The sequence below is a fragment of the Equus quagga genome, chromosome 13 (genome assembly GCF_021613505.1).
Source record: "Equus quagga isolate Etosha38 chromosome 13, UCLA_HA_Equagga_1.0, whole genome shotgun sequence".
Lineage (NCBI taxonomy): Eukaryota > Metazoa > Chordata > Mammalia > Perissodactyla > Equidae > Equus > Equus quagga.
In genome coordinates this window covers 29,693,708-29,765,796 of record NC_060279.1, presented here as the reverse complement: position 1 = coordinate 29,765,796, position 72,089 = coordinate 29,693,708, and the positions used below count along the sequence as shown (strand labels likewise).

The 72,089-nt window shown below is 39.6% G+C and overlaps 1 long non-coding RNA gene across 6 annotated transcripts; it reads right to left on the bottom strand.

Annotated features, from left to right (window-relative positions):
• Window positions 1-35,221: 35,221 nt before the first annotated feature.
• Window positions 35,222-66,023, bottom strand: LOC124249476 (uncharacterized). Of its 6 annotated transcripts, none has more exons than XR_006891405.1 (5): window positions 65,887-66,023; window positions 56,789-56,863; window positions 45,271-46,247; window positions 44,354-44,528; window positions 35,222-38,887 (listed from the first exon to the last, which is right to left on the bottom strand). It is a non-coding gene; the product is annotated as an uncharacterized LOC124249476 (long non-coding RNA). The 6 variants fall into 6 exon arrangements; XR_006891409.1 differs by having other exon boundaries at window positions 44,354-45,370; window positions 46,131-46,247; XR_006891404.1 differs by having other exon boundaries at window positions 44,354-46,247.
• Window positions 66,024-72,089: the final 6,066 nt, after the last annotated feature.

Genomic DNA, 72,089 nt, shown 5'->3' with positions numbered 1-72,089 from the left:
GCACCTTATGCTAGACTCAGGCTCAGGTTGCCTGACCACTGAAGACTCCAAAGGAAATGCTATCAGGAAGTTTGCTTGTCCTCTGTCAGGTCAAATTTGGACATCAGGCTTAGGAAAGGTGGGCTGATTGCTGAAACAAAATTTGGGAGGCTATCTGGAAAAGGGACAGTGCTGATTATATTAGTTATATGTGAGGCCCAACTTCTATTAGCAGTTTAGGATTCTCACTGTGTTCCCTCTAAACAAATTGGATGGGGAAGAAAAACTGAGTTAAATTAAATCATGAAAAAATAATTAGTTTTAATTTTCAAAGTAAACATTAGTACGCTTTTTCAACCTTCTTCCCTGACCACGAACCAGAGACAAAAAGATTTGTGTCCGGAGACAACATTCATTTGCAGTGTATGCTCTGGAAACCTGAACTGAGGACCATAGGTCTTCAGGCAGTTCTGGCAATTAATTTGAAGCACTAGGAACCAAAGATCCTCCCTCTCTTATTTTTTCTTGCCTGCAAGACATTGTGAGGAATATTTTTTAATCTTGGAATTTCTAGCATGTAGCATAGTGCCAAGAACAGAGTATTTGCTTGATAATTTTTGTGAATGAATGGGTGAAATACATACATGTGAGTCAGTTACCAACCTCAGGTCCCTACTTCATTTTACTTATACACATGTCATTAGGGGCATTTGTGTGTGTCTGTGGGTATTTGTATACAATACAATATATTATTATTACGTATGTATTCAAGATATTGACACATCTTAATGCTTGTCGGGAAAATGAAGTTTACATGGTGATACATACATTGTTCATCATGGCCAGCCTTTCACTGAAAATTACAAAGTGAGCCATTCTGTTTTTATTCCAATGGATTTGAAAACTAAGTTTTCCTTAGTACTAATTATTTTTCTTGTTTTTCACAGCAAAATGTATTGACCTACATTTGATATTATAATATAGTGTATCTGCTGATGTATACTCATTGCATATAAAATAGATACTCATAGTTTAAATAGACAAGCATTTCTATAAGATCTGATGAAAGACAACAGTATCTTCCCAGAACTGTCCTCATCCCACTTCAAGGCTCGTTTCCAAGAAGCACTGACTTTCAACTTTTTAGCAATTTCTTTTGGAACCGATTTCCATGCTGTGTAATAGCCCACTTATACTGATATTTCTTAATTTTGCATTTGTAGACATTGTATTTTGACTTCACCGGATGTAAAGTGAAGATTGAGTTCATTGTCTTATGCACACACATTCACACGCACTCCTCCCATTCTCCATCTTTCCCAATGTAATTATTTCACAATTTTTAGTGAAATCTGTAGGCAGTGTTGAGGTTATGGAGATTGTGTAATTATTGCTTAGCCACAGATGGCATTGGGACTACACTTCCACTTTGTACAATATTTTGTTCCTTAATAATCATTGCCTTGTTTTTCACCTATGACCTTATGACAAATTTGTAGTGAAACTTCTGACAGATTGCTAAAACTATCCCCCAAATGGTCAAACACAGCAGGTAAACTGTCAACTCTGATTTGTTTGATCTCGTCTGTTTGGAGGACATTCCTCTTGGACCATGTCTTCCTGGCACATGTAGAAGAACTGCTCTCCAGGCCTGTCACACCAGCATTGTCTTGAAGTTATTGCTCCTGCCCTTTACCTCGGTTCCCCTGTCTTCTTCCTTCTTATGTGGGAGTAAGCTATCTTCCAGTGGCTTCTGAAAAGCTGTGCATGGGAAATAAAAGGTTGAGACCTTGCTGTTCTTGAAGGTGTCTTCGTTCTACCCAACCATCCAGTTAGTTCAGCTGAGTAAGAATTCTAGGTGCAAATGGAAAGACATTTCTCTTTTGTCTTCTAACGTTCCCATTGACTTCTTTCAGCATTTCTATGATATTAAATACTACCGTGACTCCCAACTCTTTGTACAAGACCTATTTTTTTCTCTCCAAAAACTGTCTGGGTCATTTCTGGTGTTCTCAGCTTCACTGTGGTGGGCCTTAATGGAGATCTGTTTCCGTCCGCTGTGATGAGCTCTTAACAGGCCCTTTCAATGTCTAGATTTATCTCCTTGACTTTGGGGAAATATATTATGTTAGCACTTCAGTAATGCCCTCTCCTCTATTTTCTTGTTTTCTTTCTAACTTCCTATTATTTCAAGTGGTCGATTCTATGCACTGATCTTCAAATTTTATAATTTCTCCCTGATTCTTATTCCTTTGTCATTTTTCCTCTTCTTCTTCTTTTTTGTTAGTTTTTTAGGGACTTTTACTCTTGGAAGTTCTGTACATAGACTCTTGTCCTTATTTTAGTCATGCAATCAATGTCTATTTGGATACTAACTGTTGTATTTTTCTCTCCTCTCTCTTGTGATTTTTTTCTGTTTTCCCCCAAATTTGTTTTTCTGTCTTCTTTCTTTTTTCTTTCTCTCTCTCTTTCTCTCCTTTATTTATCTCCTTTTTTCCTGCTTATCCGTATTGGTCTCTAACTCAGCTATTAAGTGTTTTCCTCAAATGTCTGGTGATTCTGGCTTATCCATTTATATTTAAGAGCCAGACACTAAAAATCTGATTGTATGTGGGTACAGCTGATAGACTAGTAGCCTTCACAGGAAAGTTATTGATTGGGGCCCTTTTGGCACCTTCAAAATGGAGATCTATATGTCTCATTTCTTGCCTTCATTTCCTCAGAGAAGAATTCTGATTTCTCATTAACACAGTTCTTGAAAATAAAACAATATTGGCATCCGTAAATATTTTGTCGTTGTTGTTGTTGTGTAATTTTACTATCACATTTCATAGTAATAGGTCTTCACAAATTTAGTTTTGAAATCATGATGGGAAATATCCTGAATGCCAAACTGAAAGAGGAAATTTATAATTTGTCATAACCTTCATGCCCGAAACCTTTAACAAAAAATTGCTGTTCATAAGGCGGTAACAGCTGGGTTCCTACATGAGATAACTGGTTGGTTTTGTTCTACATGATTTTCTCCTTTGATTCATGGGGGCTAATGTAAAGCAATACTGATGAGATTATTAAGATAACCAAAAGGTGGGGGCCTCCATGGGGCCGGGCCAGGCTTTACTCAGGTACCTCTCACTTGTCATTGCACACACAGCTCTTTCCTACTGCCTTGGTTCTGGCTGTTGTTGGCAGGAGAATAGCAAGTGAACAAACAAAAGTCCAGCATCTTCTTCAGCACGTGGCACTCTTCAGAGCCTGGAAGTCAAGACCACGCAGAGTTCTAATTCTAGTAATTTATTAAATGGAACTGCCCTTGTGACCTCAAACAGGGAGTGCTCTGATAGAAAAAAATGAACAGTGCACTCACTTCTCACCTCTGACAGCTGGCCTGAGATTGATATCTGCCATTTCTGCCTTCACTAGGGTATCAGGTAATGAGAGCTGGTAAAGGATTTGGTGATGTCAGAATAAAAGCCTTTCATAATACTAAGAACTGTCAGAATGCTTAAAAATATGACCATGGGACGTCGTCACCAGCAAGAACTTTTTTGTGAGATGTGATGAGCAAGTGGATATCAACTCATATCAACACCATGAAACACTGCACTGTTGGTCACGAAAGAGGAGATACATCACACCAGAGACGGATGAAGCTATTTGTGCCGTTTACAATGCCAAGGAAACAGACAGGGTGCCTATGGCCATTATTTCAAAGCTATAAACCTTGTGTCTTTGCCCGCAGTGGAATATACTCTAAATTGGTCACAGTCAAAAAGGATTCAAAAAAACCATGAGAAAAATAGAAGAAAGAAAACCTTCCCAGATCATTGTTGGACACACATACATGTACACAACTGAGTGATAACAGAGAAGGAACTCAAGGTGAGTAGCACAAGAGTTAACAGGTAAACTAAAAACTGATTTCGAATATAATCCAAGATTATAGAGCTTTCCATGAGATAGTTCATATTTATAAGAAAACTGGACAAATGAAAAATAATTTAAAAATGATTCTCTGCTTTACAGAAGGATCTACCTCAGAGCTCCTTTCCTGAGTTGAGGTTTTTGATGGGTTTTAGATTATTAACTGATGCAATTGTCAGAGTTAGGGTTGAGGGGACAGGAGTACAGTCAGCTGCTGCCAGGTGAAATTAATTATAAAAAGAAAATAGAGTCTTTGAATTGATAATTTAGGGAGCTGGAAAACTGGAAACTCGTTCGCAACAATTTGATTTTTGCATGGATTTTCAAAAACATGAATTTCGGTAATTGGCAAACTACATCCACAAAAACCTGTAAAACCAATGTTTATTTCTTGAAGCCTCTACACTGTGAGCATCCGTGCTACTTTGTTGGAGGAAGGGGAACCCTTGTCTTCTTTCTGGGTTTACAGCAGCAGTTCTAAGATTTTTAAATTTCATAATCAATAAAATTAAGACAGCTAACAAGAAAAGATTTGTGTGCAGGTGGGTAGGGGGAACAGACACAGGGTCACCAGTTGTTTTTTTGTTTCACAATAAAGATGCAAACAAAGCAAAGTCTACTATCTTAGTATTTCTTTCATTTCATATAAAGACAATAAAATCCAAAAAAAAAAAATAAATAAGAGTACAGTCTCAAAATAAAAGGCAGTCCTTCATTAACTTAAAATAAATTTAAACAAAATTTTCACTCCATAGTCTTTAGATTTTTCATTTTATAGTGTAAAACCTGTGCGTGATGCAGCAATGGTTATTGGAAACAAGTTTGTGAGCTACTCATCTAGACATTGCCAGATCCTGAAAGTTTTCTATTTAGTCTTGAAATAACTATGTACTGGAGCTGGAAGGGGGCTTAGAAATTACTTTGTTAAATTATTTCTTTTACAATGAAAGAATGAAGGCTTTGTCTTGTCTAGGCTAGCCCAGCTAACTGGGGTGTGAATGGGGTTTTGGCCAGCTCTCCTTCCAACGCACTTTACAATGCTGCCTGTCACTCCTCCACTTGCCTGAGATGCTAACATTTTGGCACAGCTGAGCATGATATGGAGGCTCTGAAGGAAGGACTCCTGGAAGTTGAAAGGGTTTCACTTTCAAGAAGTATTTATTGGGTACCTACTCAGGGCAACTCCCAGTGGAGAGGAAGAGCCCTTTTTCCTCAAGTTGAATATAATCCTGTCTGGAAGACAAGTCAAGTACCTGAAAATAAACCTAACAATGTTCAATAACGCAGGATTGAACATTTCATGAGTAGGCAGACAACAGGGATCAACAGGGCCTGGGGAGACAGAGTCATCATGTGCTTCTGAGGAACATTTATGGGAAGCAGCAGTGTTGCCATGTGTAATTTGGTTTTGGGGCCCCAAATCTGCATCAGACTGTGTAAGCACTACGCAGCTGGAGCCTTACTACACCTCTCACAAGGGCCTTTGGTGCCTTCACCTTTCGTCCTTTCATTTCAGCTCTCACAAGACAAAGAACTCAGGAATGGAGAGTTTTGAAGAGGGCAGGAGGACGAGCAACGAAACATTTAACACCCCTTTTTCATTCTCATTAAATGCCACAACCTTCACTGTTAAATATGCTCTTGACCTTGTAGGACAAACTCTAGAAGCAAATTTCTCATTTGCCGGCCTCTCCCTGGGCCTTCTGCGACATACTGTCGCTCAGACAAGTACTGTTCTTAATGGGTTTATGGGAAAGGCTTGGCCTGCCTTTCCATCTGCACCTTCTGCTGGCTCCCTCCGAAAAGCGCGAGCTTGCCATACGACATTCCCTTGAATTATTTAGATTGGTAAATCTTTCTGCATCTCACATCTTTAGTCCATCTGTTAGCCGGAGCTTTGCCTTTATAGGAAGTGTCCTTTATGCATGCTGGCATCTGTCAGCAGTACACTTCCCTCTTTTATTCATGATCTTCTATGGGAGAGGGTACAAGCTGCAGAAATGCTGCATGCCTGGTATGCATTTCATTTTAATGGAAGATTACATGACTGGGGTGCTGGTTTATTACCTTGCTCCACATGCATCCATTCATCACCTGGCAGCCCCCTCACCCACCCTGTTAGGAGGTGCTGGCCCTTCTGCAGCCCCTTGGTCCCGGCTCTATGCAGGAAGTGGGCTTGATGGGGGAGAGAAAACTAATCCTTTAAGAAAAGATGAAAGATCGGGAGAAAAGAAAAATATATAACGGAGAATCATGGGTCGGGGAAACGGAAAGGTCTTGATCTCAGGCCGCTACCCAGATGCAGACATGGAATTATTTGTACAAAGCACTGGATGCATTAAGGAAAATGTCAGCGGGAACACACTGTGTCCCAGCTGAGTATATTCTCCCTGAAAATCATGCTCCTAAACGTATACTTTTTTCTTGTTTTCCACTCACAGAGTAATTAAATCTCAGCAAGGTCTTCTCATCCAATTTTCTTTTTAATGCTGGAATAGCCTTTATAATACTGTTTGCCAAATGTGGATTATCCATGAGAAATAATCTTCTATAAGAATTTTCAAATTATTTTATGTTGGCATTTTGATGTCAGTCTAAAAATAATCAATATAAAGATACCTAAATAGGGTGATCATATATACTAGTTGCCTGAAACTTTCACAGTTTATGCCTATTGTATGTAAATTAATGCCTGACAATTATTTTTATCACTCTCCTTTTACTCACAAAAGCGTGCTGGTTTGGATCCTAAATTATGATCACGCTAATAAAAAAATCCTAATAAAAAAATTACTTGAATGACCGCTCTGTGTTTGACTATTGCCAATATGATTTCAGGGTCCATGTTAGAAACTGTGTTGCTTTGCCATTGGTACCATGTCAGGCTTCTTTACTACAGAAATAATGGGTATGTGCTCATGAGGAACGGACCAACATCTATATTTGGAAGACGATTTCTCCTTCTAACTAGGGTATTTTTCAACTTAGCTTTCATTAATTTTTCTTAATGAATATTCTGTGAGTGCCTACTATGTGTCACATACTTTTCTAGATTGTGTTTTCAATGTAAACAGGACAAAAGTCTTTGCGCTGATGGGACTTACATTCATTGAAAATGACTGAGGTTATATTCTGATTGACAGCCACTTACAGTTTCTTATACATATTTACATTCATAAAGGATATATTGTATGTTCTAGCATTGAGTGAGCACAGATTTTCAGTAGTAGAGATAAGCAGAGTGAGGCAAATAACAGATCAGAAAGGCAATGAGGACCAGCACCAGTTCAGAGGAACCACTGATACACAAGCTCTTATCACCTGTGAGTCATATTCCTTATCCCTTCCACTGTATTAGATACATTGTAAAGGAAAATGAAAAGGATGAGGGCTGAGGTCCTGGTACTTGTTATGGGGACCTATGGAAAAATGGAAAGTGCCAAAGATATGTATGAGTTAATCCTGTGAGCACAAGTGAGAATTCTCTGATATTTTATTGAAAGAGAACATTGGAAAGAAAACCAATCTAGACTTCTCTGAGGCAGTCAATCAGAACCAGGCATGTAAAGATTTGGAAGTACAGTTTACTGAAAAGTCCCTCAATTTTCCAACTCTTCCATTAAATTTCTATTTCTACTATTATATTGTTAATTTTCAAGAGTTCTTTCTTTTTCCCTGACTCAATTTTTTTAAATCACCGTGTCAGAAATGTATTAATGCAACATAATCTCTTATCTCTCTGAGGATATCAATTACAATTTGGTTGTTAGAGATTTCTTCTCCCTACAAATGTCTTTGTTTTCTATGAAGTCCTTTCTTTTATACTTGATTTTGGTTCTGTCTTTAATCTTAGATGCTTTTTATAAACTATAGGCCAACCTTTGATGGTCCATTTATAAGAGTGAGGTTTAAAAAGCCAATTGGAAGCTCCACTTGCCTGAGAAGGGCTTGTTGGCTGGCAGGATTCACTGCATGGCAATTGGGCAGGTACCACGTGTTTTCACTAGAAGTTTTCCAAATGTCAGTTTCTGTAAGTCTTTTCTCTTTGACATTCAGCCTCCCAAGAGTGGTAGCTTCCAGTCTCCTTCCTGGAGGGCGTAAGCTGTCTGCATTCTAAAGAGTAAAAGGAGTGTGGAGATTGGAGAGTCCCACGGTTCAGAGTGAATACTTTTACTTAACCCCCTTTCCCTCTATGGCACCTGGTCTCTTACCTCTTGCCAGGATGGGGAGAAAGTAATCACCTGAAAGGATTGGAAAAGGGCATCAGGGGGACTAACTGGACTTCAAACATACTTTCAAGCAATCTTCCATTTCAGTCCCTTTGGATTTCACCTTCAGAGGTCGCAGGTGCTGTTCTAGGGTTCTGGAGCTGAATGCGGTATCTTCCTCTTGGTGCCTATTCTGAAGTCTTGGGCTTGGATATTTTTGCTCTGCTGAGTGAGTTACAAGCAGTCCATCTGCTTTCTCTTTTCCAAAATGTTATCTATATCTTCTATCTGCCACCATGTTCTTCTCTCCTCTTGTGAATTTATAGATTTATACCTTATTTAAAAATTACAGAATTCTAGTGGAGTTTCAGGAGGGAGCGGAGATAAAAATTTGCGATCCATTTCCAACTTTAACTGAAGATCCCTTTCTTTCTTTTCCAGGACAAAAATTTCTGATTACTCTTACAAGTCTTGAAAACATATTGAGCTCTCTTGAATGTCTTTTCATAACACAATCCATTGTTTTCTGGCTTATTTCAACTCCCAACTATCATAATAAATGTAAAATACAAAACTTACGGAAGTAAGGATTTTTTTTTACATTACCACATGCTAAAGTGACAATATAGAAATGATGTATTGTATGGCCCCTGTCTTTTAGATGGTGATAATCAGTTTGGGTTTTGGTCTCAACAAGTCAGGAGGCTTGCCAGAAATCATGGAGAATAAAGACTTCTGCTCCTTATTTCCCTACTAGGTGAAATCACAGCTCAGCAAATAGGTCCAGCCTTCTGGGCAGGTAAAGTGTAGACAGATGAGAACCCTAAATTTCTCCCATTCTACAGACACTCACTCCATTTGAGCTGGGCTGATACCATTCTCTAGGTGGTAGAGAAGCCTCAGTGCACTGGGAAATCTGGACTAAGGACATCCTCTCAGGCCTGAGCATCAGGGCTAGCTGCATGGGTTTCTAATCTGGAGAGTTTCTTGGTGTTCCACGAAGAGAAAGACCAAGGCTTTGTGTAATGCTCTGCTATCACCATCTTGAAATTCTTAATAATTTTTAAACAATGAGTCCTGTATGTTTATTTTGCCCTGGGTCCTACAAATTACATAGTTAGTCCTGCCTGACATACTGCATGAAACCCTTGAAGCTGAGAGAGTGGAGGCTGAGTTTAACCCGTCTGGCCTCCCATTGTGAGCAAATAGTTGGGAATGACCATAGACACTATCAAAGTTTAGAGATTATAAATAACAGGGCAACTGAAGATATAGTACAGGTTGGATCTACAGTTGCACAACACATGTATTCAGGTGCCAGACAAGCAACCTAAATGTCGGAAAGGGCTGTTATAATCAGGCAAGGTTAGCTCTGGGCAAGCAGAAAGAGCATGTCCTGTCTAAAGACATTCAAATTCAGTTTTAAAAACACTGGATTGTATTAGACAGAATATACAAATGGATCACCAATTTGCAACCCATGCTTAGGCAAAATCCAGGAGGCCATTGTAAATCCATGGTTATTCCCCAAGACACCACTTATCTTACACAGTTTTTTCAGAACTAAGATTTTTCAAAGTCAGACTAGGATGTCAGGTTAGTTCATATATTGATTTTTGTCATTCTTCCATTGCCTCTCAAAGATGCAGACGTATGTTTTACACTTAGGACACTTATTTGGCACTAGGCCTTGTGTTGAATGCTCCTGTTTTCTTTTACTTTGAGCAGCCTCACCCTTGTCACTCATGCTATATTTGATATTTGCTGTAATATGATTAGATAATTGTGGTGAAGACATCATTCCCTGAGCAGATGGGCTGAACATTTAGGGTGAGCCCTGTAGCACAGTGAATGAGAGCATTGAGAACCTGGCAGAAACTGAACAGTGTTTGTGTGTGTGTGTGTGAGTGCTCACCAAAAACAAGATTCGCCCCAAAACAGCTGGCAAAATTGGCCCAGTCTTGACTGTCGCTGCAGGGACTCCTGAGAGACTAGGGGAGTTATCATTTTAACAGTTGAACACTGTTCCCTTTAATTTCCAAATATTGCCCAGGCTACACACTGATGGAGGTACATTAGTCAGTACGCAACACCTTCCCCAATTTTAAGTTGATTTGTTAGCTTTCTCCCAACATGTTTAAATGCATACATACATCAGAACCGAAATATCTTATCCTGATTCTTGGACTTGGAGGAAAAAAATTGAAGTCTTTATGGCATAGCAATGTGACTTTTGAGTGCCTAAATATATAAGATATATAAGATGCAGCCAAAAAAGTGAAAGACCTGGAATCAAATTCCCATTCTTTTTGTATGGTGTAGACTTGCATAAATCACTCAACTTTTCTGAGCCTCCATTTCTGTATCTGTAAAATTGGATCATAATGATAACTACCTTATTGGGTTGTTGCAAGGATCAGATGAGATAACGGTGCCTCCTGGTCACCCAGAGATTTGAGGGTATTCATAGTTCAACAACTCATTCATGGAACACAGATTGGTAAAGTCTACCTTGCATGTGAAACCCAGAAATCCTCCTCTGGTGATACAAGGAGAGAATCTTTCAAGAATTAGACAAGAAACGCTACTTTTATCCAAATAAATTCCTCTTGTATAAAAATATGTAATTTACTGAAAATGGGGAAACTTTGGAGGAAAAGAATATCAGCTACTTTGGATGGGACTAAAAGATAAGAAAGAAAACTAAACTTCATAATCCTTAGGCCTGTAGGTTCTCTAAAACTCAAAGATCTAGGATTTAGAGATATAGGTTATCTCAGTAGACACTGAATTACTGGAACAACACCAAGAGTCCTGTGAATCATCTCTCTTCTTTCCAAAGGATCCCGATGATGTCATTTGGATCATATAAAACCAGAACCATCCTGTGCCAAAGACCTTCCTGCTCGCTACTTTTACATTGAGTAATGGATAGGGCCTATGAACTTCCACTTGCTCCAGTGGCTTCTCTAAGATGTAAGTGAACTTTATCTTTAAGAAATTAAAGCACTCTGAAAAGACCAGTGCCCCTGGGAGCCTCCTAAGAATTATGGTATTGGGTAGGTTTCATATGTGAAGTGGAGTTGAAAGCATTCTGCACACCACCTCTTGATTAATCTTCTTTTAAAAAACCATATGGTAGGCTAAATAATGGCCCCTAAAGATATCCAGGGACTAATCCCTGGAGACTGTGAATGGGACCTTATATTGCAAAAGGGACTTCCAGGTGTGACTAAGTCCAGTCTCTTGAAATGGAAAGATTATCCCGGATTATCTGGATGGACCCTAAATAATGGAAGTAAATGTCTTTAAAAGGAAGTAGGAGATATGATGTCAACAGAAGCAAGAGATTGGAGTGAGGCAAGGAAGGGATCAGGATCCAAAAACTGTAGGTGGTCTCAAGATCCTAGAAAAGGCAAGGAAACAGAATGTTCCCAAAGCCTCAAGAAAGAACAAGACCTGCCAACACCTTCACTTTAGTCCAGTGGAACTGATTTTGGACTTCTAGCCTCCAGAACTACAAATAATTTGTGTTGGTTTTTTTTTTAAAGATTTTATTTTTTTTTTCCTTATTCTCCCCAAAGCCCCCCAGTATATAGTTGTATATTCTTTGTTGTGGGTCCTTCTAGTTGTGGCATGTGGGACACTGCTTCAGTGTGGCTTGATGAGCAGTGCCATGTCCGCACCCAGGATTCGAACCAACGAAACACTGGGCCGCCTGCAGCGGAGCGCGCGAACTTAACCACTCGGCCACGGGGCCAGCCCCCTAATTCATGTTGTTTTAAGCCTCCAAGTATGTGGTAATTTTTTCAGCAACAATAGGAAACTAACATGCATTGGTTTCATCAACTTTTACTCTCCTAAAAATTAGCAACAGGTAACTCATAATATCTAAAATATATTGAGCAAAATGATATGCTAGGCACTGAGTTCAGTTAATATTTTACATATAGTATTTATTTTTATCTGCCTGACAACTTTTGGGGTTGATATTAGTATTGTCACCATTTTACTGAAAAGGAAAATGAGGTTAATAAGGAGCTAAGTAACTTCCTCAAGGTCACCAGCTAATAACCTGCCTGGTTTTATTGTTTTGTGTCTGTTTTAACCAACTACTAAGTTGTAGCCTTTTCAAAGGCAAAGATTCTATCTTAACCTCCTGTGTTCTGTGATGAAATCAGTTCTCATCATAGTCCCTGAATTCAAATGAAAATAAAAATAAAAATGAAGCCCACCTGAAACCATGATGTTAGCCAATGAGAAAATAATTTTACATGCATAAATTTAATCTATGCCCATCTGTTCAGAATTCTACTAATTACATAAGGGAAGGTGCATCTGATTTCCTTCAACAGTCACCTCCACTCTATCCCTTCTGCCATGTGGCTATGGCCACAGGAACACTTCATGTATGAAACTGGGTTCACATTCTTCTCATTGGTTGCCCCCCTCCTTTATTTTTAAGTGATTCAACCAGAGGAAGTAGATTTCTTGCAAGAGATATGTCATGCAGAAGCCAAGTGCTTCTGGTATTTCATTAGATGCTGATAGCGTTAGATTTTAAGTTGACACCGAAGCCTAATTAAACATTATGCCTGTGCACATATTCTGCAAATTAAGACACAACACATTACGGAGCCCAGTCTAGGATAAGTTAAAAAGGAAGCTGTCAACATGCAAAGAACCCTGTTAAGTGCTTTAAAGAGAAATTTTGAATTTAAAATGCAAATGGGTTGAAGCCTCCTTTCCTTTCAGATTGAAAAGGAAAATTCGGTGGGGTAGAGAGAGTTTTATTTCATTTTGTACTAATCACTGAGTTTTGACTCCAGTTGCAACCACAGTATACTACAGCAGTGTTAGAAATGGCAAGAGGAACTAGCCTACAGCTAACAACTCACTTTTGGCTCTTCACTAGCTGAATGAAAAGCCAGAAGCAAACCAATCCCGTCAACGTTGACAAGTCAACACATGTGTTGAAAAAGAAAGAAGTTTTCGGATTGAAACAGGCAGGACCACTGGCACCCTTCAGATCTGCACAGCTGTGGAAAAGTTCTGTACCTGACTTCATCAAACTGGGGGGGGGCGGAGTGCTGGGAAAAGCCAGAGAGGTTGTGAAAGCTGAGGTGATGGACTCCAGAGCTGCAGAGCCGGGAGCAGAGCTGAGTGTACTGGCTGTGACAACCTGAGTTTTAGGAGAGCAGTGAGGACAGTGGGCCAAGGGAAAAAGTGATGTAAGAGGTAGAGAGATTTGGGGTGCTCTGCTGTGCTCACTGGATCCTACCTCTACCCCAATTCCCATTACTTTTCTTTGAAATGTTATTTGTATTCATCCTGTAAATACCAAGTCGTTGTTATGTTGATGCTCTGAGCAAACAAACGTGAATAAAAAGTGGTTGTTCTGACAGAGCCTGCATTTGAGAAGGGAAAGAAGATCCAGGCATAGACCTGACCAGCCACCCTGCTGGGGATGAATGTCTCCTAGTGATCTGCACCAGGCTGTAGGTGAAAAAGGTGTCTGAGGCAGCTCATGGAGGAAGCATCTGTGAAGGCCCCACGGAGACAAAACGTTTGAGTGGGACCTTAAAATAAAAGTAGAATTTGGACCATTGGACCTGAAGGAGAGGTAAGATACAGACTCTGGTACTTTGAAAACAATGTTTAAAAGGAAAATCATTGGAAGAATTAAAAAGATTGACACAAAAGAAAGGTCATGTCTGTTCAGCTCAACCAAAAGAATCCTAACTTGAGCACTTTCTTTTCTGAGTTGTTTATTTGATTGTAGCTGACTCTAAGCCATTCATATGGCCTTTCAAGGGGCTGAAATTGCAGCACTACCTACTTTGAATTTTTAATTGCTTTTTCTTAATAAATAAAACAGACTTGAGAGGCAGGGATCTGATTGAAAAACTAATCCAGAAAATTGGATATAGTTGGTCTTATAAACCTTGTCATTGGATCATTAAAATTGTTTAAATCTTCTAACCTCTTCAGAAAGAACTCCATAAGCCTTGGTCAAAGCTCCATGCCAATAGTCAACCCAATTTATTTTGTTTCCATTAAATTCATTCTCACCATATGTGCAATAATCTGTTAAATAAACGGAGAACACAAACACATATGTACACGTGCGCACACACACACACAGAGTCTTCTGCTCTTAAGGAAGTTAACACTTTGATGGAAAAAGGGTTTGTGTCCATGAAAAAACTATAGAAAATAATACGTTATTTGATAAAATACTAGACTGAATACAATTCAGTGCCAAAATATAGAGTAAAAGACAATTTCTACGGGTGGCAGAGATGGAAGGAATCAAAGTTAGAAAAGCTTAATTGAAATTGGCTCAAGTTAATAATTTTTCAAATGTATAAATACTACCATCTAAAAGAAGATTTGATAATTTTATCATGGTATATCGTTTGAGATCCAAAAACGAAAAGTGACATGGATCCATCAGAAAGGGCAATTTTGAGAAACTTGTCAAGTTTTGCTTTATTTGAAGTTCTTATCTTTAAAAAATATCTTTAACATATTGAACTATTCAATTTTCTTAAAATTGTCCTAGGGAAACTGTGATTTTTTAAAAATTTATCTTGATTTTAAGAAAGAATTAAGGATAATTTACTAAATAACATAATTGTAGAAAAATTGATTGAATGGCATTTAATGGATTTTGCTCACTGAAATAATGAAATGGTAATTGCTTAATAATGTCAAATTATTTTCTGCTGTATACAATTATTAATTATATACAAAGAAGAATAGTTGATTTTTTTTGGTAACTATGATGATTGAATAAATTATTTAATAACATCCAATTAATTGTGTTCTGTTCAATGATAAGATGATAACTGATTGAAAAGTAATAGATGAATTTAGTCTTCACACAGTAAGCAATACTACATGGAATAAAAATCCCTATTAAATCAAGACAAGGAATAAATCATATATTATCCTTAGAAATCAATAGGTTCTGTTAAAATTAATTTCTTTTTTATTTTAAAAAGTGAATTGGAATACAACTTTGTGCCTATAAACGTTTTTTTCCAGAAAAAAAAAGATGAAAGATATTACATAAACCCAGTCTGGTCCCTTTTTATGCAGTGAAACAGGGACTCTTTCCCTATCATTAGGATTTCAGAAAAGAGAATGACATAGTATAATCTGAAACTCTGTGAACCTGGGAAAGGCTGATAAATAACAGGATTCATATATAATTATTCCTGATGAGCCAGACAAGCTAAGACAAAATTCCCTTGAACATTACTAATCATAAGAGGTATTTCCATTGGCAAATTCTTTATCTCTTTTTCCATGTCTGGAAAAATGTCCATCTTTCCTTCACTAACAATCCCCTCCTTGATAACAATAGTAGTTAGAGAATCATAAACCTTAGAGTTGGAGTGGATCTTAAAATTCATCCAGTTGCATTGTCTTCCAGTTGCAAGAACGTGTCTCCTCTTGGTGCTGTCAGTGCTCTGCACAGGGATCATGGGCTTGGGCAGCCGTGTGGGATGAAAGCCTTCAGCCAGAGGTGAGTGTTCCATGTACTCTCCCTGCAGCACGAATTGCCGCAGAATCTTCCCTACTCAGTGTAGCAAGTACTGCCTCCATGTAGTAACTGATGAAAATGCCCTAAAGGAGAGAGTAGAACAAAAGAAAGGAGGAAGAAGCAGGTCGTGTTAGAAATGGAAGAGAGGAAGAGAAACAAAAATCCTGTGCTGATGGAGCACGTTCTAATCATATGGTGAAAATTAACTCGAAAGATAGATAGATAGACAGACAGATAGATAAGATTGAGATAGATAAATAGCTAGTTAGATAGATAGCTAGATGGGTAGATAGATATATATGGGTAGAGGGATAGAAGGATGGATGGATGGATGGGTGGATCTATTGACTAATCTTACTTAGGATTCTTTGGTCACATGACAAAACACCCTCTCTACCTCTGCTCACCATTACTGCGGTGGCCAAAGGCAGGCAAAGAAAACTTCACAGTTTGGAGGCCTAAAATTAATTTTGCTATTGGACTTCTCAATTTTTAATTAATATTTTCATTGTAAAGAATTTTTTTCTAGAATTTTTTTCTGTGGGGGGAGTGGAGGAGGCTGCAAAGGCAGTTGTAAAAATTTACACAAAAGGGTCACCAATAATAACACTCTGTAATTTGCTTCCTTTTACTCTAAAATATAGCTTGCCTGCTTAACACCTAATTCTTTTTAACAGCTGCATAATATTCTGTTGTGTATTTCCACCATTTATTTAACTAATCTACACATGATGGATGCTTAGAGTGTTTTTGGTCGTTCAGTAACACAAGCCACTTGAATTTTAAAAACTTCAGAATAGTAGATTGAGAGGCAGCCCATACAGAGAATATTCATTAAATAATAGGCCAGACATATGTGATAATAAACACAGTTTGAAAATAAGAGTGTCAGTGTTCTTTGCCTGGCAATCAATTAAGACAGCAGCAGAGGTGATTCAATTGACTCCAACATTTAAGACTGACAATTGGAAACGAAATTTAAAAAATGGTGAATTTACTTCCCGTCTACAAACACTATCACAGTTACTTTGTGACCTTGGCAAACCTCTGCCTCTTGACCCTCTTCTGGAAAGTGATAATAAGTCACATCTTATGGCAAATGTCCCTATGTGACATTTTACCCAGTTTACAGTCATAATGGATCGCTTATATTAAAGAGAATAATTAGGATGAACTTACATGGTATCAAATGGACAATGACGTTGGCACCGTTCTCTGAAGCTCATTGTACACACTGCCTAGGGGATGAGATGAAAAATAACTACTTATCCTTTGGCTCCACACTTTGAAATTAAGGCTCGATATGTAATTCTTTTTTCTTCTTATTTACCTTGGAATTTCACTGACTCATTCACTCAATCATTTACTACATAATTTTTTAATGCTCACCATGGTCCAAGCACTGTGTCAAGGGTAGAAACACAAAGATGAATGTGCCCTCAGGTAGTCTGTGTCTCCACATGACTTAAAAAGCATTCGGAAAGGGCAAGCTATTATTCTCTTCGCCATTTTACACAATTAAATCTGGATTCTTTCAGATCCTCCTATGGCACCCTTTCCAATCATATTCTCATCCCCTGGGCTCCAGTTTTAAGACATAGAAGGCAGTTCGGTGCCGCTGCAGCTTAAGGAAGATGGGGCCTGGAAGGGGCTGGAAAGGACCTCAGCTAAAGAATTTGAACTCTATTTTGTAAGTGTAAAGCCTTTCAACATGGCAGTGATGTGATGAAACCAGTGACTTAAGAAGATAACTGGAAATAGGGTAGACTGAAGAAAAAAATTGTATTAAAAAGCAAAAGAGAGATGATGGAAAGTCTGAAATGATGAAGGCCAGTGAAAGTGGAAAGGAGGAATAATTATAGAGGCATTTCAGAACAAGAATCAGAAAGACATAGGGACAACTGAGCATTGGATTGATGAAAAAGGGCACACAGATTTTTAAAAAGCTCTTTTTTTTGCCAGGGGTGGGGAGAGGGTGTTCTTTATCTGTGTGTCACTCTCACCAGAGAGCTTGGTGTTGTGTGTGTCCCTGTAAAAACCTCAGCTTCCATTAAACAAAGTGCTCTTCGTAAATGCCTTCCTTGTAAGACCTGGCTGCCCTACCCCAAGCCATTAGCGGGAACAGAACGTTAATAAGAAGGGACTGTGGTATCTCTAAGAGAAGCTGACCTCCTTCAGCGGAAGCAGGGCACCCATTATAGCGTAATGATAAATCACGAGCTTTTCCCTTCCATTATTTTCCTAGAAGACTCTTCTCTGAATGCATAAACATACTGGAGGGAGGAAGAAAAAAACAAGCAACAGATGAACAGAAAAATGGAAAAAGAGAGAGGGGGCAGACAGACAATCAACAGACTCCCCCTGGGATTTAAAATGATTAATGCACCATACACATCCACATATTCGCATATAGTGAAACTTTAACATAACCTCATAAGGCAAAATCTCCACAAGAAAATGTGTACTTGAACTGTAAGATACAAGAGCCTCATTTTGAGAATTATAAATACAAATGTCATTTCAAGGAGTGCCTAATTGTATTTAATTTTATGGTGTTTTTCTCCCTATCCCTGAAAATTCAAAGACAAACTAAACCAAGGTGAGGGAGAGAAATCAATAAAATTTATAACTGAGCTTATTAGCTACTTTGCTTAGCCAATCTTTCAGCTGTATCCATGATCCCCTCACATTTAACAGAAATATGCTTTCGGGGGAGATACTTGCTGGGTTCTCCTCACTTGACATATTGATCAGGAGCCAATACCGAGAAGGTGTAGGCCATTCTTGCTGGCTCTACAATAACGTCTACAAGATAGTTCAATAACTATTGCTAAAGACCTGCTCTTATGTCAACCATAGCATTGTGGCTCTCATGTGTCTTTTGCCTCCAGAACCTAGGACATGCCAGCCAAACACCGAAATGAGTTTTAGAGCTCTTGGAAGATAGCTCCTGTTCAAAAGAAACAGGATCAGTGTGAAAGCATGATGGGAATGAATAAGGGAGGTTCGAAGGGGGCTGATCTGAACACTGTGAGTTTTTATACTTTGTCTATGTGGCTCAAAGAGCTCAGATTGAGTGCATGGATTAGTGGGACCGTTTCCACCCAGCTGAGTACATCAGACTCCATTTTTGGCTTCTATTCTGCCTATGATACCAAGAGCTTCTTGCTTAGACTAGATCTTTCCATATTTGAAACCTTATCTTCCACCAATGATCTTTGGTAGGCTCTCATCAAGTTCTTAAACTTTATTTCCTCTTCCAGTTATGTCTGGAATAAATACTATAATCTGGCTCTAGTCCAATGGAAATGGTCTCTTGTTTGGCCAGCCCCAATTTGCTGGTAGGGGGAACATTTGGATAGATGAAGAATTGGATGTTGGACATTAAGGGGACTGGCTTCAAAGGAAGTCTAGCTATTCTAGTTCTTTGAGTCTTTGGATGCGCCTCTGTCTATCTAACCTTCTAGAGGATATTTGATAGTTTGATAGCCTCCATGTTTTCCCCCATCCCATCTTAAAAAGCTTCTGTTTGCTTTGGAGATCCAGATCCATGTGGTTCTAAGGAGGCTGAATTGACCTCTGGTTGAGGAAATCAAGTACATGACGTAGGCAAAGCCAACTGGTACATTCCACTACTCTCTTCCTTCATATCCTGGTCAGAGCAATGCTTTCAGTACTGAAAATGTGGCCTAAGAAAGTCCAATTGGAATGAATTTCAGGAGTTCTTCTGGGGATGCTGGCATGAAGGTCTCATCTCTCTTCTGCAGATGTAAATGAGGAAGCATCTAACTGTTGGAGCTCCTGCAGCTATCTTGGAGCCATGATAAAGTCAGGCTTATAATTCATCCCATAGCACATAAGATAAAACAAAGAAATAAAAAGAAAATGGTCCTTGAGGCAATATTGGACTCCATACCAAGCTCACTGTAGCTAACCCTGCTTTCAGAAATTCCATTTATTTTAAGTACTGTATTAAACTTGAGACCAGTTTGAGTCCGATTTTCTTTTGTTCACAATCAAATGCACATGAATTTGCTTGTGAAGGGTGGTTTGTGTCCCTGGCTTCAATCTTGGTTTTGGTGAAGATCTTTCATGGACCTGGTGTAGGATTTGTAAACAGTAGGTGTATTTCCAATGTGTTCTCCCTTCGAGCAAAAAGGAACTGACATGTTAAAGTGCATGTTCCAAAATTATTGGTCAATTTCTTTTTTCTCTATCAGGCATCTAGCTAACTATGAAATTATTCCTCCAACATATTTGATATACCATATTTCCATGACATCGGCCTTTTTCAATTTTATCAAAAAATTGTTTCCCATGCCCCGCCTCCTACTCTCTTTTCTTCATGATTGCTTTTTGGTTTTTGGTTCCATAGCTCTTTTTGGTGACAGTTACAGATATCCCCCCTTTGTTTTAGTAAGAATTGCAGTTAGCGCCACTTGCATGGTAAAGGACCAGATCATCTTTGGCTTGAGCTGAGAAATGTTTCCTCCCAGACTACTGATTTACACCTCAGATTTTTCAAATATTCTCTAATAGTGCTTTCCATCAATCGCTACTTTATATGTACAAAGTATTCATTGCTTTCTAATAACTCAGACTGCTTTTCCTTAGCTTTGTTGCTAACATCTATTTTTTTGACCATATGTCAGTTCAGTAACTCAGTCATTTTTGAGCCATCATGATTTTCATCCCTTTTCTGATTTATCGGTAGACTACTCTCTCTCTAGTATGCCTTTCTTCCTTAATATATTTGTGAAAGACTCTTTGACCTCAGCTGTCCTGAATGTTTTACTGTGCTTGCTGGCCAAGGCTTTTGCAATGGGTGCAGTTTTATGAATCTCAAGATGAGCTTTTCTTTTAAAAGCTGCCCTTTCGGTTCATTTAAATAAAAAGTCTCCAGCTGTGTTTATGCTACAAAACCACTTATAACCATCTTCTCCACTTTGGCCTCAAATATTTTTTATTCTCGGACCTCCAGATTGCAGCCACAATGGATTTTGTTTTTATACTTTGCTATGAACCTTTCTACTCCCATCTTTGGGTCTGCATTATAGCCTGAGTCCTGAGATAAACACACTGGCCTCATAAGCAGCATCTCCATTGTAAACCTCTGCTCAAAGACCCAGACAGTATCTCCCATCACCAATTTTCAGAAGTTCATGGTGTCCAGTGAGCCGCCCACTTAGTCTATATGGGGGGTTCTGGCATTACCAGAGGCCCTTGTGACTGTCTGGAAGTCTACTTAGGGACTAAGGAATGTGGTCCACAAGACTTATGACTGGCTAACTATGGGCTAAGGAATTTGGATCATAAGAGCTAAAAAGAAAAGATAATCATACTGGTTTTTTGGGGTGTTTTTGGAGGAAGATTAGCCCTGAGCTAACATCTGCCACCAATCCTCTTCTTTTTGCTGAGGAAGACTGGCCCTAAGCTAACATCCGTGCTCATCTTCCTTTACTTTATATGTGGGACACCTGCCACAGCATGGTTTGACAAGCGATGCACAGGTCTGCACCCGGGATCCAAACCAGGGAACCCCCCAGGGGTCAAAGCAGAACATGTGAAATTAACTGCTGTGCCACCGGGCCAGCCTCCATACCAATTTTTTAAAACTATATTTTCAATATGACCATAGTTTAAGTTAACAGAGTCTCTTCCTGGGTAAATTGTTGATTCTTTATTTTGTCTTCTCTCCACTATTTTGCTTTGTCTTCCATTTTCCTTTCCTATTCTTCCCTGATGCCATTTGAATATTCCTTCAATTTCACAAACAGACATAGGAAACCCATTTGAATAAACTCCTCCCACCTGTAGCAGTGGTGCCATACTAAGGAAACTGGCAAATACTATGTGGTTAGGGTAGATTTTCCTTTGTAGTAAGAAATGTTGGCAGTTCTGGTAGTTATTCTCTGACTGTAATCAAGCATTAACACATTATTCCAGGCAGTGCTGTACTATAGCTTATCAAATATCAACATGGAGCCTATACAAGCTTGATCATGGGAACAGGGAAAGTTGGGAATGTGTGACTTGAGGGTCCAGTAATGCAAGGTTTCCAATACCGGGTAGCCCAAAGTAGGAAAAAAATAGATTGATTCTAAGCCAAGTGCTTAAGAGAAATCTGAGGATCGAGCTGGGAAGACAAAATACCAACACTGAGTTCAAAGAAACAGGAAAACAACTTTACATCGGAAGTAGAGCCAAGAGCAAGAAGCCAAGCAAAATCAGAATAAGGAGTCCTTATAGGATCATAAAGAAGAGAGTTCTCCTTAAGGTAATAAATGGATTCATGTATGTAATAAATAATAAATTATTTAAATAATAAATAAATAATAAATAAATAAATAAATCCTATAAAATTAAGGGATTATGATTATTGATTAATAGGAAGAATGGTTCATAAATGCCTTGGGAGAAGTAGTTTAGGGAATGAGAGACCCGAACAGGTTTTACAGTAATTTAGATGCTGCTGCTGCTCTGTGCCATTGGTTTGTCTGGGAGTTGGCATCATTTAAACTTTGTTTTTTCTTTAAAGTTTTATTTTTTTTCCTTTTTCTCCCCAAAGCCCCCCGGTACATAGTTGTATGTTCTCAGTTGTGGGTCCTTCTAGTTGTGGCATGTGGGGTGCCGCCTCAGCGTGGTCCAATGAGCAGTGCCATGTCTGCGCCCAGGATTTGAACTGAGAAACACTGGGCTGCCTGCAGTGGAGTGTGCAAACTTAACCACTCGGCCACGGGGCCGGCCCCTCATTTAAACTTTTTATTGAACTATTTCCTAAGATATGTATTGGCCTTCTTGGTTCAATGTTCAAATTTCTTATAAAGTAACACCACATGTGCTGTCTGTGTAGCAGATTTTAAAGACAAATTTGCCTTTATAGTAGTTATTGATTATATCAGGAAAAGTTCAACTTTTTCTGACAACGTGCAAAAGACCAGCACAATTTTGCTTAAATGTGACATTTTATCCGTAATTACATGTTGATATTGCAAAGTGGCCTTTAACCATAAGCATGATTCCTCACCCATTTATGCTGTAAGAGTGTGATCATCAGTGCTACAGTTTTTAAATGGCTCCTGTTACATGAAGTTTCTTCTATTCCTTCCTCCATTAATAGATCTTGGTGACCATAATTAAGTTGACAATACTCTAATAAGCTTATCCATAGTTAACTGATAAAAAAATTAAATAATTATCTTGTTGACTCTACCTTGGTTAGAAAGAATGTTCCAATTGAAGTTACCTGTGAGTTGCTTCTATTTTAGAGCTCATACATTTAATAGTTGAAAATATTAATAATAATTTAAAAGCAAATGGTGTATTAAATGCAATATGGTATGGTGGATTCAATCCTGGAAGGAAAAAAAGGGACATCAGTGAAAACAAACTGCTGAAACCCAAATAAAGCCTGTAGTTTAGTTAATAGTATTGTAACATTGTTAATTGCTTACTTTTGACATATTCATCAAGGTTATGTAAGATTTAGTTAACACTTGGGGAAACTGAATAAAAGGCGTATGGAAATTCTTTATACTACCTTTGCAACTTTTCTATAAATCTAAAATTGAAAAATACAGTAAACAATGAAAAGTTTATTTTAAAAAATCAAGTGGTCAATGCAAAGAAGAAAATGTAATTGCTACCATCATAGCTTTGTTACTCCTCTTTGGTAACATTCCTTATTTAAATAAATTTATTTATGTATTTATTTATTTAATGTTATTTATTATGATTCTTTATTTAAATAAATTGACTCCTTTTCCAAAGGAAGAAATTAACGATAAAAATAATTAGGCAGTTAGTTCTGTGGAGATCAATAGTATATGTATGGCAGACGTTTATATTAACACAAAAAGCAAACAGGTCAAAGCAAAGAAACAAAAAACAGCAAAAACAAACGAAAAAATGTTAGAGGTTTGCTTGCCTTCCAGCTCTTTATCTAAACCAAATTTTCTAAAACGACAAGTGCTTTGGTTGTTGAGTGAGGTCAGGATTCATAAAAACCATTTGTCAGGCTCCACTTGGTACTTGACCCAGAATCCTCCACAGGGCTTTCGCTAGGGAGCAGCTACAGATGCTACTTGGGCCTTGGTCTGCACATCCAGTTCTCTTGACAGCTGCAGACTACTCGGTAAGAACAAGCCTCAGTGAAATTCTGATTTGACCCCACCTTGAAGACCTGGCAAGTGGGGGTTGCTCAATAAATGCTGGTGAATGAATAAATTAGATTGAGCAGTGTGCTGGGAGTGGAAGCAGAGACCAAAGGACTTCACTGCCCTGGTCTGCCAGATGCTCCATTTCAGACACAGGCCTAAGCCCTGAGCAATGTCTGATGCTTTCAGTACTATAACTCCCTGCTGGATATTGTCCTGTGCTAGGAGCCAAATTTGCTTTGCCCATGAACTTCCCAAGAGGCAACTTTTGTCCAGAGGGAATAATCATAATCTGGGGCAGAACAGAAGAATTTCTGGAAGAGCTTAGTTCTTGTCTTGAATTAGAGAAAGTCAATTGGCTGTTAAAAGTTTCATTTGGCATGAACAACACAGCTTTTATACGCATGCATGCAATGAAGGGTGGTGACAAAGTGCCATAATTCCAGGAGGAAATTTCTTTGGAACTCACAACTGTGAGAGAGCTGTATGGGCCTGTTCCCTGACATCTTTGCAGTCAAAAAAGCTATTGGAGAGATAACTTTGTGACAATTTATAATCCTTTCTGCCGCTGCCATTTGTTCCTAAGCTGCTTGTACTTTGAAGCTACTCTTCTTTTGTATGGCCAACAGTAAGACTCTCTGACTCTTTGTGCAAGGAAAGAAAGGAAAAGGATTGAGTGATGGAGAGTCTGGAATGGAGGTCAGATTCCCAGATGAAGGAATCACAGTTGGGCATTTGTTAAGTATCTCTCCTTGTCCCCTTGGCCTGTGTAGGTGATAGTTGTTGCTACATCAATGAAAAAGTTTTCAAAGTTTTGCGATTCATGTAGGTGTATTATCTACCCACAAATGAAGACAGGCGTCTATCTATCACTTGGAAAGATTTGAAAGGTATGGACTCCCCTCCCTCCAATAAATCTAATTCTGTAATTAGAAACCCATTCTTTTTGTCCTAAAGCATTCTAGTCTGTTAAAATGCAATTGCCCCTGGGAAAGGTAACCCATTAAGCTTTAGAAGCCATTATTGCGGATTAGTTTTGCAGACCGTTTTTTGGAGGATTTGGAAGAAGAGAAAAAGACCTTAAGAAAGAAGCATTTCTTAAATGCCTTTTACATGTTTTCACCTTTTAATCTTCACATGGCCCCAGCTTCATTTTTCAAAAGTGAAAGTGGGAACTCACAAACATTAGGCAAATTGCCCAAGGACGCTCAACTGGTAACTGAAGGATCTGGGGTTTAAATGTGGTGCATCTGACTCCGAAGTCTGGGCTCTTCTGTTGGAAGAAGCTGTGAGTAGACAGTTGCAAGTCAGAGATGGGCAGAGCAGAGTACTTCTGAGAATGCGGTGGGGAGGATGGTGTGGAAAACAGAAAGTGGCCATTTGTAAACCGGTTGCTGGATCGCAAAGACCCTACTGGGGTTTAGTTCAGCAAATTTTTTTTTTTTTTTTAAGATTTTTGTTTGTTTGCTTCAACCTTATAAAGAAGCAGATTGGTGCAGTGATTTAGCTCATAGGCTCTGGAGTCAGAGCTGGACCTGGGTTTCAATGCGGTCCCTGCTTACTAAGTGTGTGATGTGGAAAATATACTTCTTTTTTTCTTGTCCCCACACTTATAAATTGCAAATATTAATCGAAACTTCTTCATAGAATTACTGTGATGATTAAATGAAATACTGCATGTAAAGTGCTTACTACCAAGATTGAGACAGAGTAAATGCACAATCAATGTTGGCTGTTATTATTTCCACAGGGGAAGACAAGGGAGTGGTATCCCATTAGGATAGATCCTTCCAGTCTTTCTTAGGAAAAGAAGCGGCCCCAGACCTTTTGAGGCTTGATTTTTACAGTGATATTTGAAGCTCCCTTTGTTTTCGATGTTTCTGGGTTTTTTTCTTCCGACATAGGGCTTCTCATCATCTCACTATAGTTCTGGCGTCTTCCTATCTCTGAATATGGAGCAGAAAAACACTCTAAGTGCAATTTTCTCAGAGAAAAGAGAGACTGAGGGAGAAAGGCAGAGAAGAGGTGTCTGAAACTGCTGAAGGATCTGGAAGTAGGTTTACGCCAACTCATGCATTCTCTTCAAGGATGGTCAAATATTTCCAATTTCCCTCTTATGAGTCTGTTAAGGCTATGGGTGGGGGAGTCAGTAAATGGGAAACAATAAGCAGGAGGTTTTCCAAAAGATACCAGAATCATTAATGCCTGTGTGAAAAACTAAAGTTACATGGCATGGGGGAGGGGGACCTTTTCCCTATTATTCAGGAAACTCATCTGGTCACAGTGGGGCATGCTCTCCAGTAAGAAATATTATTCTTCTAGAGGGTGCAATTTCAGATAAAAGGAAATAAGGGAGGAGGAATAAGATCTTGCAAGGCACTTGGATATTGCCACTGAAAATGGATTGGGTTGGGGGTAGCCAGGAAGAGGAGGGGAGGGGAAAGGGGGCTGAAATACAAAATAAAACAAAGCTGAAACACTCAGGAGAGCCCCAACCCCTTAGCTTGTAATAAGTCAGCTTTTGTTAGCTTGGCTTTTGAGTTTTAAACACTCAGTTCATCTCCATTGATTTGTAATGAGGCTGGGAGGCTCACAAAGCCTTAATCAAGCCAGGATCCCTTTAAAATGAACTCTTCTGCAAAGAGAGCTGGCAGATAGCATCTGTGGAGGAGAGGTGTTGCAGAGAGCTCACTGTCTCCATTGTGAGGCTTACATTCGGCCAGAGAATGGGGTAGGGGCTTCATTAGTCTGATAAAAACAGACAGGCCAACTTTTCATTAGAGGGATGCACAAATCCACTTTACTTGGCTTTCCTCCTTTACATTATAAAAGCATTATCAGGCCCAAGCTTATGGGACTCATTATTCCATACAAACACCGGGCTTGGAGGTGGGGAAGTACAGGCAGCTGAGCTCTCCATCTTGGAGGGGCATTGAGGACCTCTGCTAGCTTTTCAAAGCAAAAACACTGAATTAACCATAGGCCAAGCTTCCTAACCCCATGAAATTAAGATCCATAAGATAATCTTCTTTTTTTCTGCAGTCACACAAGAGAAAGTGGTATAACTTTTGACCTGTTGCAGGAAGGGTCATTTCTTCTAAGATTTATGCTTCAAGATTCTGGATTATAAAGAAATTCTAACACTGGTGTGTCTCATGATCTCAAGCGAGATCATTTTAAGTAAATTTAGTAAATCATACTGCTGCTGTTGTTTTCATTTTCTGCACCATGTCTCATTATGAAATCACAGATAATATAAAATTTTATAGTAGATTTAAATTAAAATTTTGGGGATAGAGGCATTGATATGGTGGCTTGGATCAGTAGTCCTCCTTTAACTTTTATAGCCTTTTTCCTCTCTGGCCTCTGCCTTCTGCTACTGTCTTTGTCTCACTTTTTTTTCTGTACTCTCAACTCTTCACCATCTACTAAGCTGAGGAATTGACACTGCCTAATGTGCTCCTGTCAGTAAATTAAAAACTCCTGGGTCTCCTTTTTCCTCTCTCCTTTAGATACAGTGATGTGTATTGTTTAATACCGTATTTTGTCAAGTGCCTCCATTTTACACCGTATGCAGTGTTACGGTCTGATGTTGTCTTTAGACTAAGGCTCCATATTTTGTAAAATAACGATATGCTTTATCACAATGATATGCCCCCAGTTTTGCAAGACAAGTTTATTCCAAGTAAAGCACACCTGGATAAGCTTCCAATTTGTAAAAATAAAAGCTCTTTTATTTGTTTTTTAAAACTCATGTTGAAATCGTCACAGGAGGTATCTGATTCAGTAATGGTAAACTCAAATGTTAGCTCTACTCTGTAGCTCCTGACTAAACAAGTAACTTACTCCGCGCACCAGGAATGACCCATAGCTTCACGGGAGAAGATTTGAGTTGGAATTGGAGGAAGCTGGCATTTGCCTGAAGAACCAAGGATTCATTGCATTCCCTGCCACACCTAAGGCAAAAGTGTGACTTCACCTGGAACTTCCTGCTGTCACCATCCATTCACCTGCAGACTTTTGTTCAGTTTTTGTTCAGTCAGATGATGAAGTCTATCAAAAATGGCAAGGTTCTGAATCTGCTTCTGGTAAATTTTAGCATCTCCACAGATGTAGGCATCAGTATTTCCTCGTATATATTAACAATAAAACTTTATCTGGTCCTCCCTTTGGTCCTACAGGGGAGGCAAACATATCTTTTTTTCCTCTACTCTCTTAGATTCATAATCTGGGGTCTGAAAATTAGACTGACAAAAGACAGATTAATAGGAGGAAAAAAACACAGTTTATATATGTATACAATGTGCATACCTGCGGGAGAACTCAGTGATGAGTAACTCAAAGAGGTGATTAGAATTGGGGACCTATATACCATCTTAACAAATAAAGTTTTGTTAAGATGTTTTGATAAAGATAAGTTTTGATAAAGTTGTGGGGAAGTGACAAGACAAAGGACATGGCATTTGAGTTTCAAGGGTGGTAGATTGTAGGAAGGTATTATATATATATATATATATATATATATATATATATGGAAAACTAATGGAAGATAAGGATTGTCTCAGTAAGGTTTGTTTGTGCAGACCCGTCTTGGTGCCTATTTCTGTCTCCAGTAATAACGGTTGTTCTGCTGGTGCAGGAGAGGAAAGGGGGAACACTTTCATGAAAAGAAATTTATGTCCTACTTTTAGGCAGATAGGTGGAGGACAAAGAGCTCTTTTTGCATTTGCTGCTGCTTAAATGCCTTTAGCTCAAAATAATCCTTATGCCCAGATGGCATATATTGGGGTGGAATATTCTGATCTGCTTCATTGCCTTAGCATCTGACCTACATGGACGAGTGCTTAACACAGTGTTGTGTGCTGGAGTTACATCATCAACCCACATTTGCAACAGCCATGATGATGATGATGGTGGTGGTAAAGCAACCTGACCCACTTTTCTCTCTCTTCTACTTTTAACTTCTGACTCAACTATGACAGAGACTGAGGACCCAAGAGCTCAACTGTTTCTGTTAGCAGAGATTAGGTGATTCAGCATCTTGGGGTGAAGTGATTCAGCTTTGAGAGGATGACTCTTTGATTTATGGCATCATCTCAGGACATTTCCCTGAGTGAGGCACTGGGATCAGTCAGGCCCAGAAAGAACAAAATGTGAGGTACACAGTTCTCCAAACTGTGACATGACAAGTTAGGAAATAGACATTATGCTTTTTTTTCAGGCATGTCTGAGTTTACTACACAAACACCTAATTGTACTTCTAGGAGAGTAGAATTTGGAACACTGCCAGGTATATGCAGATAATAGCATGTTTGATGAAAGGAAGAACCTAACTGTCTTTCTTAGCTTGTGTAAATATCTGTGAGGGCCTACCAGTTTCTGCTCTCTGAATTTTTGCCTGAGACATGTCTATATTCAAAGAAGAGGATAAAACCCTGACTTTTCCTTTAACTTTCTCTGATCTGGGATTGGCATAAATTCTTATTACAAATAGATAGTTGCTCTTCAGGCGTACATCTGAGCCTGAACCAGTGAGAAGTTAGGGGTTTTTGCATCATCTGCTTGAGACCACACCAAGCCAGGCTGAGACAAGCTATTAGATCTGAATGTTAGTTTTCTTCTCTCAATCATGAGTTAAACTCCTTCTCTTTTATAGAACTGGCACTAAATGGCCTGAGTTACTTTGTTTCTTTTAGTGATAAATCTAATTGGGTCTCAATCCTGAAAACAACCTCTGGTTTGGCAGTTATCCCAAAAGAGATGGCGTGTGGTAGGGAGGTCAAGCAAAGGGTGATAAATTGAGGAATTACGGATCATACCTTCAGCTCTGTTACTTTAATTGCTTTTAGCATCACTGTGAAGGAAGACCAATCCAGAATGATCAAGCACTTAACAAAACAAAGCGAGAACGGCGGACATGACAAACAGGAATAGGCGCACTCTGGGGTGAGGTTTTCTGAGGTCAAATCATGTGTAACTCCAGCTTTTTCAGATATTAGCAATGGGATAAGTGAAAGTATTGTAGTCTTGTAGACGCCAAGCCTCTCAAGTAGCTCTGATTCTACTAGAAAGCGTGGATGGGCTGTTATCAATATCTGAGGGAGGTGTTTGGGTACAAGGGTAGGCTCACAGACTGCCTCAGACTCCAGCATGGCATTGGCAAGGCAGAAAGAGTGCCCAGGGCAGTACAGAAGTGGTGGAGAACAGTCTGAGGGTTCTGCAAGTGCCTCCAAGTTTGGACAAGAGACCCAGGGAACTTGGACTTTGACCTTGGTGGAACTTCAGACATGTCATCAGGGATGCAGTGAAGTTGAACACTGACACCCCAAAACCAAGCATGCTGAGACCCTTTGAATCAGATATCCTTTCCCTCAATGCCATGATTACCCGGGTGAAAAGAATAGGAAAAAAGCGAAGAAAAAAACACATGAAACTAATTATGTAGTTAAGCAAAATTCAGAGCTTTAAACCAAAAAGGATGATGTTTATGAATTGAAAGATTTTCATTTTCTGCCACCAGCAGAAAGTTATATACCTACACCCCTAAATCTTGTGACTGTGAGAGCTTCTATAAGTGTCTAGGAAGACTGAAGATGTTGTAGAAGGAAAAACAATAATCCAGGAAGATAAAGATTGACACAGATCCTCAGAAAAAGGCAACATTATGGTTTTTTAGGACTTTGCCAATGTATTGGTGGGACTAGAGAGCAAGTTGAGGAGTGATGGGAAAAGGAGACCTGAAGGTATGGTCCGTAGCTGACTCAAGATGAGGAAAAGAATGAGATTGGTGACTAGATATAAAAGAACTTGGGTCCAATAGAGGATATGAGTGGCTGGAATGCTTGTAGGTTAAGGACAAAGCCAACAGAGAGATAAAAGAAGCCACAGGAAAAGAGAAGATATGTTGGAGGAGGTGGGGGATATGGGATGAAGTGATGTGTGCATTGGTTATTGTGAATGGGAGGAGATCTGTTTTATCTCCTCAGACAGGAAGAAAGTAGGTAAGAGTGGTTATACTGTACTTTATATAAAGGGGAATGAGAGTTTGAGGGAGATAATGGTTGATCATATTTCCAGCATGGAAAACCTGCAACATCTCAACTAGACACCCCTGCATGGAAACTATCTCCTTTTGGTGAATAATTTTAATTGCCCTCTCTCTCTCTTCCAGCATCTGAGATCATGACATCTCATAAAAAGTCACTGAAATCTCTCTTATCAGCTTCTTACCCTCTCTTCAAACCTTTTCTCTCCTACTTGTTCTCCTCTACCCTTTCATAGGTGCATACCTGGTCTCCACTGCTCCGCATGGAATCTTCAGATTTGTTGCTTGTCATGTGTTTGAGCAATGTCTTGATATGCCACCTCCAATATTACTCCATTAGCTTCATAATGAAGCCAGTGGACAAGGTACACTGGCCTGCATGTCCCAGGTTTCTAGTCTATCCACCCCAGGACTCCACTTATGTCAGAGAGGTAGAGGCACAAGAAAAACCTTTTGCTGCTGACTTTTTAAAAAACACATATACCTTCTTCTCTTCCTTTATCTCCCTAAGCTGATAGCATCATGAGAGTTCTTACTGCTAACTGCAGACCATCTTGGAACCAGGTTGGGCATAAAAAATATTTCAAAAATGATGAAAAATAGGAAATCTGAGATTGAGCCTATGGCACTCTGTTTTCTTCCCTGGAACCATGGAGATGCGATGGCTTGCCTTCTACTCTTCTAGAAGCTGTGGTCCTTCAAAGAAAAAGGACTGCACCAATAGCTTGACAAGTCACCCAATCCGAGGAGTAGGAGCTAGCCTTTTTTTGATGAGGTGGAGACTCTGCATCCTAACAATATTTAATTTCATGGCAAGAAAAGCAGCCTGGTGTGTGTTATAGCTTAAAATCTATGAAAGTTTTACATGATGCTTGTTGGTTGTGCACAAATGAATAAGGTGAATACTTGGGGTCACAATCTTCTCACGTGAAGAATTTAGATCTTCAAATATGAAAACTGAGATTCAAAGAAATTTCTTCATTCATTAATGTACAAACAATGAGCATCATGGGAAACATTTTAGGATGTGAACTTTTATAAAAGTAGGATACAGTCAATAGGAGAGAATGCTTTTTCATAATGGGAAGAAAATCATATTTCCATTGCTCTCCCATAGATAGAACTTTGGAGTTAGACTGAGCTGACTTGCAACTCAACCCCTCACTAGTTGTGTGACCATAAGTAAGTTACTCACCTCCCTGAGCTTCAGTTTCTTCACTCATCAAATAGGAATGATCATACCTACGTTTGTCCCTCTCACTTAGAAAGGGCTGTGATCAGGATCCTGAATTCCTAAATCTTGTTCTACCATCAATGGGATATAAACTATGGAGGTTTCTCCAGTCTAATAACATTCTTCATGACTGACGGGTGCTTTAGCCTCATGTATAATTAGTCTGGAAACCTGTTTTCCTGCTCCCCTAATAGCTAAAGTAGAGGTAGGCCTGACCACTTTGCCCCATGCCTCCTTTCCCTGTGCTCATCCTGGTCCCACAGGGCCTTCCAAGGGTGAGGGCAGCTCCAATTAATTAGCTCCTCCATATCCACCTTACCAAATCGGCTATAGGAGAGGGAAGAGCAGAAAAGAAAGAAATCAATAGAAAGTGTTTGCAGCAGCTCAGTTCCACTTATAATCCTTTATTCCTCCCACTGTGATTTCTCTATCTCATACTGTAGCTCCCTTCATTGTTCATTGGGAATATTTAACATAGAGACTGGAACTCAGTAGGTACTCAATTAGTGGTGGCTATTTTTATGTCACAACTATTAATATTCATTAGCTTGGTCATTGTCAATGGGAGCTACAATAAATAGGCCCTTCTTGAATAAAAGCCCAACATGCCAGACCACAGGCATCTTTCTTCATGTAGAAGGAGCTTGGAAGTCCCACCCGGCTTTGGTTAAACCGTCATTGATCTCTTAAACAATATGCATGAAAGATCTGAGCACTGGCGTTGCGAGAAGTAGACAGTTTGAGAGGACTGGGCTGTGAGCAGCGTGCCGCTCCTCTGGATACATATAAGGAAAAGAGTCGTGGGAGCCTTGAGGCTGAATGTCTCTAACTTTGTGCACAGTTTTCACCCCAGACTGATGCTGCCCTGGACCCATAGGGCAATGCTTCTTCTCTAAGAGTAACATTTAGCCAGGAGTGGAAAGTAAGGGTTTAGGCAGTGATAGAGCATGATGGGCCTCCTGTTAATTGATGCCAGAATCAGAGCCCCAGACACCAATCAATTAGCAGATTACCACCAAGTCTGTGGTGTGTACTGCTTGCTTGTGCACTGTACCTGACTTGGAAGGAACAGTCGCCTTCCTTGAGACGTAGAGATGCTATTCCTGGAGAGCAGCGTGCTCCGGCATGGATGACAACATTCTCACTAACTAACCTTCCATTTTCACTTTTTCAAAGTCCACGGAGATACCTTCCCCGAACACTAGGATTGGGAGCCCTGAACTTGATGGCGGTGCCTCCTGTGAGTAACAAGTACCAAGTGCTGCTGTCAGGGCAAACCTGCGGGATTCAAAGATGCGGAGGGCACTCTTCCCAAGCCGTCTGGCTCTGCCCCAGCCCGAGCCCCAGCGCAGATCACCCTCAGGAACCTGAGCCTGCAGTCTACAAGGAACAGATTGAGAGGTCTGGGCTGGTACAGACAGCAGCTGTGCCAGGAGGGCTGGGGTAAGGTCCCTACGTGCAAGAGAGGCCAGGAGGGAGGTGCTTTGAGTTCTGGGTTGCTGATTGGGCAGCCTATAATAAACCAACCCATGAGCAGTACCAGACAGCTCCAGAGTCCTTGCACAGAATGAGGCAATAAATATATCACTGCACCGCGAAATGGCCTCTGGGTGGCTATAGAACACTTAATTATTGATTAATCTTCATTAATTAATGAATCCGAACACGAGTGCTGCTAAACAGGAATATGAAGAGCCAGTGTTCCATGAGAGAAGAGAGGGAAGGGCTTGCTGAGCTCCCAAAGCAGGGGAGCCTGCCAGTCGTGGACCACTGCCTAGGGAGGGGCTGGCCACTCTTGTTCTAGAATGCCACCGCTGGGGTTGATAGTGCCTGTGGGTGCCACTGCAATCCCTAGACTGGATGTTAAATAAGCTAGGTGATAAAATGATAGCAGGGGAGGAAGGAAAGAGATAAGTGGGAGAATGACAGGGGAAACAGCAGTTCCACGCAACTTTTATTTAATAGCTACTTATTATTTGCCAGGAATTGAGGCTTCAAAGGTGAATAAGAAAGGGCCCTGCTGCTCCGTTGTTCACAATTGAGTAGGAAAAACAGAAGACTTCAATTTAATGTCCAACACATGTATACTCAGCACTACCTGGAAAATTCTGGAAACGTAAGATAGGATCAGAGGGTACTGAGAAATAATGTAAACTTAACATGCGTACCATTAAGAACAAAGAGGCTCTGAGATATAATAACAACAGTAACAATAATAATAAATGTCTTCCTTGAATTGGGGGAGGGAAACAAGTAAATTATTTACAAATGCAGTCTCATCCTTTTCTCTAGAGCTGTGCAGGAAGCACAGGATGTCATCAAAGGCGGCACAGCAGGCAGATGCTGGCTTTGTTAACTCCTGGCTGTCAGGCTCTGTGCAAGCTCCTTCACCTTGATGGCCTTTGGTTTCCTTGTCTGTTTAATGAAGATATTTATACTCTCCTTGCAGGGTTGTTGTGAGAGTGGAGATGATCATGCGGAAGACACAGAGATCCCTCATATGTAGGAGCCATTTATAAATAGTCTAAGAATCATTTATAAATAGCAGTAATTAGAGTTCTTGTTCTGTTTGGCAGTGTAAATAATTAATCCTTTCATCATGTGACTTCCATGTTCAAAAACCTTCTGTATTCATTAATGATCATAGGAGAGGAACTGTGACACAAGTTAAATAAAGGAGTTTCCATCTGCACAGAGAGACAGACTAGTGTATTGCTTAGAAGCAGGGGTCCTGCCGTCAGCTAGTGTGGGTTTGAATTCAACCATAGCCATTTACTAGCTGTGTAACCTTGGGCAAATTACCTCACCTTTCTGGCCAGAACCTCAGTTTCCTTATCTGTTAGATGAGGATAATGACAACACTTATCTCTTACGGTGTCATCAGAAATAAAAGGTATTGTATGTAAAGCACAATGCCTGGCATTTAAAAATTCTCATATGTGAACTGTTAAAATAATTTTTATTTAAAATATTTTTATTAGAGGAGATCACAACTAAGTTCCATTGAGACAAAATGTTCTACTATCTGAGAAAAAAGCAGTCTCTTCCTCTCTCCCACCACACTCCCTCCTTTTCCTTACTCAGACCCTCCCACACACACTCACCCAAACACTTTTATTTTGTTCCACTGAGGTGAACTCTAGAACACCTAGAGAGGCCTCTTGTAACCTCCAAGCTGTGGTGGTCTAAGAAGATGCGAACCCTCAGACAATCACAGCAGGGCTGAGCTCTGCATGTTTTTTCACTCTGAAAGCAAAATTACAATGAGCCATTCTAGGACATGGTCTGAAAAGGTGTAGCTTTTGTTGGTAGAGGTGATAGGAATGAATAAGACAGCCTTCCTGCCTCCAAGGAGTTTACAGTTTAGGGTGAGAAATAATGCCTCTACAAGAGACTCAAACATAAGGTTGACTGTTTTACAAGCTAGGAAACTGCTAGAAAGAAAAGGCAGCAGGAATTTGGAGGAGAGAGTGAGAAACTGCCTCTGGGGGAGAAGGTGACTTTTCAAGGAAGAAGTGGCATCTGAAACTGTGCTTTGAAGGATAAGTTGGATTTCAATAAAACGAGAAGGTGAGTAAGGTTATTGTAAGCTGAAGAAATAGCACGTAGAGAAGCACAAAGGCATAAGAAGATGGGAGATATTCTAGACGTGCTGTATTTGTCATTTTTAATACGTGATTTTCACGAGTGTATGTTGTTTACTTTTACAATTTCTTCGTTTGTTTGAGTCTGAGTTACAGTGTCAGTTTCTGGGACTCACAAAGACTTCCATGTTATAAAAGTCTCCTTTCAGTTCGTAGGATGTATGGAGACAGAGCTATTTTTCAGGTTCTCTACGGGAAGCCATTTTGTAAAGAATAATGTCAGCTGGAATCTGGGGCTGGCCCTTGAGGAAGATGGCTCCCAAGAATTGCTGAGTAAGAATTTTCTTAACGTGTCCCCCAGATTTCTAAGCATGCAATCTGGGATGGATATCATCCAAACTAAAAAAGAAAAAAACAAAAAGAGGAAGAAAGAAAGGAAAGGAAAAATAAAACAAAAAAAGATAAAAAGAGAATCCCAACCCAATGAAACGCTTCCCCTGAATCCATGGAAAGGCTGGAAGGGGACAGCAATCTGTTGAGGGGCAGCATGAGCTGGGGCAGTGCTATCTTCCAGGTCTTAAGTGTGCTCCTACCCTGTGGAGAAATCACCACAAGCTATCCTCCGTCATCTCCCGAGTCCTCCCCGTTCCTGTACCATTGAATGCCTGGGGGAAAAGAAATAAATAGCCAGGTAGAGTTCAAACCAGAAAAAAATGGAAACCAGATTCTCTGAGGGAAAAACAGAATCAGCGACATAGGGTGCAGTGAGAGAAACCTGGAAAGCAGAAATGCTAAAAGCGAGCGAGAGGCTCTTGCCAAAGGAAATTAGATATGAGCTGCCAGGTGATACAGCAGCGGAAAGGTCAGTGCTATTTTGGGCTGAATATGAAGAGGCTTCAGGCATCTCAGGACAAAAAAAAGTACAAAGTAGAGAGGGTTCAGAGAAAGGCAACCGCATTGATTAAAGGATGGCTGTTGGCTTTGTGGGAAGATTAAAGCATGAGTTAGGCAGGAGCAGCCAGAGAGCTTGGTGCCAATTGTCTATTAATAGCACTTTGTGGTGACAAAACACTCAACACTGTATTTATTTCTTATCTCTCACACGGTTGTTCTCTCCTTGTAAAATGTATTCATTCATCCAGCAGTCATTTATTGACCACCTGCTTTGTGCCATTCACTGTGCTGATGAGTCAAAGTTAAATAAGCTACAGCTCCAGTCCTTGAAAAGCTCACTAGCTAACAGAGACAATGACAATGAAGTGAAATGCCCCGTGGTAAGTACTCAATAGGTACCATGAACTCAAGAAAAGGGATTACTATGGTGCTGTAAGAGGGCAGGAAAAGTGTAAAGAGAAGGCAATATTTTAGCTGGATTTTGCAGAATGAATAAGTTTTCACAAAGTGGAATGGGTAGGGTAGGGGGTTGGAAGACATTCCAAGCAGAGGAAGCAGCATGATTAAATACACAGATTATGTATTTGCTCCCAGTATGGCCTCATGAGGCTGAAGCCCAGGGCACGTGGACAGACTAAGGAGGGAGTTATAGAAAACAGATCACAAGAGGGATCCATCATTTCTCACAGTATGTTCCAGTGTGCTGATTGACATAAACCTCACCCACAAATATCCTTGAAGGTCTACAGTCAAGCTCTGTGCCGGACATTGTAGGACAATTACAAGTGTGCATGACATAGTCTCTGATCTGAAGGAGCTTATCAATCAATCAATCAACACTTGTTGAAATCATAGCATGTCCCAGGTGCTAAGCTGAGGATGCATCTCAAATCAGACAAACCTCCAAAAAGCTTCAATCAAAATGCTGGCAATTGATCAATTATGTAAATTACTAAAATTCTAAAAATGGATAGAATAGCAGCCCATAGATATTACGACGTGCCAGCAGTGGGGAGGGAGGATATTATATGGTAAGTTCCTGTTCCAAATACTTACTGAGGTAAAATAAACCTCCCCAAATTTTAGTGGTTTAAAAAACACCTTATCATTACCAGTCATAGTTCTGTGTCTTGACTGGGCTCAGCTGGGTGGTTCTTGTTTGGGATCTCTCATGCAGTTGCTGACACATGGAAGCTGGAGCTGGAATCATCTGCAGGCTCGACTGGGCTGGATGTCCAGAATGCTCTTTTACTCCTTTACTCGTATGTGTGGTGCCTCTGTTGGGATGCCTGGTACCCATAGGGGCTATGTGGGCATCTGTCTCTCTCCACACAGCATCCTCTTGTGGCTGCCATGCACTTCCGCACGGTGCAGTCATCTCAGATGGTCTCAGACATCTCACATGATATTTTGCTTCCCTCAGAGCCTGTACTCCCAGAGTGAGTGTTTCTGGAGGCTGAGGAAAAAGGTGCAAGGCTTCTTATGACCTATCCTTGGAAGTTATGCAGTATCATGTCTGTCAAATACTGTGGGTCAAAATGCAAGTCACGGGGACAGCCTGTTAAGGGACTGAACATCAAGGGGCGTGGGTCACTGGAGGGCCATCTTTGGATAAAAGCTGCTGTGGTTCCAAATGACAATAAGAATTGCAAAGGAGAAGGAGTCACTGTGTAGAGGACTGACAGACAAGACGCTACACTGGAGAGGGGGAGCTTATGTTGGGCCCTGGAGGAAATGTGGGTTGCATCTAAGGAGAGAGAGAGCTCATGGTGAAACGAGCATATATTCTCCAGAGAATTTGGGTTTGAATCTTGCTTCTATCACTCACTTTCTAACCATGTGCCTTTGCGGACAACACTTCACAGTGTGGTTGAAGAGAATATGATAATGTACATAAAAAGCCTGCATCCTAGCCAGAACTCGTAAAAAAGAGTTATTATTATTAATCACAAAAGAGGATATTCAAAACTGTTAAAAAATTAAAGATACAAGATATGTAGAGAACACAATGAGTGACCTATAACATTCTGTTAGTAATATTCAGAATGGATTAGAAGGGATAACTTATAGCAAGAGCTGAGATTCCACAATTTTTACATTTGTCACAAATTGTACTTCCTAAAATGTGTATGTGGATAATAATCTGGCTAGACACCCTCATGGTATGATTAGAGAGCAAATGAAGACTGTCTTATCCCAAAATATCATCTTCTATAATATGCCCAAGAGTCTTCTACTCCATCATTAGTAGTTCATTCTTCTCAGTTAAGATGTCTTGTCTCCTGGGAGCTCCTATCACAAAGGAAATACTCTGGAAGAGATAATATATTAAGATATGATCAATTACTAACAATGTATTATACTCTCGAGATCACTTTTCAACCGCAATAGTCAAAATATTCTAGGTTATAAAGTGCTGAAAATATTCCCACAATCTTAGCTCCTTTTAATACAACAAAACTTACTCGCTAATACAAAGTTCCTGGTATGTCCAGTCAACTCTCCTCCATATGTTGGCTCAGCACTAAAGGCTCCTTTGATCTTATGGCACGTCTATATCAACCTCCCATGATCACCATAGCAAGAGAAGAGAAGACAGGAGAGTCATGCACTGGCAATTAAATGCTCCTACAAGAAAGCGACATGCATCACTTCTGTTCAGATTTCACTGGCCAAAGCAAGTCACATGGCCACATTTAGCTTCAAGGGAGGCAGGAAACATAAGCCTCTCATGTGCCCAGAAGAACAACTAGACATTGGTTAAGGGTAACATGCACAGCACATTGATCAAAAAAGAAATTTAGGGGAGAAAAAAATTAGTCTGCAGTTGAAAAGATTTTTGATAGTGAAGTGGTGGGGAAATTTTAGGTGCAGAATTGGAGGCAGATCTGATGGGTTATCACTATAGGTTTCTGGAAAGTACGTAGATACACAGGGTGGCACCAAGCTCCTAGAAAAGGAGGAGGTGTCAAGAATAGAGATAGAAGGAGAAAGAGGAGCACATATCCAGTGCCATCTTTGGCTCTTTCACATTTAAGCATCAAGCCATTTATCTTCAAACACTACGTCATGATGCTCATCATCATCAGAAAGCCAACAGTCCGATGGTAATGTTTTACCAATGGTCGATAAATGGAGAGGGTGATGGGGTAGGCATTCTGTATAAGCCAGAAAAGGAGGTAGGCTGAAATGAAACAGCAGAAACTAGGCCAGAGTGGGAAAGTCAACAAAAGATGTAGGCCAGTAAAAAATGTAAGGTCATGTCTGGGTATCAGGAGATACAAGAAAAAGAAACTGAAAAAGCAAGGATAGTCTGAAACTGCTTTGAACTGATTTCAGTTCAGGGTTCTGGGATGAAGGACAGCAGGCTGATGCTTCTCAGGGGAAAAAAGTTGTCTTCAGGGTAAGTAGCAGCACAGAAGAGCCTAATGATCCTAGTGGGGATCTGCCATGCTTCTAATAGAAACACCCTAAATAAGGGAGCTGGTCAGTCCTCTTGCCTCCGGACTGCTGCCCGACTCTGTATCTGTGCATGCAGGCAACTCGAAGGGTTGATTTCTGCCACCTTGACATGCCTCTTACCATCGTTCACCCTATAACTTTAACTGATAATGGGGTTACAGTAGGTGATTGGCTGGCCAATTCTTTTGTTTTAATTTTTTATTTTAGAACAGTTTTAGAACCACAGAAAAATTGAGAAGATGGTACCAAGAGTTCTTGTATATCCCACCCCCAGCTTTCTTTTGCATCTTTCATTAGTGTGGTGCATTTATCACAATTAATGAACCAAGATTTACTCTTATTAACTAATGGATGACAACTTTTAAACGCCAATTCTATGTATGATCTAGAAATTGGTAACGGCCACCGTATATATTTGTAAGTCAAATAAAAGAAGGGGTTATGAAACAAAGAACTTTATGTATAAAGGACAGAGCACTTCAGCAACCTTATCTTCAGTAGGCGAACAACAACAAAATTATATACAAAAAGGGTCTCTAGTGCCCAAATGGGTATTATTGCACTTATGCACTGAAGCTCAAACTCAATGAGGTGGAATGAATCTAAGAAGACTATCAAAAGATTGAGTCCATGATATCTCAAAAATAGCTGGGAACAAAACCCAGTCACCAGCAAGCACTGTGTCAGACTCTATGTGTATCATCTCTTCTCGGCTGCTAGCTCTGGAGACCTTCAGCTTATGGTTCTTGGGCCTCACTTAAACAAGCTTAGCAATGAATTCATAGCTTGTTCCCACAGGTGGGGTCTAGAATTACTCGTGTTGCTCCAGGCTCGGCTTCTGATAGTCTCAGGTGAATCACTGAGTATTTGTGCATCTTCTAAACTGCAGCTTTCTCCACAAATTCCTGAGATGTTCACAGATCTTAAACCTTGCCCTCCTGATTTACTTCTTCAGCTCTCCCCCACAACCCCAGTCTGCTTGACTGATGATGTAATGGCCTTTCCAGATGTCTCATCAAGGAGCCAGACTTTGTCTCTACCTATAGTTACTGCTTGGGGGTACTATTTCAAGGCAGAGAGACCTCCTATTTCAAGCCAGAAAGGCAATTCTGGCTATGAATATTACTGCTTCCAAAGATACCTGCCACCATCTCTTCCCTGTCCCTTGGATATTCACAACAGCTGAGATCAGACCGAAGATCACTGTATCCACTTGAGTGCTGTGATCCAGACTGCTGGCTGCCTTCCTTTGTGTACAAACCTGGTCATTGTTGGCAAGTCTGACGACTCAACACAAGTATCCAGTACTATGTGGTTGACCTGAGTAGACCTGGAACCACTGACGGCAGCACAAATGGTTTTGTGTGCATGCATGTGTGTGTGTGTGTTAGAGGGTTATTGCTGGAGTTTATGAAAGGACTTATAGGATACAACGATAATGGTTAGGGAAGGTCATTGATAGGGAAAGACTTGGGATGGTAGACAGAGTTTAGGCATAAGAGAAAAAGGAGGCGGTCTGAAAAAGAGTCAAGTGTCAGCATTATTTCATCGGATCTCCATTGAAAGAACAGGGAGCTGGGAGATTATCAGTCAGAAGGGAAAAGAGATAGTGACAGATCACCAAAGTAAAAGAAGTGAAGAATACGGTCCCCCTTCTCCTGCAGTTGGAGATCTGAGTCACAGCCAATGACTCAGCATCTGTCTCAAGTGGCCAAATGATGGCTTTACAGCATTAGATCCACCTGTCCTCAAATTTCGTCTGCACCTAGTTTTGGGGCACAGACTACAGGATCACTCTTTTTAAACTTTCGTCTTTGATTTCCAGTTTTTAGTCAAGCTCAAGCTTTCTGTTTCATTAGTGGAAAAATATGAGAGCCCTCCAGTGGCCAAAAATAAAACCTATAAATTTATACCACCTCTAAGTAAAGCCTCTTTAGCCTTGTGGAAAAAAGTTGTCTCTATATTTCAAAGACAGAGAATTCGGTGTCAGATAAGGTGGAACTTTTATTATCATTCCATTGACTCTCAAATAACTCGAGTAATTCTTAGCATTGGCAGATAGAGGCACAGCATTGGAAATAGAATCCGAGGTGAAACATTCCCCACACAGAAAAAAGTCTCTTAGTATATTTCCTTAAATGGAGATTTGTTGTGTAAAAATAAAGTCACAACAAAGAAGAGTTAACATTCCTTATGGTCAAATTAAAGAACTCATGTACAGAGGAACTTGGACTCTTCTCTTTGAAGATATAAATCTGCAGTCAGGAGAAACTGTTCCTAAATTCCTAATAGGAATTTATATAGATATATGGCTGGACTGGTTTTTTTTCTTCCCTCTGGCTTATCTACGCTGTACACTTTCTCTTATCCATGCTAATGGAGGGGATCAGTAGTGCAGATAATTGAAAGGTTGTGTGCCAACAAACTGCTTTGTGGTTGCTGCCAAAAACTCCCCAGTGTTGCACGGTTAATGAAAAGTCAAGCAATAGCAGGGTTCTCATCACATAGCAGCCCAGTATAATAATAATAGCTATTATTTATTGAGCCCTCACTATGTGCCAGATTAAGTACTTTACATCCAATTATTTCCTTTTATCCTCACCTACAACCCTATGAAATTGGTATATTTTCTTTTTTTCTGGATGAGGAAATTGAGTCTCAGAGTGTCAAGTAACTTCCAATGGTCACTCTACTCTTTAAGTGGTAAGACTGTTTTCTAAGCCAAGGTTTTTATTAAAGCAGAGTCCATAAATGCAAACATTTTGCTGTCCCACCTCCAAATGCCATAGCATATCATCCCATGCTTGGGGGAAATGTTCTGCAAAAATAGGATTTGGGAAATGGATTTAGAGCATGGGGCCTGCTCTAACCCTCCGTAAAGAAATATTTCCAGGCTAGATGTATTATTCATAGGCTTTTTGGATTTGATTTACTCCTAAAATTTTAATTAATCTCCATATGAGGGAATGATTTGAGGTTCCACATGCAATGGATACATTTTAATCTTTACCTTATTGAGGTTCTCTGTCGAATTTGGCTTAGTAATAGCTCCCTTCTTAAATATCTTTCTGATTTCAGCTTCGGGACCCTATTCAATCCTTGTTCTTTCTTTACAACTACTTCCAATTTCTTTCATTGTCTTCCCTTCCTCCATCCATCTCTTAAATATTGATGTTCCCCACAGTGTTGCCCTTCGCCATCTTCTTGGTTTGCTTTAACTGTTCTTGATATGGCTTCAACCAGAATCCAGATGCCAGTAGTTGGCGCGTGTTAATATTCAACTTGTATCTCACTCTGTTCCCCAAACTTCATACTTCCAACTGCCAACTAGTTATTTCCATTTGAATTTCATATTGGCACCTCAAACTCACCAATTTTGAATGTATTGCTTAGATTGTTAAGCAAATTATGTTGTTACTTAGCAATGTGTCTTTCTGTGTGATGCATATTACTATTAGCATCATTATCAATAAGCAATAGATGAATAAATGTATAAAGTTCAAACTTCTTAGCCAAGAGTATAGTGATTGTCTGACCCCGGCTTTATATCAACCTTCATTTTTATACCTTCAATTCCCTCCATTCTGACCCCGCTCTCAAATACCTTCAGGTTCTCTAAGTTCTCTTCTTAATTTTCCACACCTAAGTGTAGACAGTATTTTGATTCTATGCCTCTAGTTCTACATTTTCTTCTTCTTCTTTATTTTTCTTTTCTGTTTTCTTTATTTTCTCTTTATCTTGTGAACTTTTGCTCATCTTATAAATTTGACTCCAAATGTCCTCTATTTTTTGCCCAGGTCTGCCAGGCAAAGTTAGTATTACTTTTATCTGTGATCCCACAGTACCTTGTACACATTGGTAATGCAGAATTTGTGTTTTAATGCAAAAGTTGATCAGAGGGTCTGACATTTCCCCTATGAGCCCCCTGAGGTGAAGGACTGACACTTACGTTTCTTTTTGTCTTTATTATCAGACACAATTCCTCAGCATGCAGTAGAGGTTTGATGAAAGAGTAAATGACCCATAACCATACCTTTGGCATATCCTGGTATACACAGTGTTTACAGCCATCAGAATTAACTAAATTAATCTCACTCGGATGCCCAATCAGGAAGGGGAAGAAGCTTCAGAAATTAACTCCACTTCTGAAACTGTGTAGCGTATAGAACAAAATATAAAAGGAATTTTCATAAACGAACCCTCAGAAGAGTGGTAGAGAGAACTAGAGGGGTGAGTGAGGAGCCAAGAAATCAATAAGGACAAATAATTAAAATTTAAATAAGAGAGAGACTGGCACAAAAGATTAGCATCTCACCTCCTTTCTTGCAAATCCAAAACAGTCTTCATTTCGATCAATGGTAGCATAATTCTCTTAGCACGCTCCGCATGGCCCCACTCTCCAATTTGCCAAACTCGAAGAGTTTTGTACTTGTTCTTAGTCTTCATCGATGTTATGCTCTTCTGGTTGAATACACATATACTCAAATAATCTCAGGTGCAAAGGAACCCAGGAGAAGAGAAATAGCAGGCAGCAGAAGGAGTAGGAAACAAGTCAGAATTAACTACTGTGAAAGTGGGAGTTAGAACACAGCTGGTGCACAGGAAAACTGGACCTGGAAATCCATTCAGATTAAGATAGCCTCGTAGAAGTCAGCAGCAGGAGCTCAAGGAGATTCGCTGTAGTGTTCTACTTTTAACGAGGCTGGGCTACTCTCCATGTCTCCACTCCATTATTTTTGTACAACTAACTGACTTCTTGTATTCTTACTGTATACTTTTTTTTTGTCTTAAAGCTTCTACTTATACATATTTTCCGATGTCTCAGTTTACTCGTAATTTCCATCTCCCTAGTTGGACTTGAGTGTTTCTTTGTGGGAGAGGTAGTCCCTTGTCCCCCAGTCTCTGTTTTCTCCTTCCATAGTAGGGATTTTTAATCCTATCAGACTAAACATCCCATTTTTACTCTGAATAGTTTACTATGCCCCCTTTCCTATCCTGAAACCTACCTTACTTATACAAATACCTTGAAAAGAACCCCAAATGCCCTAAGTATAAAACAAAGAAAATAATTTAAAAGAAAACAATTTACATTACTTATTTAAATTAAATTAGTTAATTAAAAATAATATATAATTTAATACATAAATGCCCAGGCATAACTACACTAGAAAATGAAACAAAATAGTAAGATGATTATACCTAAATGTGAACCAGGATGAATGTGGCACTTACAAATGGGGACTGACACGGTGACTTCTGCTGATGACTCAAATATCATGAGCAGCCTTGTTGTAGATGACGTGCTTTTTTCTGAAATGGTGAACAACTCTGGCTAAAGATACAAATATAATAAAGAACAACTTTTCCTTGACTGAAGGAGTAGGTACACCTCCAGAAAATTCAGTTTATGTTACAATTGCACATTTATATGGAAAATGGAGTTAAGCTCTACGCTTAGGAAATTATAATTTTTTTTCCACTCACCTGGACATCCTTCAGGATTTTGAAAAGGCGTACATACAGAGCACAAAACAACTCTTCATTACACAAGGCTATTCTGGACATTGCAGTTCATCCAACTTCAAGTTAAATGGTAGGAGGAACTTCCAGTCATTGTGTCAAACAAAATACCACCACACGTTTCTAAAATTCTGCTCAGGGTATGAGTTTAAAACTACTGTTTTATATGAATAGAATCTCTGATTTCTGACCAGGTACCCAGCTGCTCAGAACATCCTAAACTGCGTTTTTCAGGCTCCATGGTGGCCAAGTGTGGCCATGTGGCTAAGCTGTGGCCAATGGATGCGAGCACAACTTTTGTATTTTGCTCTGAAAGAAAAAGGTGTACCCTCTCCTTCTTTTTCCCTTTCCCACTGGCTTGAATGAAGATGCAGTAGGAGTTATTTTCTACCATATGGTTAGGGTATCACCTTAGGGATGGAAAGTCAAGAGACAAAAAGATCCTGAGTTGCTGATAAACTGGAATTGCCTTGCCTGAGGTATCAAATACCTCTGATGTCCTACCTCATATCTCTTTATCTCTGACTTCAGCTGCAGCTGCTGTGAAAAGTTGCATGAGAACTTTGACTCACTTCACACTGATAGTGTCCTGCGTCAAGTATATTCCGTATGTCTTCACTTTCTGCCATTTGGCTTGTCCTGTGACTTGAGCACTGGGAGGAACTTGCTCAGCCAGTGCACACGTGCAACTAGAAAGTACAAAAGCGTTCATATCATCGTAGAAAACTGTCAACCAATTGGGAATGAAAAGCATTGGCTACATTTTTCTGCTTTTCCATTTTGGGTGGACAATTCTGGGAGACAATCTGAACACTTCTCATAAGATCCATGCAGAATCCAGCAGTTTTACTAACTGCCGTGGATGCTTTAAAGAAAGAAAACCACCAACTCAGGGTAAAACAAGAGGTCTCCATGGCAAGGATTAAAGCAACCCTTATCTCCTGCATCCACAGTTCAGAGAATGCACAAAATCAGGAACAGAATTTTATTGTAAGGGATACAAAGGATAAAGTACGTGCAGCCACAACAGGTCTCTTCTGTCGAGACAGAGGCTGATAGGACAGAAATAGGACCCTAAGACCCGGCATGGAGACATTTGTATAAATGAGTCCAAGAGTCTTGAATCTTCATGGTCCCTTGAAACCTCTGGACCAGCAGAAGCAGCCCAGCAGTAGCTGGAGACCAGCCTGTCTTTATCGAGGAACCAAGCAAAACAATAACGGAGGTGGATGCTTCAAAAGACGATGCTTGTTATCTGTCCCTACATATCCTCATTGCTTCCACACCAAAAACTAGGATCAGAGCTCAGTACACCCCAAGTGGGGAAGTATAGTCCATGTTTCAGGAGGAAATAGCTTATTGAACCAAAAGAATTTTAGGACTTGGCTAGTGAATACAAACAGACAGATCTTAAAGGAGTTGCACTTGGGGAGAGGGGAAAATATATGACTACATAAACTCTGCAGTTATTCCCCAAATGCATAATTGAAATGTATATACTTAGTAGCTAGCAGAATGTTCATACTGGTTTTCTGACCTGTGGAGTTTAGAAGCCATTATGGCCAAAAGGGGTAATGGAAGTTCTGATAACAGCCCCTCCAAATCCCACCTTGCTGTTATAATAAAACAGAAGTAATAATTCATCCTTGAAAACATTGTAAAGGTTAATGTCATTCTCAAAGACTTAAAGGTTGGAGGAGTTTGGTCCTCATCATATCCCCACTTAGTTCACTCCCTTCAAAAACCAGAGGAATCATAACCAGAGACAACTGGTTTATGAATCACCATGAACTTAATCAATAGGTAGCCCCAACAGCAGCTGCTATGCTGAATGTGGTATCTTTACTGTAATTGACACTTGATATGCCCATATGAATCTGGAAAATGTATGTTTTTCTGTCTACCAGAAGCTGTTCACATTTGCATAGAGACAACGGCTCTAAGTATTCATTGTCATGTCAATGCACCAGGTTAACTCTCTTGTTCTCTGCCACAATACAGTATGCAGTGACCTTAATCATCTTCCTCAGAACATCATGTTAGTCTACTATACTGGTGCCTAATGATGATGCTCATTGGAACTAGTGGACAGAAAGTGGCAAGTATTCTGGATACTCTAATATCCACATACATACATGCCAGACACATACATGCCAGAGGATAGGAGACAAGCCCCCAAAAGTTTCAAGAATTTAACACATCTGTAAAGTTTTTAGGGATCCAGAAGTCTAGAGTATGAATGAGTATCCCTTCCATATACTTTGCATTTTGGGCCTCTTTGGATTTTGGAGGTAACATATGCCATGCCTGAGAATATTGCTTTGACCTAATTATTGAGTTGCTCACAAAGCTGTCAGTTTTGAGTATGCCCACATCCTCAGGGTTCTGGAGCAAGGCCATGCCTTCGGTAGCCAAGAATTGGTCTTCACATGTTTGGTCACAGTGGTGAATGGACAATTTCTGCAGCCATGATCTAACAAGGGCAAGGAAACCATGGACTCCGACTATTAACAAATTAAGGCCTTGGTCACCCCACCAATTACCTGAAGTACCAGGCAAGAATAAGGGAAATCTAGAATGAGTGGTGAAGAGAAGATGTTTTGACTATCAATTAAAGCCTCTGGACCAGTTCTCTCATTGGACCAGCAATGAGACTGTAGTTTGTTTCCCCAACCTTTGTTTATTAAATCTCTTGTAAAAGTTGCAGCTAGCCACTACCTTGAAGACTCATTGACAGATTGTACTTTATGAGGGCATGAATAAATCTTGACAATGTGAGGGATGGACTGTGTCAGATGCCTCTGTGCCCCAACCTACATCATCTCAGCATACACATGATTCCAACCATGACAACTGCCAGTGAGCACTTCCATATAGGCTTCAAATAACTTCATGCTGACAGTGCTTCTCTTCAAGAATGCTCCACTTGTCTTTGGCTTCTGCCCCAGAGCTTCACCAACACCTAGGACACTGGCAGAAACTTGCTTGGCAGGAGGCATTCTCTCTAAGAAACTGGAGAGAGTTAACATCTCTGAGGATAATTCTGAAATGATGAGGAATGGGCATTGGTGGATAAATTCTCCCACCTCCCTTTCTTCAGCTAAACAATTCTGGAAGGCAATCTGTAAGTTTCTCAGGTGGTACCATTGCTCGCAGTGGTGACCCCAATATTGTGCCCTTTTAATGCCTTTTCTCCTTCCATGTCTCACTTCCTCTGTCCTTCATTCTTGTTCTCTTGGATCATAGCCTAAGTGAACTTGCCTGAAAAAAAGTTTTTGCCATGGGTATGCATTTGGGAGAACATAGGTTAAAACACCAACCCTGGATTGCTAACTCCCAGTCTGACATGAAAGAAATAAACACTTATGCCATCACCATCTGGACCAAAATACATCCAACCAATATGCCCCTATTCTAATATGACTAATATTCTAATATGACTCTTGCTCTACTTATCTCAATATTGGGGTATCTTTTCAGTTTCAATTTCTATATCTAATTCTTTGCTTCTGGCATTTTTTAGTTTAAATTCCGGAGAGGAAGACTTTGACTGATTTAGCTCATCCTTTCATACCAGGTCAATTCATAACCTGGAATATAGAGTGACTGATCTCGTGGAAGAAATGTTTTATTGGATGAATTAACTACTTCCAGAAGTGGGCAGGGAGCACATGGTAATAAACACAAGGCTATTCCTTCATGTAAGAGCATGAATGAGACTGTTTCCCCTAGAAGGAGCTGTAAGCCTGGTCAGCCTCACGACTGATTGGAATAACATAGTCCTCCAAAATGCCAAACCTTCCCCAGGTGTCTCTTATTTCCATCCCTTCATCTTCATTTCTACTACCACAGAGCCACCCCATATTTATTAGGTTTTGGTAGATAACACAAAAGTCTCTACAATGGCTTCCATTCATCCAGTTTCATCACAGTTTTATTTGGCTCTCAGAACAGTGCCATATTAAGCTTTCATTTTAATCATTATCCTCCCCCGTTCATGTATCAACTTTAGACATTTCCTGCCTATACATCAACTCTAAATCACTCAGCCTAATATTTAAAGACACCCATAAACTACCTACTGGAATGCAAGTTTATTTAGGGCAAAGCTATATCTTCTGTTCCTTTAAATAGCTCCTAGAGTCTTTGCAGCATTCTAGACAAACAACAAGAGCTCAGTAAATGTATGTTGAAATTAATTTAGCAGTGCTTCTGCATCTTCTATCTATCATCTTCTTAGGCACTTAAGGAATTCTCCAATTTGAGAAAACAAATATTTTCCAAATGAGAAATCAATCTAAACAACATAACAGGAGTATATAGCATTCAAAAAGACTATTAAGTCATATCATCAGAAACTGGGGGAGAACTAAATAGATTGTATATTATCATAGGCTATGTCCAAGGAAAAGGTAATCCCAGAGTTATTCTTGATTTTTAACCAACTAAAAGACTAATGTACATTGTTACCTGATCAATTTCATTAATTCCTTTGTAATTAATCACTAACACGGACAAAAAAAATCAATGAAAATTGGTCCACATGAAAGACATAATACAATGTTCCCAAAAAAAAGATCATTTAATTGAACACTATTAAGTGACTTTTACTTACTACAACTTTTGTTACCATATTTTTAAATGTCTCTATTTTAATAATAAAGATTTCCAAAAAAAAAAAAAACCTTTCTCTATGTGTGATTAAAGTTGGAATTTTGTCGTAGCTCAGTACTGCTGAGGGCAAGACAATTTAGCCATTTAACTCCTGTAATAATGATCAGCACAATTCTACCTGTAGTCAAGTGAGGTAGGAAAACTCATTCCCGGTAGCCAATGAGACTTTCAGTTGCCCTTAAAACTCTTTTGGGACATGGAACCCTTTAGATTCTGTTGAAGGCTATAGAGTCTTTCCCTAGGGGAAGAAAAAAGTTTATCCATGACATATTGCCTACAATTCTTGGAAGTGAGGAGGTCGTGGACACCTGAAACCCATTCCTTGACCATTGTGGGGGTCTTGGATTTCAAACTTCTGCCTTAAATGAGGTGTCCAAAGTTATATGATGCTCTTAGGGAAGATGGTTGCACTTTCATTCAACCATCATAAGGCCCTTCCATGTGTCAGATACTGTGCTAAGTCCTGAAGAAACAGATAAATAAAACATATTCCTTTCCACAGGGAGATTTATAAAAGGGTATGGAGAGACTAAAAGGAGCAGAAGTGCTATGAGATGTTATGAATATTATGACAGCAGTACATGCTAGGAGAAACCAGTTTGTGTAATACTAAAAGGTAGAATATGGAGTCAGATTGTCTAGGCTTGAATCTCACCTTGACCTTTTAAAACTAATATGATTTTGTGCAAGTTATTTAAATGCTCTCTGCCCCAGTATATATTGCCCCAGTACATATATTGTAGGTGATAATATATGCAATTCATAGGGGTTTTGTGAAGATTAAATGAGTTGATATATGTAAATCATTTAGAACAGTGCCTGGACCATAGTATGGACTCAGTAAATTAAGATTATAAATTATGTTTACTGTACTCATCAGGGGAGAATGCATGCGCCTGGAAAAGCCCCCTGACATAACTGAAAGTGAGGGAACAGTTAATCGGGGGAAAGGAATGGGAGTGGAGTGACAGGCAGCAATATAATGCACTGTGTTCCTCGTCCCTCGAAGTTCTCTTTGGGGGCTTATAGGAGCTCAATCTTCCACCATTCTCCAGAGGACTCAGATGTGTGATACTTTTCTCTATGAAGCATCCATCACTCTCACAAATATGTGCAGCAAGAGTTGCTGTGCAAGCAGAGTAAGTGACTTGCACAAGGTCACATAGGGAAGGGTCCACAGAAACACAAGGAACTTCCCCATTCTTGTCTGGTTTCTTCTCTAGCACACCAGATGGACTTCCAAATGGAAATTCATTTATTTCATTTATCCAATGAAGCACACATCCTTTTAAGATGACACAAATTATCTTGGACGGGCATTAGAGTAGAATATTTTTTTCTGAGGGCATGGAGCCACTATTTGCAATATAATGAGAAAGTCATCAGAATTATTACTGTGATATGAAAGGAGAATACCAACTATTTGCTGTTTACTTGAATCTCTCCGGTAACAAGTTTGTTCATTTCAAGAAAATTAATCTATGTCCTTTTAGTTATATTAGTAAACTTAAAATTTTCATAAAATATTAAGAATCTTTTTTTTTTACCTAATAGCTCTAACGTAGGCTCCATTGGAGTCTGGAGTACCATTTTTTAAAATGTTTTCCTATATAAGCCAAACTGAAAGTTTCAGCTGTTTCTTGCTCCTTTATCCTAAATCTTTGCTTTGAGAACTGAGTGAGACAATGTATGTAAATTACCTGTCGCAGTGCCTGATTCAATAGGAGCATTATTAATAATGATAATGATACTAACAACTAGTGTTATTATTCTCATAATATGTTTATCTTAGCAACAATAGTAATATTTTTAGGGGGGTTTTTTCCCCCTTTTTTTTTTTTTGAGGAAGATTAGCCCTGAGCTAACATCTGCTGCCAATCCTCCTCTTTTTGCTGAGGAAGACTGGCCTTGAGCTAACATCCGTGCCCATCTTCCTCTACTTTATATGTGGGACGCCTACCACAGCATGGCTTTCCAAGTGGTGCCATGTCCGCACCTGGGATCCGAATCGGCGAACCCTGGGCTACCGAAGCAGAACGTGTGCACTTTACTGCTGCACTACTGGGCTGGCCACAATAGTAATATTTTTAATACACACATGAAAAATGTTTATAGATACAGTGGATGAGCCACATTTGACCTACAGACAGAAGAGACAACAGGTATAATTTCATGGCAAGCAGAGAAAACTCATTCCTTTAAAAATGCCACCTCATTTTTTGCTTCATATTTGGAATTCCATAATCAGAATTTCAGACTTCATTGCATATTTAATATCAATTATCTATAACTTCCCCCAGCTCTGCTGTTGAAGACTAGTAATGTAAGTTCTACCAGTCTTTTTCACCTAAACATGAGAAACAACCTAGGGATTCCATCAGGGTTGCAAGCACAGAGACCAAAACCAAACAGTGCCTGGTACTGTGTTTTCCAGGCTTCTGATTTCAAGCCTCTTCTTTTATTCTCCACTTCATCTCTCCCTCCCTAGTGATCTCCTTCACTTCAGGCTTGAACTGTTTACTAGCTGAGGATCTCAAACCTTCCAGACCAGATGACCATGTTGAGGGGCTGGCTGGTATGTACAACTGCTCTCCACTAAGTCTTCCATGAGCCTTTCAGGGGGCATCCATCCCCTGATGGGCCCCATTACACGTTGCCCATCTCTATCATAGCACTCACCATGATGAATTATAACGGTCTCTTTATTTGTCTATCTTTCCCCTTTCCCAAGGGCTGGGAGTACCTTGGCAGCAAGAACTATGTCTCTTGTTCATTCATTCATTCATTCACTCATTATTCACTCAAGAAATATGTGATTCATGTCTAGATCCCAGGGAACAGAACTGTGTTTGGCCAGGGAAGGTGGTCAATGAATATCTGTTGAATGAACGAATAAATAAATGTGGAAGTAAGTGAATAAATGAATGACCAAAATGAAGTGGCAATGACATTAAAGACAAACCTCTACTTCCCAAGTAGACTCAGGCTGGTCCTAGTTGCTGATAATCAGAAACTGCCATCGAAAGCAAATGTATGACTGTCTCTCTTCCGGAACATTGTGTAGCAAGATTCAGGAAAAGGCAGTGTGATGAGAGTGAGATTAAGCAGTTTGATAACATCAGTCTCCAATCACCATTTCTCACGGTGAACTGAATGATGAATGCGGGCCTGTCATGCGTCTATTGAGATTCCTGGAGCACCTGTCTGCTAGCTTCCAGGGTAGCTCTTCCCTTCTATATCTGAGCAGAAGTGAGGAAATGCATTTCAACCTTAACTTTATCTCAGAAGCTCAAGAAACTGGTTTTATTTCTTGGAATTTCCCATTAGAAGGTTGTTTTATTGTACTTTCTTTGACCTCCTGAGTAGCTGGAACAGGTTTGGAACGTTGTTTGACTAGATCATTAATATGTCCATAGATGGAATAGAGGGAAACATACCTTGGAGCGTTTTAAAAACAAGTTTTGCAGAGCAGAATAAGTATTTTTTATCTGAAGCCAACATCAGAAAATGAACTTGGGGACCAAAAAAATGGCTAAGGGGTCTGACTCAGCTTCTGTTACTGGCAAAAGTGAAGAAGAACCCTGGTTTTCCCAAAAGGTTTCGTATTCCGTAGGCATCCTTGTTGATTTCAGGGATAGAAGACAATCGTAGGCTGTTAGAGCTAGAAGGAAACTTAGCATTTAGAAATCCAATTTTGCAGGTTACAGATGTTGAAATTGAGTCTCAGCGTTTTGAAGTGACTTGCCCAACATCATGCAACTACAGTGATTGTAGAAGCTATAGGAGAACCACCTGTGTAGATTGTTTCCCATTTTTGCCCTTCTTTTATTTTGTTTGGTTTTGTGTTGAACTATACCACGTGATCTTCAGAAAATTTACCGTGTTCTGTCGTATATAGAACTTATAGATTCCTTTCGTATCCAACAAATCTTACTGGACATTGCAAGTAAGATACTATGCTCAACATCATGGAGGATCCAAGGATGAATTAGACGCTCACACAGTCTTCATGAAGCATACAATCTTCTCTCTAAAAGGATAACCTAATAGTTTCAGAAATTATCTGTACTGTAGAACCAATGAAGGAAAGATTTCCTGGGGATCTGGAAACTGAATCTGCCGTAGTGCACTATAATAGAATATGACTGTGCGTTGCCAGCTATCATTTTGGTAACCATCCTTACAGGCATCCAGGGAATCTCCTTTCCGGGTGGTAAGCAGGATGCACATTTGTTCACCAATCTTGCATTTTCCGTTTCTTAGAACTGTCATCCATATTTCTCCAGGGGTCTCTGGCTTTACGCATCCAAATCTCAAATTAAATCCCTCGTGATCATTATTGCTAAGTGGAAGAAGCTGTTCTCGCAGTAACGGGGAATTCTCACATGTGCATTCAGCAAAGATTTGAGCCATAGGGATAGTTAAAGCTTAGGTCAGAAGTTGAAAATTTGCCTAAAGATATATTTTGGTCGACCTATCTAGTGTTGACCCCTATAATGCTTCAAATTTGAACCAGTTGCCAGCTTGTAACCAGTGAGAAATTGCACCTACTAATCTGAGTTTCCAGGCTCCACAGAAAAACTGGGAATTCTGCCCACACTGGGTCTGCCTTTCCCCATGGCAATAATTGCTTGGTGATTAGTAGCCACCAGTTCTTTAGGGAGAGCATGTACTTTCTAGCTTACCATGCAGTCCCCTGACTTGGTACTGCTTTTGCGAAGCAGGAACCCAGTGTAAGATACCATTCAGCATTTATCACCCACTCACCTCACTAGCTTAAGTCAACATCTGGGTCTGTAGGTATTGAGCTAATCACACCTGCTTTAGGTGATAATGGCAAAATATTTGACTAGAAGTATTTATATTTGTTTACATGAGTTTACATTTAATTAGTGTGCAATATTTACAAATTACTTTCTTGTAAGTTACAGACATCACAAGTCTATGAAATGTGTGAGATAGTTACAGTTATGCCCATTTCTCAGCTGAAGGCTTTGAGTCTTGGATAGTTAGAGTAATTTGCCTCAGGGTATGCAGATATCTGCAAGTTACCCAGCCCAAGGCTCTTTGCATGACATCTCTACTGGACAATCATGGTGATAGACACTAACACCCCGAGAGTAAGAAATCAGTACACACTTGTCTTTTGGTCCCTATGTTACCCCACTGCTGTTGAAGCAAGCCTACATTAATATATAATAGCAGTAATTTCAGCAACATGAAATATCAATATTAGCCTTTAACCTTAATTCAGAACAAACTGAATTTTCTCATTGATAACATTTATTATTGCAGCTGTTTAGATTTTAAATATCATCAACCATTAAATATTTGAGCTATAAGGAACTTTGTCTATAACTTAGTCAGCCTCCTTTATTTTACAGATGTCAGACTAAAATTCAAAGAAATGAGTGGTTTATCCATGGTCATATAGACAGTGCTAGAGTTAGTATGAGAACTCTGGTTTCCTAATCCTAAAAACACTCTTTTTGCTCTTCATTGTGTTATTTTTATTCCTTAAGAAAGACAATGTAGGAGATGTCAAATACATTAAAGATGATTCTTACTTGCCCTTAAAGAGCATAAACCTTCTCTATTGAGTTACAAAATAAAACTCATTAAAGAAATCAACACAGAACTGTATTTACTTCTGCCATATTATACAAAAGACGTTATATACTATGCTATGGATCATACCAGAAAAGGTCTTACTAAAATCCATACAGATTCAGCTGCACAGAGTTTCCATCCTTTTTTGTTCTTTTATGATTCTAGGACTAAGTATGCAGAGGTTGTCAGATATAGTCTGGAGCAAAGGAAGTGGAATCTGGGAGCAGAGAGAATAGAGTTATGGCCACTAAAGTACCTGTAGGGAGAGAAGAGAAGTATTTCCAGCTGAGGAGAGGCATCTAAACTGGCAGGTGGAAGATGACTATGGGGATGTAGGCGACAGTTTTGCCTCAACATCAGGAGGTACAACAAGAGTCAGGTCATAGGTTCACCTATGAGAGAAAGGTCTCTCACTGTGGGCAGTGGGACTCAACATAAAACATAACTGAGGTAATGAATGTGTTTATCATATTTACACATGTTTTACTCTGGTATGTCAGATCGTCAGGTTAGGCGAGGCTCATTGTAGCATGAGGGCTGGGGTTAGGGTGATGTGTTCTATGGTTCTTGGTGCTCCAGTGTGGGAGAAGAGCCCATGACCTTTAGACAGTTTATGAGGAGAAAGAAGAATGCTACCCAAGATTCTAGGAGGGGGTATCTCAAAGGTACTGTAGTTTACCAAGGCTTTATCTAAGCAATCCGATTTATTTTCAAACCCTAGTCTGTTAGGATATAAAAGTGCTAAGTAGAGAGACCAAGGCAGAAGACAGGTCATGCAAACTGTGTCAACAGAATGAGGAAGTCACAGCTGAGGGGGTGGAGGAAGGCTGAAAGTCATGAGACAAAGACATCTCAGGATTTATTAACCATATTTCAGAATCTCATTCTATAACCATAAAGCTAAGAGCAGAAGCTATCAGTTGATGAGTATACACAGGTAACATACCTCCACCTCTGGTAATGATCACCTCAAAAGCTGAGCTGGTCTGGAGATGACATCAATGGCTCTCACCAGGAAAGTCTGGGGACACAAGAGCTGGCAAATAGGAATCTTAATGATTTTACATTTGATTCTATACATTAGAAAAAATAAAAATTCTCAAGTCAGTGGAATGTTTATTCAACACCTTACAATGAATCCAAAGAGAGTGAAAATCTAAGCATTATCTCACATATTTCTCTCTTAACAAGAGGTTATACATTTAAATAATTTAATTTTTTTCATTTGTATGATGCATCTGCCACTGACGTTACATTCCTATTTCTGAAAATACTGGCAAATTACACAGGAACATTAAGCATTTCAGCCACCATTCTTCATCTTCCAAAAAACAACTCTATATTGTTGTGGAAGAAAGAGTACTTCTTTAAAAAAAAAAAATCACTTTATCAGCTTTGGGATTTTGCATTATAATTTGAAAGCATCAGGAATAAGAACAAGAGATTGAAAGCATGTATACTTAAATTTTGAATGTGAACTCTGCTCCTCAGAAACACACAAAAAAACCTAATTGATCGTCCACAGTTTCCCTGTGCTTGATTCCACATATTTAACAATGCAGTGGCCACTGCTTTCTGTAAATTTGAAATATATGAGAAGATCATTTGATTTTAGTTTTGCTTTGGGATTCCTCTTTTCCCAAAAGGCACTGAAAGAGAAACACATCTCAATCATCTGCAAAGGATTATCTACTTTCAATTGGTACATGACAAATCTTTCAGAGACAGGGAAAGGCTAGTTTGCTTTCAATATATTAATAAAAGCAACAACAATGCTCGATATCCATATAGTCTTTATAATTTACGTGGCATTTTCACATCCACTTTCTTATTTCATAGCGACAGAATCCCTGGGAGGTCAGTAGGGCAAGTATTATCACCTCCATTATACAGCTGCATTAAGTGAGACACAAAGAGGTAACATTATTTGCACAAAATTGCACTGCTTGTCCACTTGGAGAGGTAAGACTGGAGTCAAGATTTCAGAACCTTTTGTGTATGTGTTTTTGTGTGTCTTTATGCATATATATTTGTGTGTGTGTGTGTATTCTACTTTACCCCTCTTAACCCAATAGAGACTGAGAGGAAAGAATTTTTTGTTTCAATTACCCCAGGAAAGGCTTCTGATACAAAAATCCTTCCTTTGTTACCTAAAAAAATGGATGAACTTCCCAGAAGGAGAGTTAAAGCCAAACACAGCTGTTTTGCTTAGGCTGAACTGAGTTGTGGGAAGGAGGGACTAGGAGAGGTGGAGGGAAAGGAAAGGGGGGTGAGGGCAGCAGAAAGGTATTGTGCAGACATGGAAGAATTAAGGGCAGCCATAATGGAAAATGTAGTTGGATTTTTTTTTTCCCTTAAAAATGAAGCCTTCACAATGTAGCTTTGCTTTCTTGGATGGCAGTCCCTGAACATCAATTCAATCCATTTCAACATGTATTTATTGAACACAAACCATGTGTTCAGTCATGAACATGGCACCACGGGGGACGTAAAAGAAGAACATATTACAGAGTTCCCACAATATAAAGGAGGATGCAATCTTGCAGAGAGGAGGGGAGATGGTGGCAATATATGTGAAGCAGTTGGAGAAAAATCTAAATACAATATAAAACAAAGTATTACTCGGAAGCTCTGAAATGTACAGAACAAACAAATGACATGCTGAGAAATCCGATAAAGGAGAAATTGGTATTCACAGAAATTTGAGTTGAAAGCTTTGTGGAGAAAATGGGGCTAAAGATGAATAAGAAAGTATTGAATCATTCGGTCAGAATTGACAAGTAATACTGATTATGGTGTCCAACCTGCCACCCAGGGCCAGAATCTTCTACAAAGTTTTGGATAACCAGGCATCTAGCGTCAACCTGAACCATTCCAGATAGAGAGATTCTTACTACTAGGAGAGACATCCAGCTACATCTTAAGATTGTCTCTGAAACTTACTCTTGGAAAGGACTTCCCTATTTTCAGCTGAATTCTACCTCTTTCTGCCTCTCATTCTTTGGCTCTGGCTGTCCTTTCTGTTTCTAGAACCACATAGAATGATCCTAGTTCATCTTCCAGGGAAGAAAGCTTCAAGTATTTGAAGCGATCCCTCCTGTCTTCCCAAGTCTTCTTCTTTCCAATCTGAACATTGCAAGTTTTTCTGTCAGCTGTCAATCCAAAATCTTAGAAGCAGGAGAAGAGAAGGACAGAGATGTGGTCTTTCTTTGATCAGCTAGGAACCATTTCCTTGGAATGTAGGTACGCAAGAATGCAGGCATTGGTAAGGAATATTATGAGGGTCCAGGTGGGAGGAAAACTGTTTCTTATATTTAGTTTGCTGCCTTCATAGGACCAAGTTGCTGGGTTTTTTTGTCCACTCTTCTCCCCTTCTGTGATTCTTACATTCTCTTTTGATAGGCTAACCAGAGGTTAAAAGTGTCAGCATGAACAAATAACTCATGTGTACCACACTTAAGTCAGAATCTGGGATATATCCTTCCATTTTGAAGGAGCAGAAGCATTTTTAACATTGAATCTATACTTCGTTAGACACAAGCCTTTGACTCTTGATACAGAGAGTGATATTCAGTACTCATGTACAGACACAATTTCTCCAGGGTCACTGCACGCAGAGTGTGGTTGATGCCAGGATGAAACCATAGACTTTGATAACTAAAAAGATCTTAAGACATTGCCTGACTCAACTTTTCTCCTTTATTTATAGATATGGAGACTAATATATTCAGTGTTTTATCCTGGAAATTATAGAGAATATGCTTCACATGGGTTTATCAGCCCGCATCAATTTCTCTAATGCCTCCTACAGTTAGGCTCAATTTTTAGACTGCAGTGATCAGTGTATTTTGTCCTATAAAGGCCCCTAGAGATTCATTCAGAGGACTATGATATGCCAGCCAGAAAATGATTATATGTGCCTGGTTAGATGCAGGACTTGTGGTAGTGTTTTTCGAATTGCTTTTAGGAACCCATTATTGAGTCACTACTAGCACTGAGTTAGCAGAATGGGAGATAGAAGGCTAGACAAGGTCTGATATTGTGAAAAGGAGTTGTTTGGTCCAAAATCAGAGTAATTGTACGCTTGATCAATTTTATTCTTACTAGAAGTTAGATAACCAAACATTATTTACTTCCTAATGTGAGATATTACAGAGAACACAATGCCCACTGTGAAGTATTCCCAAAATAAATTGAAACAGAAGCCAATCAAAGTTTTCGATGTAACTTTCAGTCCACAGGAAATATAAGGAATCGATAAACAAATTAAATGACACCAGAAGCAGACAAATCCAGAATGCGGAACATTCTGACCTAATTTTTTCAATAAGTTGCCCAGTAAGCTAATAACAGGACAAAAAAATTAATTAAAAATGGAAGGACACCAGGTAGTTCTGGATTAAGAAAACTTTAAAAGATATTAACAAATATAATAATGAAATAAAATAAGTAGACCTTATTTGTATTCAGTTTGAACAAGACAACTATAAAAAATTATACTTTTAGACAAATAGAGCATTTAAATATGAACTGGGCATTAAATGCTATTTAGGAATTATTGTTAATTTTCTTAAGTATAATAATGGTATTTTGATTATGTAAGACAATATTATCTTTAAAATGCAAACTAAAGTATTTGGAAGAAAAACGAAGTCTAGCATTTGATTCATATTACTCTAATAAAAAATAAATAGGGGTCAGTCCGGTGGCATAGTGGTTAAGTTCACGCTGTCCACTTTGGTGGCCCAGGGTTCATAGGTTCACACTGCTCATCAAGCCATGCTGTGGTGGTGGCCCACAGAGAAAATAGAGGAAGATTGACACAGATGTTAGCTCAGCGACAATCTTCCTCACCAAATAAATAAAGAAAGATGAGGAGATGGGAAGGACAAATGAAACAACAAAATGGTGATGGCTATTGAAGCTGAACGATTACAATGCCCCACTATTTTTGTAAACTTTTAATAAAGCATTTTTTTAAAAATTAGAGTAACAAAGAGGAGACATAAAACTGAAAATTTCATATTTTAGATCAGTGACACTTAGCAAAGTGATTGAGTAGTGATGTTAAAAATGCTCTGAGGGCATTTCGAGTGACCAGTGATGATGGCTCTGTTTGTTTTGTGAGATGTAGTGATAACTTGTTTTTGATTATAAGTTGAAAAAATTGAAAACTCATGTTAGAAGGCATGTTGATTTTGCCTGAGAGGAGAAATTCCAGTAGTGATTATAGAGATGACTTTATTCCTGATACTACCTCGAGCCTGGACCATCTTAATCTTAATCTTATTCAACTTAAAAAAAAAAGGTATCATAATTTAATTGCACCAGTTTAGGAAAGAGAATTTAAAATTAAAAAAAAAAAATGTTGAATGAGCAGTAGATTTACAGGAAATGAGAACATTACCCAGAGACCATTTGTTGTTTGTGTCTTTATTGTGTCCATCAGGACCCCTCAATGCAATAGCAGATATAAGAGGAACAAACCATTTAAATCGGAGTGAGTATACAGGAGCATCCTAATGGCCATGCTAAATTGACTCTGCTTGCCCAGCCCTTACTCCAACCGGTGCCAATTTGAACACATTTTTTTTTCTCACCAGATGATCATATCTCACAGGCATAGCCAATCCTATTCCACTGACTCTTACTGGCTGCCCATTTGGCTGAAAATTGTTGGAGAAATGGGCTGTCAGCCAAGAGGCACAAATTGCTTCTCTCTCCTTGTCAATGGTTTGAGTTACCTGTCTGCTTTATGGGAAGGCAGGAAATTCTCTATCCTTTAGGTGCTAGTGTTCACAGAAGTCTCCCTTTGTTTCATCTAAGAAAATTGATTAAGAGGTCTTCATTTCTTTGAGCAGAAAAGTCAAGAGCGGCAAATGTTGACACAAAACTCCATCAAACACAATCATGGAATCACTAACTGCTTTCTTGGTCATTCTATAGCTTAGGCTGAAATCTTGACTGCCCACACCAGCTGACCAGTCTTAATATTTGACTACTGTGAAGCTAAGGGGAAAACATTCTTAATTCAGCCATTTATTTATAAGAACCTTTTCAGTACCAACCACAGTGCCAGGTGCTGGGGACATAATTGTAGAAATGACAAGCATAGTTCCTACTACCACAGAACTAACAGTCAAGGGGAGAGGACAGAGTTTAAGAAAGAACAAGAATGGACAAGGAGGTGAGGGAAAGTCTACTTAAGAAAGGGCATCTCAAGTTGAGATCTAAAGGTTGGGGAGGTGTAGTTAGATGGAGGAGGGAGAGGAGTGGAAAAGTCATTTATTAGGATAGGAAGAACTGTAGATGAAACGAGAGGTATAGGTTTGCTCCCTAGAAAAGCATCAATCACACACCAAAGATTATTAAATTACTAGATTAAAATAGCTACTTAAAGATTTGTATGTTTCTGTTTGTTTTTTTAAGTGTCGTACATAGATTAAATATAAAATACTTATGCCTAGAATTTTTAACTTTGGCTGGAATGGGTTTGATCTGCTTGATTTTTCTTCTGAGTTTCAGTTTCTGAGTTTCTCTCCTCCCATTTATTTCTTGTAATTTCACTGTCTGTACCACTCACTGTGCACTTAGCACATTACACACCAATTCAGTCAGGGCATTAAGATGACCTTCTGCTCACTCATGTTGAGCAGACATTTTTTTAATTGCTAATAATGCCACAAGCTGTATCAATTAGAATTAAAATTGGTGTGCATAAATTAGAACATCTGAATAATAGTGACTTGAGATAGAGGCTTATTATTCCCTCACATAAAAGAGATCTAAATATAGATAATCTGGAGCTGAGATGATAGCTTCAAAGTAATCATGGACAAGACTTCTTCCATCAATTGGTTCTGCCATCTTTAGCACACATCTTTCATTCTCGAAGCCACCGTATGGTCAAGATGGGTGCCACAGCTCCAGCCATCTTGACAGAAATTTGAGCAGCAGGAAGAAGGGCAAAAGGCCATGCCAGCTGAGTCACCTGGGTTAGTTTCTTTTTAAAGATTCCTCAGAAGGCCTATCAAATGACTTCATACATCTCACTATCCATCATTATCTATGTTAGAGGCTAGGAAAAATAGGCTTGGTTGAGTGTTTGTTTAGTTACTTATTCCTTCCTTCTCTCCTTCATTTAATCTACGTGCATGGTTTTGCTCTCAGTAAGTAGGAATTCTGTCACACAGAAGAAAGGGAGAGCATTTGTTCTGTAGAAAACAGGTAGTCTCTTATCATAGTAGCTATCGTTTGATGGGTACTCACCACATGCTAGGCACTGTCCCAGACACTTTAATAATGTTATTTTTATTTAATTCCAAATCAATTTTGTAAAGTAACTATCATTATCCCCATTTTGCAGATATTATAAGCTAAGAATCTTTGAGACAATGTGCAGACATAGCCTGGTGGAGTAAAACGAGGCTGTAGGCAAATATTGCTGGAGATTTTCACACAGAAATATCTCCCTCTTCTATATCTCTTTATACATGTATGTCCAAGCCCTCTGTAATCTACAAATCCCAAAATTCCTGAGTGAAAGGAATCCTTTATGTGCACCTCTGTTTCCCCACTCCGGTGAGGACTACACCTTACATACAGAGGTGTTCAGGAAAATTTGCTTTCTAGGTGTCTATTTAGAACCAGTATAGAGTTAGGCATATCATCCTCCCACCATCCCTCTCTATGCCACAGGTATCTCTGCCAGCCTTCTTACCATTCAGGGTCAAGCCCATCAGCATGGAAGATTACAGACTAAGAAACTCGTGCTTATTCATTACCTGAGGTCTGGCTGTTTCCAGCTGCTTCCTCTATCCAGGCAGAGGCAACTCTGAAAGGAACAAAGGGTAGCCCCTCTTGTCTCCACAATGCCAAAGGGCAAAAATGGGAAATGTGGAAGGTGGGGAATAAGACAGAGCCTAATTTATAGGCAAGGTTTTAAATCATAGTTATCTCATAGCTAATGCCTTCTAAATCCAGCAGTCCTGCAGAGAAATAAACACTAACAATGCAAAACAGATTCATTTGCAAATGACTCATATCCTGGTATTTTCTCACTAAAGAAACAGTCTTATAGATCTAGGCTACTTTGACATTTTCACAAAATTCTTGCAGAATTTTAGCTATGAATAATCAGAGACTAAGTATATTTACCCGGGATATTATTTGTTGAGTTCTTGCATGTTACTGTGCAGAGAAAAAAACCTACAAATGCAAGGATATATACCGATGGCTTCTGCTATCAAACATTTCTCCCAGTAATACCGACAGGAACACTGGATTGTGTGTCAGAAAGAAAAACAGAATCAGAAAACGTTCACAATGCAAAAGTTAGAAATATCTTCAATCTAAATGGAAGCTTCCTTATGGAGTGCTCAGAGTTCTTTTGCTCATCTCGATCTCTATGATAGTGCTGGCTATAGAGATAATCCAAAGGTATAAAATTAGCAAGTTTTTTTTTCCCCTTTTCTTCTCTCTTCCCATTTCACTCCATTTCCCCCTCCCTCTTGTGGCATGTCTAATGCTAGTTGTATAGGGGATAACATTTATTATTCACCTCCTAGGATGATTGTCAAGTCTTAAATGAGATAGACCATATAAAGTGCCCAGTACAGATATATCACTCTTTTGGAAGGAGGTGGTCTGTAAAAAAAAATATATAAAACATTGCTTTAAAGGAAAGCTAATACTTTATTGAATCCACAAAGCCTGTTGTTTTCAAACCATGCCTTCTTGGGCCCTGGATTTTCTAAGGAGGTATGACAGGAACAGCCTGGGGCAGATGGAATAGAGGGATGGTGACATGTCATACATATAGACCTCTCTTTAAAAGCCATTGAGAAAACCCACTAGGCTAAACAAATTTGCTATTTTGATGTAAGCTGTATGAATGCAGCCCTTTATCTATTTCAGTCGTCTCAGACTCCCCAGTGCCTAGAACAGTGCTTATCACTTAGTCAGTTTAGGGTAAACATGTTCAAAAGAAACCTAAGTGAAAGCTTTGGGACACAGTGAAGAACTCTTTTTAATTTCCTCTAGTATAAAAAAAAAATTAACTGGATTTAAGAAATCCTGATCTACTCATTTTCCTACATTTTCATGTCTATAAGAACAAATGAGCCATTCACTTACTTTCTGTTTCCTTGAAGAAATATTTACTGAAAACCTATAATACCCCACTGCTAGGCATGAGGAATTTAGAGATCACCTAATCTCTGCCCTCAAATTGCTTGTAGTCAAAAAGAAAAAAACAAGCTCAAATACCACTATTAAGATAAGGAGACTCACGTTGCAATTAAAGAACAATGTGCTAAAGAGGGAGCTAGTCAATTTGCCCAGAGGTGCTCAGAAAAGGCTTCTTGAAGGGGATAACTCTTAATCTGGGTGTAAAGGCTAAAGAGGATTTCACCAATCACCATGTCCTCAAGGCAAATGACTTACTCCATTGTAAAAATAAATCTGTGGCATAGTGAAGTGCTTTAGAATAAGGTCTGTCATATATAAAAGGTAATGGGAAATATGATCTAGATAACTGTGCCAAACTCATAGAACTCTGGGATTAGGCATTCATCTGCTGGTGGTGTTTAATCCTTGTTGGCAAGATATAGTTCTTAGACTGCTGGAAAGCAGTAGGCTAATTGGAATAATAATCACAATGTGGCCAGACATTATTTCTTTAAAGCAATCAATGATTGCCTGAGACATACTGAACGCTGTGGAAGTTGGAGATGAACAAAAAGATCCATTAAATCATCTTGGCTGTTCCCCTGGAGGCCAAGTTCAGAATCAGATTGGGTCATGGTATCTGCCTTTGCTCTAGACCTATAGTCAGATCAAGGAGGGCGAGAGGGAGACAAATGAACATGCCAGCTGTTCCCTGCTTTGTCAGTTTCACACAGAAAATTTAACCCTGATTAGCAAATTAGGGTTGCAGAAAATTTTGTGCAACTTACAATTCCACTTCTCCCTTGGCTCTGAAGCAACCATTTCCAATTTATTTTAAATGAAAAAGTACTTAGGTAGTAATATAAAAGTACTCACATGTTTAAATTGTGCTTTTCCTAGCCTATTAGCTTCTCAGTAAGGGAGCTTCATTGTAGAATCTCCTTTTAGTACAGGCTGCAGAAGTGTTTACCAAGCTGTGCAAAATTTTGATACTGATCATTCTTAAATTCATTTTCTTGCCTTGTCTTAATACTCACAGTCTTCTGCTCTTTACAATCTACCCAAGTACCACTCCTGACATCCTGAATCACCCATTCTAGGCAGGGAAGGAAACTTAACTCTTGCTTGGCCTAAGAGGAACCTCTTCATCCTGTTCACTCATGGTTCATTTACGGACTTCCTAAGATTCTTTGTCATGTCCCTAGTAAACACACACACACACACACATCATCATCATCATCATCTAATTTGCTTGCCAAATGTCTAGGGTTAGACTTGTTCACTTACTGGCTTTCCAGGACTCACCTGAAATTGTTCAAGTTAATTCAAGCTTCTGGTTAATTTTACTCCTTTGATGTTTAGAGGGCACTGCAGAGTTGGCACCATCAGAAAGTAGAGTAACGTGCTGAAAACCAACCGTCCTCATTCCCAGAATGAAGGAACTATATAACCATCATCAGTTCAAAAATAAGGCAGAATCATCCAAAATTTCAATAAACTTGGTTAAACCAAGCCATATTTTTCTTCTGTCCTCAAAAACTTCCATATAATTATCATGGTTTCCACAGGTAATCTGGAGTCTTGCCTAATTTAAAATTATATAAAGTACATTAATAATATATGCTGTGTGGAGAGACTAAAAGACCCCATTGGTTTTCTGGGGAAAGCCTAAGAAGTCCTCTGTATTAAAAAATCGAGGATCATTTTTTTAATCATTCATTGAACAAATATTATTGAGCACTTTCTCTACTCACTGAGGAGTGTCTTCCTGGCCATCACCATTCCCTTTCCTGCTGCTTTGCCAAGTTGTGGAATTCCATCAACAACCAGAGGGCCCCTTTAGAGGAGAAATTGCAAACAGACACTCCATTGGCTTACCCATTCACAGATTTGTTATTTTTTGCCAACTTAAATTTCTTTCAACCAAATCTGTTTCTAACATGCTAAACTCGAACTCTTTCACATTGACAAAAAAATCTGTATTTTTAGGCTCCACTGAAATACTGAAAGCTCCAGAAATGTTGGGCTGTGCCTCCCTGTCACAGCAGTGACTACAGCCAAGTACTGACTGCCCCGAGATAGGTCCTGTGCTCTCCAATCTGCCACAGTGGCTTGCACCCCAGCTCCCAAGAAACTGCCTTAGCATTTGAGTTTATGATACTTGCTTGTTTCATCTAGAAAACTTCTGACTGTGAAGAAGAGGTAGGAAGTCAAAGGAAACCCTAGGGAATGAAGGAGCTGAAAGAAGAAAGCAGGGGGAGTAAGGGATCAGGGAGAAATATGGAGCTAGACTCTACCCTAGTCACTATTGTATGAGGTTTATCACCACCAACAAACACCAATCAAGGAGATGTCTTTTCCTCAAGGCTTGAAGACCCAGTTTAGAGATCTGGCAATTTCCAGTTGGGACCATGAAAGAATCAACGCCATCATCTTACTATCAGACATATTGTTGGCAGCAGTAACGAGCTTCCTGCAAGATGCATGGTCCAGGCAAAATTGTGACATAGGTCAAGTTTGACTTTGGTGCCAGTAGTAGACAGAACTTAGAGTGACCCTCAGTTTCGTGATGTTCACACCGTTGTGTAATCCCTTTTCCTTGAGTATGGGAGAGATCTGTGGCTTGCTCCTAAAAAAGAGAACATGGCAAAGGTGTTAGGATGTCACTTCCATGATTACATTATGTTGTATAAGCCTCAATCTTAGCAGATTGGAGCTAAAGAAGCTCCTTGTGGTCTTGATGAAGCAAATTGTAATGTTAGAGAAGCCAGTGTGGCATAGGACCTGAGGATGGTTGCTGGCCAACAGCCAACAAAAAGCTGGGGCCATTAGTCATACAGTTACAAGCAAATGAATCTTGCCAAAAGCCTGAATGAACATGGAAGGAAGTTCTTCCCCGCTTGAGCTTCCAGATGACCACAGCCCGGCTGAAAGCTTGATTGCAGCCTTGTGAGAGCATAAGCCCAAGATTCAGCTAAGCTGTTCCCAGATTCCTGACCCACAGCTGTTCCTAGATGACTATAAGACAATAAATATGTATCTGTTACCATTATGTTTGTGGTAATTTTATTACACAGAATCAGAAAACAAATACAGAGCCCTTCTGCCTTCCTTCTGTTTACCACCTCCTTCTCTCCTGGTATAGTTTATCTTGCATCTGTCCAATATCAACATGAGTTATCCATCTGCCCAGCATCTCCCTTATTCCTGTCCCTCACAATGTCACCCCCCCCATGCATTCCTCAGTATGCTTTATTTTCTGAAGTGCTTGTCTGAACCCTTCCCCATTTCCATTTAATCTCTATTTGCTTCTACGTTTACCAAAATGTGCCCTTCTCCATTCCTCTGTGTATTAGTTTCCATTGCCACTGTAACAAATTACTACAAACTTACTGGCTTAAATCAACGTAAATTTATTATCTTATGGTTCTGTAGGTAAGGAATACAAAATGGATCTCACTGAGCTAAAATCAAGATTTCAGCAGGGCTATATTCCTTTCTAGAGGTCTAGGGGAGAATGTTTCTCTGCCTTTTCCAGCCTCTATAGGGCACCCACATTCCTTGGTTTATGGCCCCATTACTCCAGCAACATTGGACTGAGTCCTACCCACATTGCTATCTCTCTGCTGATGTCTCTCCCTTGCATCCCTTTTCTACTAATTAGGGCTCTTGTGATTACATTGAGCCTTCCCAGGTAATTCAGGATAATCTCAAGGTCAGCTCACTAGCAATCATAATTCCATCTGTAACCCTAATTCCCTTTTGTCATGTAGCCATGTAACATCTGGGGATTAGGATGTGGACATCCTTGGGGGACTACTTTTCTGCCTACCACACTTTGCGAAAGCTGTAAACCTAAAAACAAACTGCAGGACTCACTGAAGCCCTGGTGCTAGTGGTTGACAGTGGGTTAACCCTCCCAGGGGAATTTGTACCCTAAAAAGACCTCTCTGGAATACACAGAACTTTCGTATCTAAGGAACACCTCTTAAAGAGGGAACTTTCTGGCACTGGGGCAAGTCTGTGTGAGATATATTTTAAGCAAGGGGGCATTTAATGGTTCACAAATCACATCATAAAAATGACTGCTTGCTCTGCCTTCTTGTAAAAATATTTCCCATTTTGGTCTTCATGGTCCGTACCAGTATTAATCTACTGTCATAATCTAAATAGGTTAGCGGTTGTAGGCTCCAACGATGAGGTAGTTAGATGAGAAAACTGGGAGGCTCCCCACAGATCTGGTACAATGACTACACTGCCCCAGGGAGGGAGCAAAAGCAGTCAACCATCTCTGTGGTTACGACACCCAAGCAGCAGTCAAACTCAGGGGCTCAGTTTTGTAACTCCCCAGCGTGTATCAATTATCTCAATGGGAGTTCCAAATTTTCCAATAAATCTCCAAACAAAATTAATTTTAATGGCTTTAATTAGCCCTAATTATATTATTACTATTATTATATATGCTCCTTTTGTGAGGTTGGTGAGAAAATTCTTTCAGAGAAACAAACCAACAGGCAAATGAGGGATACCATAGGTCCAAATTATTTGGGAATTAATTGACTGTATGCCTTTTTCTTTATATTTCTGAGATTGAAAATAGGTCAACTATTAATTACAAATGGTTGTGGCATATACACATAGTCCGAGACACAGCCAAGAACCATAGATTCTGATTTGTTTCTCTTCAAAATAGCCGTTTCATCCCCCAATACAGGCACAATCAAGGAAAAAAACCACACACACACAATATATTTTTTTATCTATGTTTTTCCTGGTTCTCTAATTCATAATTCTGAGAACTGTCCTGTAGGTCACTGTTTCAAGACTCCCTTTTTTTTTAATCTGGCCATGGTTGTCAAGAGGAAATTAATCTTTTGCAGCCAAATGAAATTTGGGCTTCCCAGCACTAGCCACTAATGAAAGATGCATTAATGGCAAGCATCAGAAAAATCCCTGGCGCTCAGTACCAGAGGGTACATTTAAATAATTCTATGAATATAGATCAATAAAACTAATTTACTTATAGCCTTTGTGTGCAGTATTCAAATCTGAATAAAAGTCATTTGTATTACAATGTTTTGTATTAATTTGAGGTATCTATTGTTTTACATATTAGATTAATCTTGGTCTTTAGACGGAACTTCATATATGATATTAAAATATGAGGCATGGGATTTGATATTAGTAATGCTATAATTTCATAATTCGCCTGGTTCGCCTGGATGTCATTTGAAAGGCTGGGAGAGGTCCCAGAGGGCCAGCTCTGAGAAGCCACGGTTAAGTTGGAGAGAGAGCAGACGGCTTTCATAGTCAAGCAGGCAGCATATTAGCAGCGGTGCCCAAAGGCCCGCTGGGAGTTTGGGGGTTTGGAATGGGAGCCTGCTGAGTCCGGATGTGGGAACGGCATTCATAAGCACCTCAGTGTTCAGAGCATGAAGGCACAGCTCCAGAATGTGAATATCCTGACACAAATGCTGGGATCAAGACATTACTTCCTGTTTGAGTGAAACTCGTTCTTGATTTATCAAGTATTTACTTAGTGCCTTCTCTTGACTCCACGCATAGAGACAAAGGGTAAAAAACATAAAATAAGATTTTAGGAGCTTAAAACTGACCCAGGTAAATCACCTGGCAATTATGATTCAACGAGATAAGTACTGTGCCAGGAATAAGTACAGGGCGCTCCGAGAGCTCGTTAATACGCCTCAGCAGCCCAGTGCTATCTGGACTTATTTAGCCATGGAATCCTTTAAAAAAAACAAACAAACTATTAATATCACTTTAAACTCTGTTCGTACATAACTGTGGATGTAAAACAATGACATGGTTAACCAAGAGGCAGCAATAGAGGTTAAAAATTCAACCCGGCCCCATCCCCTGCAAGAATAACAAAGCAAACTCTCCTCACCCTCTCTGAGCCCTGCAGCACCTCCTCCGCAGAAATCCTCTCCCTGCGCACCCTGGAGTTTTTAGGTGCTTGGACCAGACTCTGCAAGGGCTTCCTGAACGGTGGCTGTGCCAGGGCCGGGAGCTCAAAACAAACTAATAAGAATTTCCTGAGGACCAGTGGCAGCTCTGATGTTTTCGATGTGTTTAGTTTTTCGCTCGAAATAGTGTAGGGACCGCTTTGAGTCAGCTAATGTAGATAGGCATCATCTTCCACAGCAGCGCCGTTTCTTCAGTGCCGATCTCACAGCTTTGGTTATGATGGTAACTCGAAGTGAACAAGCTTTGTAAAATACAGTTTGTAATACATTTAAAATATTATTATTATTGTTACTGCCAAGAAAATATAAGGAGAGGAAAACAAATTCCATCCCTCATCCCATAGCACTCCTAGGAGCTGGGACAGGAGCGGTTATGAGAATTTTGCACCTCCATGCCTTCCTTCACTTTCGTATCCCTGAGATGAGAGTGTAGGCCATTTGGAGAATGGAATTAGACGAGGTGAGAGCAAGTCTCTGCCCTCTCTCTTATTAACGGGATGACAAACCACATCCCAGCTTCTCTGAGCCTCAGTTTGCTTTTCTGTGATATGAGGATATTAGCAATTGCCAGGCTTACCTCACAGAATTACCAAGAGGATTAAAATTAGAATGAGATAATGTGCGTGCAAGTGCTTTGTGGACCACAAAGTTGTGCGTCATTCCATTCATTCACATAACCCCTGTGCTAGTTAACACACTGAAGTAGCTGCTGGGATAGAACAATGAGCAAGAAAGACACAGTCCTTGTCTTCACGAAGCTTAAAGTCTAGCGGGCAGGACCGGCTTCATGTGATGTGTGGTCACCCAGATGCCTGCACTCAGAAGGGTCCCACATTTGCTTTATTCTCTGTAGTCATTGTCTTGAATTTCTTAATAATTTTGAACAAGGAGCACTGCATTTTTATTTTGCACTCAGCCTCACAAAATATGATGTCTTTCCTGCTGGTGAGTATAAGACATGATTGTTGAAAACAAAGGATAAAGAACTGCCTGTGTTGAGTCGTACTAAGATGAAAAGCGAAGAGTGTGGAAAGAAGATAGAGAGGACCCACTCAAAACAGAGACAGTGTGGCAAGGTTCCAGTGTCAGCTC